The sequence below is a fragment of the Pleurodeles waltl genome, chromosome 1_1, assembly GCF_031143425.1.
Source record: "Pleurodeles waltl isolate 20211129_DDA chromosome 1_1, aPleWal1.hap1.20221129, whole genome shotgun sequence".
In the NCBI taxonomy this organism is placed as follows: domain Eukaryota; kingdom Metazoa; phylum Chordata; class Amphibia; order Caudata; family Salamandridae; genus Pleurodeles; species Pleurodeles waltl.
Window position 1 is genome coordinate 931417438 of NC_090436.1, and position 72089 is coordinate 931489526.

Here is a 72089-nt window from a genome sequence, read left to right on the forward strand (position 1 = left end):
ATTGAGAACTGATGGCTTAAACCCAGATCTGTAATTGGGGGAGAATTTTTGATTTTTTTGTGCATTCCATCCATTATCTGTTGTTTTTGCATTTGTTGCCACAAGTAGGAAGGGTACACCCAGACATGGGACCCATGTTTGCTATGCCAGCAGATTCAAGCTAGTTTGGCTGATGAAGGGTAAATCCCTGAAACTGGTCCCAGAATCCTTGTTTCTGATCCAAGGAGGACCTGGTCTGCCAGTATGGGATGAACTGTTCCCATGGGGGACAGGGGCAAGACTGATTTGTATATTACTGGGTCAAACTGGAATGGCATGACAGGCAAAACAACTGTTGGATTAAACCCAGATCTGTGATCGGGGTGAATGTTTGATTGGTTCTGCATACTGTCCATCGCTGTTGTTTTTACATTCGTCGCCTCAAGTGAGAAGGGTAGGTCCAGAAGTGGCTCCCGTGTTTGTTATGCCACCAGATTCAAGCTTGTCTGGCTGATGAAAGGTGATACCCTGACACCGGTCTCAGGATGTTTGTTTCTGGTCCATGGAGGTCCTGGCCTGGCAGTTTGGGCTGGATTGTTCCCATGGGGAACAGGGTGAAGCCTCATTTGCACATGGCTGAGTCCAAACTGGAATGGCATGGCAGGCAAAAAAACTGATGGTTAAACCCAGATTTGTGATTTGGGGTGAATGTTTGATTTGTTCTGCATTTCGTCCATCATCTGTTCTTTTTGCACTTATTTTTTAAGTTGCTTGGTTCAATCAATCAATCAATCATTGAATTTATAAAGCGTGCTACGTACCCGTGAGGGTTTCAAGGCGCAGGGGGGAGAGCTAGTGTTACTGGTCGAAGAGCCAGGTCTTGAGGAGTCTTCTGAAGGTGAGTAGGTCTTGAGTCTGTCGCAGGTTGGTGGGGAGGGTGTTCCAGGTTTTGGCGGCGAGGTATGAGAAGGATCTGCTGCCGGAGGTCTTTCTTCGGATGCGGGGGACGACGGTGAGGGTGAGGTTAGTGGAGCGGAGCTGATGGGTGGGGGTATAGAAGCTGAGTCTGTTGTTTAGGTAGGCTGGTCCGGTGTCGTGGAGCGCTTTGTGAGCGTGGGTAAGAAGCTTGAAAGTGATCCTTTTGTCCACGGGGAGCCAGTGAAGGTTTCTCAGGTGGTGAGAGATGTGGCTCTGGCGGGCTACGTTGAGGATCAGCCGGGCAGAGGCGTTTTGGATACATTTGAGGCGTAGTAGGTCTTTTGCTGGGATGCCTGTGTAGAGTGCGTTGCCGTAGTCCAGCCTGCTGCTGACGAGGGCCTGTGTCACTGTTCTTCTTGTTTCTGTCGGGATCCACTTGTAGATTCTGCGGAGCATGCAGAGTGTGTTGTAGCAGGAGGAGGAAACTGCGTTGACCTGTTTAGACAAGGTGAGGGAGGAGTCGAGGATGAAGCCCAGGTTGTGAGCGTGGTCGGATGGTGTTGGCGGGGTTCCTAGTGTGGTGGGCCACCAGGAGTCGTCCCAGGCGGAGGGGGTGGGTCCATGTAGATGTTGAACAGCATCGGGCTGAGGGATGAGCCTTGGGGGACGCCGCAGATGATGTCGGTGGCTTCGGAGCGGAAGGGGGGAGAGGGGGACTCTCTGGGTTCTGCCGGAGAGGAATGAGACGATCCAGTCGAGGGCTTTACCTTGAATTCCGGTTTCGTGGAGGTGTGATTTCAGGGTGCGGTGGCAGACTGTGTCGAAGGCGGCACATAGGTCCAGGAGGATGAGGGCTGATGTTTCGCCGTTGTCCATTTGGCATCTGATGTCGTCTGTGGCGGCGAGAAGGGCGGTTTCGGTGCTGTGGTTTCGTCTGAAGCCGGACTGGGAGGGGTCTAGGATGCCGTTGTCTTCAAGGTGGCTGGTTAGTTGTTTGTTGACGATTTGCTGGGAAAGGGAGCAGGGAGATGGGTTGGATGTTCTTGAGGTCATTGGGGACTGCTTTGGGCTTCTTGAGGAGGGCGCGGATTTCGGCGTGTTTCCATTTTTCAGGGAATGTCGCTGTTTCAAAGGAGATGTTGATGACCTTCCGTAGTTGGGGGGCGATGGTGGAGTCGACATTGTTGTATACGTGGTGAGGGCAGGGGTCTGACGGAGATCCTGAGTGGAAGGAGTTCATGATCTTGCGTGTCTCTGTGTCGTTCACGTTGGTCCAAGAGGTCAGATGGTTTGCACAGGTGGAGTGTTCCGGGTGGGGTCTGGTGTGGGAGTGGCATCAAAGCTGTCGTGGATGTTGGTGATCTTCGGGTGGAAGAAGGTGGACAGTGCGTTGCAACGTTCTTGGGATGGAGGGATGTCGTTGATGTTGGCGCTGGGGTTGGAGAGTTCTTTCACGATGCTGAAGAGCTCTTTGCTGTTGTGTGCGTTGTTGTCCAGGCGGTCCTTGAAGTGGGATCGTTTGGCTTGTCTGATGAGTTGGTGGTGCTTGCGGGTGGCGTCCTTGTGGGCTGTGAGGCTGTCAGGTGTGCGTTTGAGGAGCCATTCCTTTTTTAGCTTCTGACAGTTGCGTTTGGAATTTAGGACCTCAGCGGTTTTTCTTCTGGCTTGGTTGTCGGTGGGTTTTTTGAGTGGTGCGAGGGTGTTGGCGCAGCCGTTGATCCACAGGATGAGGTTGTTGGCGGCGGTGTCTGGGTCGGTGGAGTCGGGGGGTGGGTTCTGGGCGAGGGTGTTGGTAAGCTGGACTTCCGTAACTTTGCTCCAGCATCGGCGGGGTGGTTGTTGGGTGAGGTGGTGCTCGGTAGGTTTCTTGTAGGTGAAGTGGATGCAGTGGTGGTCGGTCCAGTGGATTACGGTGGAATGGTTGAAGGTGACGTGGGCGCTTGAGAAGAAGATGGGATCACGCGTGTGGCCGGCGATGTGGGTTGGTGTGTTGACGAGTTGTCTGAGGCCGTGGTTGGTGAGGTTGTCGATCAGGGTAGTGGAGTCGGTGTCGTTGTTGTTCTCCAGGTGGAAATTTAGGTCCCCGAGGAGGATGTAATCCGTTGAGGTGAGTGCGTGGGTGCTGGTGAGGTCAGCGAGGGATTCGCTGAATGGTGCTCGTGGTCCGGGGGGTCTGTAGATGAGCGTTCCTCTGAGAGTGGTGTTGGGGTCGGTGTGGATGCGGAAGTGTAGGTGTTCGGCGGTCTTGAGGGAGTCGTTAGTGTGTGTGACGACCTTGAGGGAGGATTTGTGGGCGATGGTTATGCCTCCTCCGATTCCGTTTTTTGCGGTCCCTACAGATGATCTTTTAGCCGTCCGGGATGGCTATTGCGATGTCGGGCGCTGAGGAGTCGTTCCACCAGGTTTCGGTAAGGAAGGCTACGTCTGGGGCGGTGGAGTCGAGCAGGTCCCAGAGCTCGATGGCATGCTTGCGTGCGGAGCGGGTGTTGAGGAGTATGCAGTGGAGGTGGTTAGTTTTGGTCTTTGTTGGTTTTGTTGTTCTGTCGCAGGTGAATCTGCAGGTGCGGCATGCGAAGGGTCCGTGGGTGTTCCTTGGTGAGGGCTGGGAGCATGCTGTGATGCGGCCAGGGTTGAGGGCGTTGAGTTGGTCGGCCGTGTAGCGGCATCTGGAGGTGCAGGGGGTCTCGCGGACAAGGGGGGTGGCGCTGGGCGCGGTCCAGGCGCGGACGGGCATAAGAGGAGGGGAGGGTGGGTGTGGCAGCTGGGAGGTGGGAGGGCCTGTCCAATGGGAGGGCCGGGGGGAGGGGCCGCAGGGGATGCAGCGGCGGGAAACTGGCTGAAGGAGCGGTGAGAAGGAGCGGGAGGAGGGGGGGAGGGGCCACAGGGGACGCAGCGGCGGGAAACTGGCTGAAGGAGCGGTGAGAAGGAGGGGGGGGCGCAGGGGACGCAGCAGTGGGAAACTGGCCAAAGGAGTGGTGAAAAAAATGGGATGGAGCGCGGAAGACGGAGCGGAAGGCGGAGCGGGGAGCGACCTGCCTGCAAAAGCAGGGTTGGTCGAGGTCATTGATGGTTGATCAATTAGGCCAATCTTGGAGAAGTGCAAAGCATTTGTTGTACTCACAACATCAATCTTTCAACTCACACACTCAAAGGAATAACTTGAGATGAATTTCTAAAAATAATTCAGATTTTTATGTAATTTTTAAGACCAAGAATACAGTTGATTTACTGAGTTCTTCTTTTGCAGGTTGGTCGAGGTCATTGATGGGCACACTGTGCCAGCTGAAGAAGTTCTGGTGGCTCTCGGTTCTGGTGATGAAAGGGCTCTGGAGTTGGTGCAATGCCACTGCATGAGACCACTTGGAAAAGCACTGCACAGGTTAGATTAAAGATAGTTCTTTGGGGTTGCCTTGGAGTGTCGAGGTCTCAAGAGGTCACAAGAGGTGGGAGACTCTTAGGGCACAGGAGGTTTTCTGGTGCAAGGCACAGGGCAGCTGGGTGCAGAGTGAGTTGGTGAGCCAGGAGTTGTGTGTAAGGATGCACTCAGAAGCAGGAGGTAAGTTGGTTCAAGGGTCATTTACAGGACAATGGAGGTACTCTGGTGGTAGGCCTGGGCTGTTCCTCAAGTCCCGTGACTGGGACTTCCACCAGGTCCCTTTCCAGCCATTAGCTGAGCAATACCTAGGGTATTGGCATGGTTTAGCCACTGGAGGGTGCAGTGGGACCTAACTTGCCACACTTGTAGGGATTGTCCTCGCGGTCTTTGGTGTGTTGTTTAATCTAGCTGCACATTCTGGTTCAGGAGTTATTGGCTGGTCAGTGAAGTGACCCTCATTGGCTTGCTGGTTACTTGTTGTTGTAGAATGGCACCTCCACTCTGAAGGAAGTTCTATGGTGAGTTATGAAACCTGGAGGTCCTCTTGGGTCTTTGGAGTTTTTACAGTTGTCTAACAGCTCCTCAGCAGCAATTGTCAGGTCCTGGCCGCAGCATACAGGGTTTGGCACCATTTCTTTGGTGCAGCAGGTCCACAGTTTTCATGCCTTGGATCTTTTCTGTGCTGGCCTTTTTTTGTCCATTGAAGCTGATCTGGGGATGCCCACTAAGTACTCTATTTGGTGGGCGTTTTAGGGGACGCCTGGTAGTGACCAATGGGCCATCTACCTTACAGTGACTACACCCAATAAAGTGACCATTTCCTGTGGGAAGGATCACTTCTCTATCCCTGATTGGCTATTTTCATTCCAAGATGGAGGAAAATTAAATGAAGTGCTACTTCATAGGGGGTTGTGCTTGCCCTTTGAGGTTGTGCATGCCAGGTGGGGCCACTCCTCCTACCTTTTGTGAAGTTTCCCACCTTTGCTCCCGCCAAAAGCAGAGGTTTGTAAAGAGGGTGTCCATCTGTTGCTAGCAACAGGCATGGGGTCGAGTTTCAAAGGCAGTAAGCTCTTTGAAACTCGCCGCACGGGCAGTGCACATTCCTGAGGGAGGGGGTGTTAGCACCTCCACCCAAGAAGGGCATTGTTCTACAAACCGGTGAGACGGATCTCTCCTCCAAGGTTTATAGATTGGGTGTCTTGAGGTAGCAGGCTGGATAGGACTAGTCAGCAACCATGCCAGGGTAGTTAGCTTTTTCAGGGAGCACCTCTAAGGTGACCACTGGGTACATTTAACAATAAATCCAATACTGGTACCAGTTTGGATTTATCATTCTGAGATGTTTGATACCAAACAATCCAGGGTTCAGAGTGGCTATCATATAGGTGGGAAACTCATATTGACCTTTGTCCAGCACATGTATTAAAAAGGCTGCTGTTCACGCACTATGTCTCAGGTTTGGCAAGGACACAGTGGGTGCATATTGCCTATGCAGCTATGCCCTCACATATAATATGATGCGTGCTTCCTGGAAGGCCTGCCAGAGGGGTGTCTTAGCAACAGTTTATGCAGTGTATGGTGGACAGGGCACACAGGCAGTGTGCCATACTGAGTTTTTGTTTTAGGCTTGCACCAAGACACCCAGGCCCTGATTTATACTTTTTGACGCCAACCTGCATTAGAGTAGGTTGGCGCCAAAATGTTTACCACCGGCTAGCACCAGCCGGGTGTCATATTTAAGGAATGACACTAGCCAGCGGTAAGGCAGGATTAGCGTCAAAATAAATTATGCTTACCGGGTGGGGGAGCCGTAGGGGAAACAGGAGGTTGTGCATCAAAGAATGGCGCTAGTCAGGTTAGAGTCACAAAAATGACTCTAACCTGCCTAGCATCATTTTTTGATGCACAACCCCCATGGACATGACTCCGGTCTTAGTAAAGACAGGAGCCATGCCCCCCTGCCTAATGGCCATGCCCCCTGGGCCTGGCCACTGGGCACAGTGCCATGTAGGGGGGCCCAAGTTAGGCCCTACTCAATGGCACTTTTAAAAAAAACTTACCTGGAATGGGTACCCCCATCCATAGGTGTCCTCCAGGTGTGGGTGGGGGTGGGTGGGGTTGTCCTTGGATGAGGGTTAGGGCACCTGTGGGCTGTTTCCATGGACTCTGACTATGGAAAATGGCCCACAGGTCCCTAATGCCTGCCTTGACCCCGGCGTTAAATAATGTCGCTAAACAGACTTAGGTGGTTATTACAACTTTGGAGGAGGTGTTAATCCGTCCCAAAAGTGACAGTAAAGTGACGGATATACCACAAGCCGTATTACGAGTCCATTATATCCTATGGAACTCGTAATACGGCTGGTGGTATATCCGTCACTTTACCGTCACTTTTGGGACGGATTAACACCTCCTCCAAAGTTGTAATAACCCCCTTAATGTCATTATTTAAGGCCCTCCTCCTCCCATGCGTGATTTTTGTGCAGGAGGATAAATAAGGCACAAAGGCCTTAGAGTCATTTTTGCTCGGGAACACCTACCTTGCATCTCATTGATGCAAGGTAGTACTCTGCAGGCAAAAAATGACGTTATCTCCAATATTTGACGCTAGACGGGTCTAGCGTCAAAATATAAATATGGAGGTAAGTTTGGAATGGATTTGTGTAAAAAACAATTGCGCAAATCTGGCGCAAACAAAGTATAAATATGCCCACCCAGTTGTCAATGGCTGCGCTGAGTGCATCTGGATGCATGGCCCTAGAGGGTGGCACAATCAGTGCTGCTGCCCTCCGGGACTTACCCTTAGTACCCCATGACCTGGGTACCTATGTACCTTTTACTTGGGTCTTAAATTGGTGGCTAAAGGTGTATCCAAATGCACCAATGCATCACATCAGTGTTATGGAAAGAGTTCTCGCCCAGGGAATCTCGTTAACAAGTGTCCTGGGCACTACAATTTTTAGTCTACATCATACATCAGACAAAAAGTGTGGGGGCTTTCTCTCACAAATATTGCACACGTTTTGATGGTGATCCTTCCACTTATCTCTAAGAGAAACTCTTATGGTTAAGGTAAGACTCCTAAATGCGGTGTAAAGTTATATAAAACTGCATGATGTGAGAGCATAGTTATAATTTACGATGGAAATTCCCCAGAATAAGTTTTTACAATGTTTTTCAACACCAACTCAGCTTTGCCCAAGGGAATTCATTGAATCTATTATCATTTTTTTCGAGTTCACTTTGAAAGTGCTAAAAGCAATCAGTTCCTTGAACACTCAACTCGATCTCAGACTCAGTTGAAACATTGCTATTGTCAGCTGAATTAGTTTTTCTTCAAAGGGAAAGTAAGTGAAAAATAAAAGGTTGACCTGACATAATTCATTCTAATTTTATGAAGTAAAACATAAAAAGTCAGACTACGGTGATTAAATATAGAGATTTAACCATGTGCCTCAGGAAAAGAAGTAACAAATCGCTATCCAAAAGTCCTACAGAAAATCGCATAAAAACACCTGAAAACATAGTTCAGAAAACGATCACATTAACCTGAACTCTCTTCTAAAATTGAATCAAAACCTTTGGATACTCCTAAAGCACATCTTCCTCATGAATGCAATGGCTGTAGTCAGCAACATTTAATTGACCCAGGAAGTACCGCAGGATGAATGCAAGCTTCTCCAGAAAAGCAATGATGACCATATATGGCCTCACTTGTAGTCAATTTCGGGTGTGCGAAGAGTACATTTGATTCCAACTAGTTCTTAAAGTTTCACACATTTTCAATGTTTCTCAATTATTAAAAAATGGTTACAGATTCCAGAACCCCAGAATATTCTCCTACCCTCCCAGGGATTCTGAAGACCACATCACAACACACTTTATAAATAAATTCCTGCTTCTCTCATTAACGATTCCACATTGCACTTTCGTCCCTGCCATCTAATGGCATCCTCCTTCACCAAGATAAACAAGGACTGTAATGTGCTCATGACATGACTATGAGATATACCTTTTATTAATCATTTGTTAAAACAATGGTAATAAGACATATTCATATACATTGTCATGTTAATCAATATTGAACTGTAAATGCAATTCTAGTTTTACTTCTTTGCTGCCATCTCAGTTTAAAATGCAAAGGCCTTGGTTTTAATTTCAAGGGTAAATTCCGATCCCTGTGCAAATCGAAGCTTGCACAGGGTTCAGGAATATAAAGGGTCACATAATGAACCAGTTTACGTTGCGTTTATACCATGCAAAGTTGTACAGTAAACCTTAAGTGAGACTTATAAAGCCATGCAAGGCCACCATGCGTGGCCCTGAGTGGCTTCATAAATCTTGAGTAATGCCACAGAGTGCAAATCGCAAATCACTGCATTACATTACTCTGTGCCAGGGAGGCATTTCCATGGGTGTTGTGTGAGTATTCCCACAAAACGTCCATTGATTTTGACACATTCCCAGATTTACCAGAAGTGGTAGACCTGGGAATGCTCCAAAAACCTAGCCCCCACCCCAGGTGAGTCATAACAAGCAGAAATATCTTTATTTCTCCACTTTGTTTTCCTCTTTCAAGGTGTGCTTCAGGAGGAAAAAGACTCTCAGAAATGTTTTTATGCAGGAAGGTGCTACTTCATGCACAACATTATCCTGCATGCAACGGAGTCATCCTTGCACCATGGGGCAAGGGTGCCTTCGTTGGCAGCCAAAAGGACTCCAGTGCAGCGGAAGAGGCAGGAATGCAAAGATTCTTTTAAATATTGTGCATTCCTACCTTTTCACTGTCACAATGTAGCACACCAAGGTTACCTGCTGTGCTGTACTGTGTGACTATCCCCATAAATGTCCCCCAATATGTGCAGTAATAACCGCACCTTCCACAACTCTCACGAGGTTAACGTAGCCTGGGCAAAGTTGCTGAAGTGTATCAGGGAAAAATGCAAAGTAAGCGTGAGACAACCCAAAAGCACCAGCTGCGCATATAATTCTTCATTTTAATGAGGGGCACTCGGAATCAGAGTATTTCATGCTAGTAAATACCGCTTCCCATGATAGCAGTATTTCCAGATGTTATAAATACCTCCCCACAGTCAGGCCTGCTTGAGATCAGGGTGAAAACCTACATGATCATGATTTGCATTCTCATCAGCAATTAATATGTGTCCTAACTTGATAACAAGCGATTCATTTTGAAGGTAAAGTTATGCAATGGGCTGGCTGTTGATAGGAAATACCATAGAAGAAACCAGATCACAATAAATCATTGCAAACTTTATGTGCGGAATTGTGTGTATTGCACTGCCAGAGAGCCTTTGATGTATAGTCAAAGCTCACTTGGGATGTCCTACTTATAGCCTTTCAGGAAACACCCTTTCAGCTTGCTCTTAATTATACCTTATGGAATAAATCATATTTCTTCTAAGAAATGCGCTTGGACCTCAATATCATTGACCTAATTCTCTACCTTAAAATCGTGTTCATATATTTGCAAAAGATGCTTTTATTGAGCAAATTGCCATTTTTTTATTGGCTCCAATGGAAAAATAATTCAGAAAAATTGAAAAATGCGGCTAGTTCGAAGTGGCACATAGCGTCCTTCCCACTGTCCGCTAGAAATTATAATATAGAAAACACAGGCACTCACACTTAGATTTACTTTCCAGCGCAAAATAATGTTTTTCACTGGAAAGAAGTTCCAAAGCAATGCCAAGTAACACTTTGCACGACTTTGTGCTACTTTGCTTCACAATGGATTACTATGTGTAGAACATGGGCATTCCCATGCAAACACGCATGTTTTAGCATACATTCCTATCTACTAACATTGGCAGAAAGGTCTCAACAATTTATACTTCCTCGAGGCATGAATAACAATAAAGAAATATTTTCTTTTCTCAACACGTGTATAACTTTGCATTTGTGCTGTTCTGTGCAGGACATATGCAAAGTTATAGAGTGTAAACCTTTGTCAAAGCATAATATGTTGTACTGGAATGCCCCCTCATTGTGAAATAACCTCCTACACCACTTTAAAACCTTCTCCTCTCTTCTTGAATTCCATAAGGAGCTGAGGGCCTGGCTCTTCACTTAAGTGTAGCCTCACACACCTACCAAAGTGCCAGTTTACCCTCACAGATGATAGTGTGCTATAAGATACGCATAGCATAACATAATATGCTTGACATTGCTAGCGCAGGTGTTTTAATAAGAGTTATTAATGAGTGTTTATGTATATTGAATACTGAGTTTATGGAGAAAATGACAACGTAGAAAAATAATGCACGCATTTCAAAATGTGACCTCGAAGAATGCCCACCAGTATTCACGAAATGTACTAATTAATGTTTAATACATATGAAATGTTGAAAAGGTATTAGATTAATGCAGTAATATGTCATATTAAGGTTTATGAAGTATGCTTTAGCTTATGAATTGTAGGCCTTAACTTAGCGAGTGTCTAGGCTTATTTTGCCAGGCCTCATGCAGAAGCTGTATTTCTTAGTGTTTAATAAAAATGCTGACCAAGTGAATTAAACAGTGAAATCTTGATTGTATTGTTAAATGTGCTTAACGGAAGCTTTTTGTGAGAACTGACTGCTAGGAGATGATGTTCTTGCTAATGCAACATTTTATGTGTAATGTGTGTGAGACTGGCTTTCCCAGGACAAGAACAATGAAGATATTGACTAGAGTGGAAGCTGTAACAATATTGTTACCTGTCATGCCGGATGAATAGAGCACGTAAGACAGACCAATCAACTGTATGAGAATGTAGAAATATTATAATTCACAGATTTGATATAGTGTGAACATACGATTAACTGACCAATAGGGAATTAGGGGATAGTTTAGGTGACTTTGATATAACAATGCTGCAGAAGGAAATAGAGTTCAGACACTTGAGGAGAGGGAGAGACTTTACAGATTTTCTGAGAGAGACATTCATTCCGACATTGGGCTCATATTCCCTGACTGAGAGCCTGATGCCTTGCTGATCGACTGATGTCCTGAGGAAAAAGACTGATTCTGCTTTGCTGATCCTTACTGAGGATAGGTATAATGCAATACTGTAAACTGTGATTTCTATGCATCTTTGCTTTTTATGGGTGAGCGCAAAGCACTCCGTCTATTCTGTAATCTCTCTTTGGGCTTCAAACCACGCCCATGTCACGTCACTTACATTGGTTCATGGGCTTGCCTTTTAAAATCCGCTTGCTTTAATTTGTGAAAGGCATGCATATGTCATGCCTTTTCTGGTGTTTATCCCACCTACACAGCACGGTAAACTACTAAAAACTCATGAGGCTCGATGTTTTCAGTCTGGTGTCCGGACTACTTTATCTGTTTATTTTCCATGCAGCTCGATCACGCAGCATTTTACATGGTGCGATCGCGCTGCATTTTTTTTCTTACAACACTAATAGCTCTAACTCGAAATGGGAGACACATTGCATTGAAAATGCTTGTTCTTTCTAGGTATCAACTGCACTATCTTCATCAATGACTTTATCATGGTCATATGTTTTCCAAATTTGTGTTCCTAAATTGTTTTGCATGAAGCCCAACATGCCGATGCTAATCTGATGTTAGTTGATGTTTCTGACTTATGACGAAAAGACTAATGCTTGATGGATTTCTCTGCTTAACTACATGTATTACATGTCATTAACGCAGCTGATTCTGATATTGATTTGTACTGTAACTCTAGAATGTGTTGTAGTTCAAGCCTTGATTAGATTGTGTTTCTTCCGCTGCTTTGGACAACCAGTGTTGTTTTTTAATGTGTTTCATTTGATTTTGAGATTAATCTACATGACCTTAGCATTGGTAATATAGGGAAATAAACATTCCAAACTTTACTAAAAGGTGTGGTTATTCATGACTGAAAGGTCATGGTGCGTGATAATTTCTGTCTCCATTGATTATTGATTTTATTGATTACTAATGGTTGTTGATTATTGTGTATTGATTATTGATGACGTACTGGAACTATGATAAGAACTTCTTAATTGCGTTTCAAAAGGCTCATTGACCGATTTGCGTCCCCTTGTGAGTTTATTTATAAATTTCTGACGCGCTAACAACATCACCCACAAACCTTTCTACTATGCTGCACGGGTGTGTGTATTGGCCCAAGGAAGTCTAAAGAGCACCTGCAAAGAGAAGAGAGAGAGAAAAACTGTGCCATATCTTAGTTGAAATGGCACTGGTTGTTGCTTTTCCATTTATACAATGCAGTGCAGCAACTTTGGTTCCTGTGATACATTGTGTAAATTCTTTGTAAATATGCACCATAGTGTTTGGAGGCACTTTAGAAAACTACCCCCACCTAATACTATAAGTACACATTTAGGAGCAGATTCTCACATTTTTATTGCATGGCGAAGCAGCAACCAGATTTTTTGCACTGTTTTGCACAAGGGAAATAACCATGTCTACAAATATTGGCCTGCTGCCTTCCCCTGCACATGCTCTATTGAAGGTTCCAGTCCTGATGCTTATAGAGGTGGCTGTGCACTATCTAGCATAGAATTTATTCTGTAATAATACCCTTTTAGTGCAAATTGCTTTTCCTAGAGAAATATAGACGGTCCTACAAACTGGATTTGTTCAGTGAATGTCCTCTCACTTGCAATGCAGGTTGTTTTGAGAAATTAAAACATTTATACTTGTTTACGCTTGGTTCAAAGAATTGTTGGTGACACAAAGCCTAGTCTGGCAGACTTAGAAGTTTGGTCTCTGCGTCTAAAACTATAACTGTTTGCAATGTTATGACCCAGTAATGTCCCCTGCACTAGGAAACTTTGGGTCCACTTTTTTGGTATTCACTTTAACAGTCAGGATATATGCTTTGATTTTAAGAACCATCACCATTAAGTTCATAATTTGAAAATGACGAAATTAAAATCAGATGGCCCAATTTACAAAGGTAAGCTTAGACTTTAGGACTAAGTTTACCTTTGTGAATCGAGCCCAGTGTGATTATGGTTCTCAGAAATTTAGAGGTGAAAATCGCATTCAACATTAAATCAAGTAACTTAGGCCCTCATTACAACCCTGGCGGTAAATCCCGCTTTCCGCCGTGCAGAAGACTGTCAACATACAGCTGCTGCTGTGGAATTCCGCCACAGGTATTATGACCCACAGCCCGGAATCCGCCACGATTCGTACACCCACATAAGTCCGCCACACCAAAGGTCAGTGATAAACTGGTGATAACAAAACCGACACCGCCACGCCAACAGGAATACGCCCACAGTATCACGACCCACGAATCAATGCAGCGGTCTTTCAACCGCGGTAATCCATTGGCGGTACACACCGCCGCGCTCAAAATACACACACATTTACAAAACACAACCACACTGGACAAATCGAAATACACACACCTGATACACATACACACACCACACCCACACACCCAATCCAATATAAAACACACACCCACATCACCCACAAACCCTTACTACCAAAATTTTGAAAGCACACCAGAGAGAAACACCACCTAAAACAACACCAGCATCCACAGACACACAACACCATCACTCACACAACATCCATGCAACTCAAACAACACACACCAACACACCCCCTCACACATCACAACAGACACCACCTCACACATCACCAACACTGTAGTGAATCCTAGTTTGTTTTAATGGGATAACAGGAGTTAGATTATCCTCTGGCTTGCAGACTCGTGCCCCTGTCACCTAGTGACTTTTAACCTACTTAACTTGCTCTGTCTTAGCCCACTCAATTATTTAATTCTTCTAAGATGGCTGCCTTGTTTATAGTTAGGCCACTTGTTATGCTTTGCATTATCAGTGTCACCGTGCTAAGGCTTCAAGATCAAGCAACAAAGACAAACAAACAATAGGTGTTCACACTTGGGGATTTTCCCTCTCTATACTTTCGAGGGATTGTTTATATTAATTGCCATCCCAAGCATGTTTGTTATCTATTGTTTGGGAACACACCTACGTCAGGGGTTCTTGTAGATCTGTATGAATACATCGCACTTTAGACAGATAATCAGTGGAATTCCGAACAGAGGGCATCGCCACCATCGCCGATATCGATGCTGCACGTCGTCTTGACGCTGACCCAGTCTTCGTGTCCCTGCGGAGTCTGAGATAGAGACCTCATTCCAAGGTAACGAGGGTTGGGGCATCCTCTCATGGACATGGCATTGGCAGATTAGGTTTAGCAAACCCAGCTCTCCTTTAGGTAGGAGGTTAGGCCTATCACATTAGGGTATCAGGGCATATTACATCTCGTATGTCTTTCTTATGCATTGCAAGATGGTGGGGGTCTTTGTAATAATGACTCTCGTCTTCACAATTCTGTTCCTTGCATTATTCATTATCCTAATCACTGCAGCCCATGCAACTTGTCTCAAATTGCAGTTAAGTTAAATAAAAACTATTGAATTTTTACTGCATCTTTGTCATTACCTGTGTTTGTATGAGATCCGATATATCTGTGAGAAAGGTGTAATCTCCGTTTAACCACAACACTCCCTGAGATTTCTTATTTTCAAGTCCATGCGTAAAGGCTGCCACAAATCACCTTTTACTATTGTGTTTCTGGTGAGGTGCTGCTAGAGGGCCAGTAAGGTTGGGACAACAGTTGCGATTTGTTGTAGGATAGGCATAGCTGTCTACAAACAAAAGTACTGTCATCCTTTAACCAGCAGTCTTGCCCAGAGCAAGAGTCCAAACTACGACAACACCACATCATGGCACCTCAACGACACCCCAGGTTTTCTGAGGAGGAGCTCAGGGTCATGGTGGAGGAAATCATCCGGGTAGAGCCACAGCTATTTGGATCACAGTTGCAGCAGACCTCCATTGCAAAGAAGATGGAGCTATGGCGCAGAATTGTCGACAGGGTCAACGCAGTGGGACAGCATCCAAGAACTAGGGATGACATCAGGAAGAGGTGGAACGACCTACGGGGGAAGGTGCGTTCCGTGGTCTCAAGACACCAGATTGCTGTACAGAGGACTGGCGGTGGACCCCCACCTCCTTCCCCACAACAAACAACATGGGAGGCGCTAGTCTTGGCAATACTGCATCCTGAGGGCCTTGCAGGAGTAGCAGGAGGACTGGACTCTGGTAAGCCAAATCTTTACTACCTTATCACCCCCACCCCACCTGCATGCCATCACATACTCCCATCCTTACCCTCACACCCATCACCCCAACAACCCACAGATACCCCTCTAACACAACCCACACATCCCAAAACCAAGCCCTGCATGTCACACCAATGCATGGACACCCATCACCCAAGCATGTCCACTACAGAGACTCACTCATGCCCCAAAATCACCAATCACACAAGGACCAAGCCAATAATGCAAGCACTGGAGTAGAGGGTCAACCACCCATTGCACACAATGGCACACACAGATACAATAATTATGAATTTACATCCCAACAGGACCTGTACCCAATGTCGCCGGATAGGAGGTGCCAGACATATCCAGTCCCCCCACAGAAGAGGCCCACAGTGATGACAGCAGCTCTGCACAACTTGATCAAGATGGCCAGCCCGGCCCGTCTGGGACCCCTGGACAGTCGGTTCCCCTGACACTGTCACAAGCCAACACAGAGCCTCGCACCTCAGGAAACACCAGCACAGCACCCGCCCAGTGGGCCAGTCCCTCTGTCCCCAGGACACGTCAATCAGCAGTTTGTCCACCACTACAGGGAACCCAGGCAAACCCACCAGCCCAAGAAAATCAGGGACCTGGGGGCACTGGCAGTGAGCACACGGTTCAGGGGACAGAGGCAAAGGATAACAGGGAAACTGGGAGGACTGCTGTGTGACAGGGGGAGGACAGGCCCAGGGAACCCACTCTCCACGAGGCACTCTCCAACATCATGGGAGCTTACCATAATTCCCAAGAGACGATGGCAACGGTACTGGTCAAGTTTCAGGAGACCCAGCGGCTGCAGGAGGAACACTACCTTGGGATCAGGGAGGACTTGAAGTCCATTAACACCACCCTGGTCACCATTGCAGGGGTGCTGGCAGACCTTGTCAACACCAGGAGGGACACAGTGGCACAACAAGGGGCCACTGACACTCGCCTGGATGATAAACAGCCCTCCACTTCCACCGGCGCTAGTGGACAGGAGGTACCGCCATAGAAACAACAGGACACCAGCACCCCACCTCCTGCAGATGGAGAACCACCCCGCAAACGGTCCCTGAGATCCAGGAGCAAGACAGAGAACATTGCCAAGACCCCTGCCAGGAAATTAGACCCCCCTGAATGTCACCCTTCTGTCCCACTATGTCACCCTGTCCATCCTTAAACTGCCATTGCTCCACTTCCTATGCCCCTTTGGACAATGCACCTGTGAAACAAATAGACTGGACTCTGCCATGGACATTCCTCCACCATCACCCCAGGTCATTTTACAACCCCCTCCACTTATTAGCACAGGAATAAACACACTTCAATCACAAAACAATCTGGTGTCAGTCTGTGCTTTCACAAATGTGTAATTGCAATAACTATGGATTATAGCAATGCCAATTTACTTGTTCACATACCAATGTAACACAGTTGTAGGCCAGCAGTAAACATAGCAAATGGCACAAAGTGGGACCCACATCTGTGAAATGGAAAGTCAAAGTGACAAGTCAGGGTCCATACACTAAATGAAAATGACACACTTATGCTAGTTCCAACAATAGAATGAGACGTGGGAAGCAGTGGCATCTATTTACCTGAGTCTCACTGGAAGTATTGCATGATGATGTTCTTTCAATATCCTCTTCTTCTGCCTCCTCTTCTTCACTGTCCACAGGCTCCACAGCTGCCACAAGACCAGCATCTGGCCCATTCTCCTGCAGAAAAGGCACCTGGCGTTGCAAAGCCAGGTTGTGCAGCATACAGCAGGCCACGATTATCTGGCACACCTTCTTCGGTGAGTAGTATAGGGAACCACCTGTCAGATGGAGGCACCGGAATCTGGCATTCAGGAGGCCGAAGGTGCGTTCGATCACCCTCCTAGTTCGCCCATGTGCCTCATTGTAGCGTTCCTCTGCCCTTGTCCTGGGATTCCTCACTATGGTAGGTAGCCATGACAGGTTGGGGTAACCAGAGTCACCTGCAAATGTCGAGGGACAACTGTAAGACACACACTAACCCTTAGGAACAGACCCATACCCAGACTCCTTTGTCAACTGTATTGGGACCTTGGCCTCACCTATTAGCCACACACGGTGCCTCTGGAGTTGCCCCATCACATAAGGGATGCTGCTATTCCTCAAAATGTAAGCGTCATGCACAGAGCCAGGATACTTGGCATTCACATGGGAGATGTACTGGTCTGCCAAACACACCATCTGCACATTCAGAGAATGGTAGCTCTTCTGGTTTCTGTACACCTGTTCACTTCTGCTGAGGGGTACAAATGCCACATGTGTACCATCAATGGCACCAATGATGTTGGGGATATGTCCCAGGGCATAGAAGTCACCTTTCACTGTGGGCAAATCCTCACATGTGTTTCATCAGGGCAGACAACACTCTGGACAACACGTTAGAGAACATTGGTTGGGACATCCCTGATGCCATGGCCACTGTTGTTTGAAAAGAACCACTGGCCAGGAAATGGAGTACAGACAGGACCTGCAATAGAGGGGGGATTCCTGTGGGATGGCGGATAGCTGACATCAGGTCAGGCTCCAACTGGGCACACAGTTCCTGGATTGTTGCACGATCAAGTCTGTATGTGACCTGGATGTGTCTCTCTTCAATTGTCGACAGGTCCACCAGGGGTCTGTACACCAGAGGATGCCGCCATCTCATCACCTGCCACAGCAGACATGACCTATGGAGGAGAACAGCGAGCAGAGAGTAATCCAACATTAAGGTATCACAATGTCTTGTTTTCAGAAACGTTATTAATCCGCAATGTGCCGGTATCTGTCTATATTCCCGGCCTCGATAGGTGTGACTCAGTTAACATCCAACCCATGTGGCCTCCTGAAATGGCGGCTGCCTGACCTGTAAGGTGGAACAAGGGTATATTAGGTAATTGGGCTGGCATTGTACACTGTCGAGGTGGGCGTTCGAAGACCGCAGTGCAATTCTGCATCGGTTAATATGGGCCCTATAGGTGCCAGGAGCCAATGACGATGTACGCCGGCGGTGACGGTACGCAACGCCGCGGACGTGACCGCCATTTTCTGTCTGTTCACTCACTTGATACCTGACCTTCAACAGGAGAGAACCTACACTGCAAGTGAGGCTGTGACCTGTGTCTGGAAGCAACAATGGCTCATGTGTCTGGGGAAAGGGCCCCTGCCTTCACTTTGGAGGAGTTGGAGAAACTAGTGGATGGGGTCCTCCCCCAGTACGTGCAACTGTACGGTCCTCCAGACAAACAGGTGAGTACACTGTGAGCATGCTGCATGGGCAATGCCTGTTTTGAGTGGTGTGGATGGGAGATACATGGGGGGGGAGCTGAGGCCTGCATGTGCGGATGGTGAGTGTAGGTGTGTCAGGGCAAGGGTGGGAACTGGTGGGCAATGAGTATGATGGTCCGGATGGGTAAGTAATTTCCTTTCCCCCGTACCATTCCTCTAGGTCAGCGCCCACCAGGAGAAGGGTATTTGGCGTGCCATCGCCAAGGATGTCCGGACCCTGGGGGTCTACCACAGAGAGAGCACCCACTGCTGTTAAAGATGGGAGGACCTGCGCCGCTGGAGCAAGAAGACGGCGGAGGCCCAGCTGGGGATGGCCTCCAACGTGTGAGCGGTGCCGGTCACACCAGGACCCTCCTGATGTTCCGGATCATGGCAGTGGCCTCTCCGGAGTTGGGTGGGTGCTTGAGGGCATCACAGCAGCCACAAGGGGGTGAGTACACTCTCATTCAGCTGACTCTGCACGCATAACAAGGTGTCTCGTTGGGGATGATGGGCAGTGGGTTCCCCTAGGCCAGGGCGAAGTTGGTAGGCAAGGTCCCTTGTGAGGCAGGCTATGTGGCACCCCAACCCCACCAGTGGTAAGAGCCATCTACACCTAGTCAGGCTCCTGTGACTTCCAGGTGTCCAGCAATCGGTCTTAGGCTTCGTACCCCATGGTCAGCTGAAGTTTCTAGGAACTGTTAGTGCATGGCGTAGTGTCAAGGGCTGCTCCCTGTGTGTTGTGTCCGCCAACGGTAGTGGTGTTGCATGCACTTAACATGTCTTTCTTCTGTCTCCCCCCCCTTTTTGTGGTCTCTCTGTTCTTGTGTGCAATAGCATCATCAGGCGGAGGAGCATTGGCACCGGAGCAGGAGGGAGCTGCAACCCACTTTGCCCTGGAGGGTGAAACAACGCAGTCTGAAGCCACCAGTGGGACGGAGGGCGAGGGGAGCTCCACAGTGGGGACAGGAGCAGACAGCAGTGACAGCGACTCCTCCTCTGATGGGAGCTCCCTTGCAGTGGCGGGCACCTCTCTGCCCACCGCATCAACAGGTACAGCCGCCACCCCCGTACCAGCACCACCCTCCCAGCAGCCCCTCAGCGTGTGTCCCGTGCCCGCTCACCCAGGAGGGTGGGCATCTCCTTCGCCCTAGGCACCTCAGACCCTGCCCCAGTCAGCCCTCCAGTGAGGAGGCTATTGACCTCCTGAGATCCCTCACTGTTGGGCAATCTATCATTGTGAATGCCATCCAGGGTGTTGAGAGGCATTTGCAACAAACAAATGCATACCTGGAGGGCATTCATTCTGGGCAGGCAGCCCAACAGAGAGCATTTCAGGCTCTGGCCTCAGCACTGATGGCAGCCATTGTCCCTGTGTCCGGCCTCCCCCTCCAACTTCCTCCACCCAGACCCAATACCCTGTACCTCAGCCTATCCCAAGCACACCATCAGACCAGCATGCATACTCATCGACACACAAGAGTGGACATGGCAATACCACACATCCCACAGGCACTCACACAAGCACCATCCCCATGCAGACACACCAACATCCACTGCCTCCACTGTGTCCCCCTCCTTCACGTCCTCCTCCTCCCTCCCTGTCTTGTCTCCACTCACACCTGCATGCAATACATCCTCCAACACCTCCACTACCATTCACACATCCCCAGTGTCCTCTCCCAGTGTGTCAGTGAGCCCTCCTCCCAAACTACACAAACGCAGGCACACACCCACCCACCCAACATCCATCCACCTCACAACAGCCTCCGGCCCATGCACCTTCACCCAAATTCAGCAGACGTACACCTCCTACAACCACTACCTCTCCCTCCACTCCCAAACCCCCTCCATCTCCCATCCCAGTGTGTCTAAAAAACTCTTCCTGGCTAACATTGACCTCTTCCTTACACCTCCCCCCAGTCCTTCCCCTAGGGCCAGGCTTTCCTGATCCCAGCCCAGCACCTCAGCCACCAAATCCCCAGCCACAGTGGTGCAGCAACTGCGGGGTCATCGAGTGCGCCACACATCAGGGCTGCCAGTGTGCTACGTAGGTAGGGCAAGGACATTCTGCCACCTGCCAAGGTGAAAAAGGTGCCCACATCCCGGAGGGAGAAGCCGAACGTACCTGCCACCAAGGGCTCAGCAAAAACCAAAGGGGATAATGGCAAGACAACTGCGGCACCATCAAAGCTGGGGAAGGGACAAAAGCTGAAGAGCAGGTCAGGAGAGGGCATGGTGGCACTGACTGAGGGACCAGTGTCACACTTTCTGTCCACGACCACGCCAACCTGTACAGCGGCGAACACCGCTAGCTGCCCCGCCACCACAACCGCCACCTGCACCGCCACCTGCACCGTCCCCGGCATGTCTACAGCCTCAGCGACAGTCCCCAGCCTCCTCCCAGTGAGCAGCCATCCAAGACTGCAGGAAACGTCCTGCTGTGTCCCTCTGCAGGTGCTGACCCATGCACCGACGCCAGCACTGCTGAAAGCACCGCTGCACCAGACACCGCCGCAAGCACCGCCACCGGCCCGCGGTGTCCCCAGACACTGGCACCACCGCTGACATGGCTACCATCCCCAGTGGTCAGTCATCTGAGTCTGGAGGAGAGTTCCTGGACCCTGGGCACTTTCCATGAGGCATTTTTTCCATCACTGTTTACACCTACAGTTGGAAGGCGCAGCCACAGCAGTGTAGGGTATGTCGCTGCCTCCATGGCGTATCATGCTACCTGAACTTCACAAATCTCGTGGCACGCACACCCAGGTGAGGGAATTGTACCAGCCACACTGCACGTGGAGCACTCTGGGCACCAAGCCTTCTCCAGAACCAGTGGAGAGATACATCCACTACCTCAGTCCTTGGCAGGATGAAGCACTCTGGGCACCAGGCCCCCTCCAGAGCCAGTGGAGACTGCTATCCACTTGAGAGACTGTGGCTTTGCACTCCTCAGGATGAAGCAGTGGGCAAACCACCCACTGGAGAGACTTGCGAGACTGTGGATTTGCACTCCCCAGGATAAAGCAGTGGGCAAACCACCCACTGGAGAGACTGTTGCTTTGCACTAAAGCAGTGGGCATGGAGCCCCCTCGTGCAGCAGTGGCGTCGTGCGTTCATCAGGCTGAGGTGCCCCCCCTGCGCCTCCCCCTGAGGTGCCTGTATATTTTCGATCTGATGCCCCAGCAGTGTTCTCTCTGTTTCCAGTCCGGTATCATGTGTGGGCCTCGCCCATGCATTTTGGGCCCAGTGGTCCACGGACAATGATTGGAACACCATCCGGACTTGTGTAGTTGGTGAACATATTTGTATATACTGCATTTTGACTTTTGACTAATGGATTTTTCATGGTTACAATGATTACAATCATTTCCTTTTGTCCTTGCGTTCTTCCAGGGGGTGGGCGCGGTGTATATGTAATGTTGCTGCATGTATTTGTGTGTATGTTGTTGTGTGTGAGGGTGAGGGTGGGGGTGTTGCGTGTTGCATGTGTGTGTCACTCTCTTTCCTCCCCCCTCGCCTGTGTTGCAGGTGCAGTACTCACCTTGGTCGCCACTGCCGCCATTCGTACTCCTGGTAGAAGAGGAGGTAAACCAACATGGGCAGTACGTGTAGTTCAGGCTCCATGGCGTCCTGGTTCCTCGTTGGGTGTCGAGAGGTGAGTGTTTTCCCTTATGTGTACTGTTTCCGCCGTGCTTTGGATAGCGTTGGTTCCAGCCCGGAAAAGGTGGCGGATAGGCCTCTTGTAATAGGGTGGGTGATACTTTGTCTCCTGCCTGTCTGTTGGCGGTGACTGCCGCACTGTTTGTTTCTACTGCGGTCGGAGTGTTAAAGTGGCTGTCCATGTTGCCGGTTTCCGCCATGGTCGTAATCCCATTTCTTTTTCCGCCGGCCTGATTGCGGTATTACCGCCGCTTTAACACCGACCACCAGGGTTGTAATGAGGGCCTTAATCTTTTTCAAACACTCAACATCTGTCAAAATGCCAGTTTTGTTAGAAATACAATAGACAAACTGTTTAAAAGCAGTTCGCCTTGCACAAGTGCTATGCTAAATAAAGACTTGCTCTCGTGATGTATACTAAGGAAAGTCATTCTAACTGAACATCCCCCTACCATCCTCAAGCAACAACTTCCACAATGCTATGCTTTATTTAAGTGAAACTACAAAAGCAGTACAGACCCTGATTGTAGACTTTCTTCCAAGGCAGATGGACCTGGACATCAATTTCCCCAATGACCCACAATCAGTGATGAGGAGGAGCTAATAGCTGGATCCCTAACAACATGAACGCACAGCACCCCATAGAATTGGTCAGCTAGGCTAGTTAAGGAGCGCTCCTCTCTTCGGCCTTTCTCTCCCATCAATGTATGAGTGTTCAAGAATATGCTTCCCTCATATTCTATTTGGTAAAAGGTGTACCTGTCTCTCGGCTACTAGTTAGTAGGTCACCACATGTGTGTGCTTTCTGTATAATTTTAGAATTCCCATTTTGGATTTACTTGAAAACAACACTCCATGAAGAAGAAATTGCTTTATTCTTAATTCTCGGACATCCGATATTTGTTTTACAGATACATATCTTCATGGTATAGAGTTTCTGAGATCAATCTTTCAAAATGGTTCCCAAGGCATGTTGAGCACTGATGTTCCTCCTCAGGAGGTGTAGTTTCATAACATTTGTTTTAGAAAGGGTTCCAAATAGGATATATTTAAAAAGAATACTGCACATAAGGAAACAAAAAGATACAGCAACGAAAACCAATCCATGGCCACATGTCTGGCACATGCTGCTAATAACTCTTAATTTCCCTAGCAGTGTTCATAGTCAGAAGTTGTCGCGTGGGCTCTCATTATCTTAAATGAGACTACTGGATTTCTAGGCAGCAGGATCGATAACGGTGTGGGGGACTGAGTCTGACCCACGTGTAAGGAACTCTGTCACCCTAAATCTGTTTTTTTCTCTGGCTAACTTGCAGTGCCTCATTTCTCCCACGGGGAAGAAATGATTGGGCAGCCGAGCGCATGACATCTTTGGACCTTCTCAGGGAAGTCGTGGTCACTCAGATCCAAACCAACTCTCTCATTTACAATATAATCTCATATACAAATGACAAAGACAGTATAAGTTTTATATAATGTTTTAATAAAACTACTGTATTTTAGATAATAAGGTGTGAGCTGCAATAACCAGAACAATACAACACTGTAGGATTGAAATAGTCACCAGCAGAGTAAAACATAAGAACAAAGCTATCATAGTGCCTAGCAGTTCCTACTCTCCCTCTGCTTGTTCTATTTAGAGCAAAGCATGTTAAGCTTCTAGCTTGCCTTTCCGAATCACTGGGAAGACATCAGCCCTCATACCTGAGCAAAGGCCTGTGATCTGGTTCAGCATCTGCAACGAGGCAGTCAGCATCTAGTTGTGGTTCCCTGGTCGGAATCTCCCTCTTGCGTGTATTGGGACAAGGAAGTGATTTTATAACTAACATGTCATTGTGATCACAAAATGTCCCTACGCAGGAATGCCAAATCTAAACTCCTACCACGTCTATCGGCAATGTACCAGACTGTATCCTTGACTGAAGCACAGAGTGAATATGTTATGGAGAACTCCAGTGCTGAAGTAGGCAAATCAGTGTGATATGAATAAAAAACAACACCGTAGAACTGGCTATTTGAAAAATAACAGTACAAAGCCTAATAAAAAGCATTTAGAGCAAAGTGCACAGAGGCTCTAAGCTGTCAGCAAATGAATAAAATACATTCAGGGCAAAGTGCACAAAGGCCTAAAGCCTGAAGCTAATGCGCAAATGATACGTAAAACTAACCACACTACACCCTCCCCTTGTCGGTAGCAAGTGGTTCCCATAATATAAAAGTATGCCCCAAATATAAACAAGATAAAAAAGTATATATTTCGACAAGGTCAGAAGACAACAAAGTCATAAATTTAGGAAACATGTGACGATAAAGCCAAATTCAATATAGTGTCAATTTTGCAGGAGAGAGAAAACAATCCAATTGTCAGACACAAGCAATAGAACGTAGGAGCTCCTCCACTTCGATATATGTTAATATCGGAAGATCCATGCCACAAAGTACCATGGAGCAGGTGTGTTCCGAAGCCCCAAAACCATTCAGGGCGGCACCCCGTGCAGGGCCTAGGAAAGAGACAACACCATCTTCCTCCAGGAAGGGAATCTCATAAACCGCCTCACGAAGCAAACGCAACCGTAGTGCACAAGTCTGGGAATGAGCCCTAATCGGGAACATCAACAGATCAGGATCGACCACTGGAGGGCGCTGCAGTGAGAGACAGAAAGCCAGTGCATGTTCAAACGAGCACCAAAGGCACCGAAACACGGGTTGCACACAATCCAAAACCGGTCTGAATGACAGAGACCAGTCACACTCCAAATTGCCCAGGAGTGTAGCTCCAAAATGCTGCATCATGCGTTCACGACACAGCTGCGCTGACGGGAGCAGCAACATAGGATCTCATCGTGGCGGGACAGCCATTGCGAAAAAATAGCAACAATAGCAAGACTCCAGCCAACAAAGCCAAAGTAATCAGGAAACCCCCAAAAATGCTTCTGAAAATAGAGTGTATAGCCGAAGGTATCAAACCGAATATGGAAGAGAAGGTGTGAGCAAAACCAACACCAACGGCTTTGAAAAAATGAGCAATACCAGTAGTGCTGGATGCATTAAATATACGTCCCACAAGTTCACCGAAGTGACTTGGAAAGTTAGTATTCAAAAGGGACTGTATCTCCGCCGATGACCTTGCCACCTGAAGTGCGTAGGTCTTGCTAGCAGATGTAAGGGCTACATGCTTTTGAAACAATAACGCTTTTAGCCGACTCAACTTGTCGAAATTAACCTTGGAAGTAGCAATATGAGGCCAGATGTCCGCTACCTCCCTAATTTGAGTGGCTGGAAATAATACATTCCCGCAGCACTTAACGGCCTTGTTGACAACGACAACGTAAACTATTCCGGCAAGCATGCCACAGCAGCGTTCGCTGTTAAGAACAATGTAACTGCCGTTAGAAAGCACCTGGAAAGTGTTTTTAATAACCGGGACTGGAACTCCCTTCAGATAACAAGCTAAGTTAGCAATCGAAGCGTTACACGCTCCGTGCAAGGACAGCTGTTTACAAACCATGGAATGGCTGACAGAAGTTTCGCATTCGCTACCGCTAAGAAAAACCTCCCTCAAACCATTAACACATCTGTATTGAAAGGGAAGCTCCCACACCTCGTGTATGTAACTGTCTCCCAATAGTTCATATCTACCCACCGGAATGTGCTTCAAACAAGAAGTAAATTGTAGAGTGGAGATAGACAAATTAATAACCCCATGAATCAACCACTCAGCCGACGGAATCTCAGCCACCATGAAAGGCAGTTTCTCCAATTTCTCAATATTCAACATAACATATGTCGCTTCCTTTTTAGCTATCAGCTGTTGTTGATGAGTCAAATTAAAGGAGACAAAGATCTCTCTGGCACGAATGTGCTGCCATGGAACCCGACCTGCCTTCAAGGTCTGAAGACCTACCCAGCTGCATGATGGACCGCGTCTGACTCTGCCCATGATATAAAGAAGACATGTCCGATTTAATAATGTCAATAGCAGAGGAAACAATGCTGTCAATCGTGTAAACACGGTCAGAAAGGGTATGCATGCCATTATCAACAACAGACAAAGTCTGCAGTAGATTTTCCTGATCAATCTGCCTCAACCGGGCTGCAGACTCCTGTTGTGAAAGCTTCCAAATCTCATTATAAACTTCGTACAAAAATCTTTTCTTCCGTGGTACCTTGGGACCTGACAAAAAATCTTGTAAATCAGTATCATTAGACAGTAACGTGAGATGTGACTTAACTGCATCCAGCGTGGATGACTTCAACCATTGCTGACAAAGCTTACCTACGCTGTATGTAGTTATAATATCAGCATGTTCTGGCGAAATGTAACGAGGGTCTGCCCTACTAGTCCTGAACCCTCCTGAAGAGGTGACAAAACGTTGATGACACTTATTAGTGTCTACAGGCCATAATAACCACCCGCCCGGATGTAACGATGAAGTGTTAAGCGTACCATTCTGGACCCAATGTGTACATTCACTAAAAGTAGCATTCACATAGTGCTGCCAGTTGTTTAATTTGGAAGGGACAGGTATACTAGGCAAATTCAACTCTCTAATTGTCGCCAAGCCCAAACAGCTAGTCTGTTGTACTGTGTCATCGAGAAAAATCATCTGCACAGGGATAATACATGCTCTAAATAATGTATCCCTGCCTTGCATCTGCCAATTTTTCATACCCCAAACACTTTTCAAGTCAACAGTCTTAAACCAGTATTCATACCCCTCGACCGAAAGTTTAGATACAAACAAATTTGAATACAGTAATTTAGTATCGGTCAATAACATTTGCTTATTAGAATACGGTGCAACTTTAAAATAGTAAGACTTAGCATTTCGCTGATCATGCCCAGAAAAATATGCAAATTTATCATAATACGTTTTCGAACTCCCTTGTGGAGGAGTCGAGCAATGTTCCCATTGCACATAATTAAATATGGACTTAGGCCTACTAGCTTTATGAATAAAGTGGTGTCCATAATAGTTGTAGCAAAACATGTCACCATGATTATCTCTAAATTGGTAAGCATCTTCATCGTCATAGACAGTATAATATTGCAAATCTGTTAGCATAGAATCTACCGTCTTCACATCCCAATCATCAGAAACAATGCCTGGTATAACAATATCATTCATGGATAACTTGAGGACATACGGTATTTGAATCAATTCAGTGGGACCATATATATCAAACATTACTTTATCCCACACAATCCCATCCGGAATCGGTATTGCAGAAATGTTTACATTGGACAAATCTCTTCGAACCATATGAGACGAAAAATGTGGTTTTAACACAGTCTCCACGTGCTCAATGTCAGATCGATCAGGAAGAAAATGACCATGTATTACTAGAAAAAAAGTAACCACAAATCCCAGCCATAAAAAAAGAGTCATTACAGCCAAAAAAAGCCACAAATAGTTCCAAGGAAAAACAAAATATGTGCGTTTAAGCCAACCCTGCAGCTTACGTGGACCTCGGACAGAAGACATAGAGGACGAGGAGCTGGACTCTGCATCATCAGCGTCGTTGAAGCAGCCAGAGGCAGTTCTTGCAAAAGGTGCAATTGTGAACAAAGAAGCAGTTGGAGGCTCTCGCCTAGGCACGCTATAAACCACATGTTCAGAAACATCAGTAGAACGTACAGCAACTTGATCAAAAGATTCCATATTAATCGTCGTCTGTGGAACAATCGCAAGATCATCATCCACCCTCCCCAAGCTCGGAGAGGAAAAAGCGTTGGTGTAAATCACCTGCAGCGGGACTTCTTCCCCAGTAGTGAGAGGGATTCCGGAACTACTGGGTGACCCTCTTGGTCTGCTGTGCAGAATCGGCCACATGTTGTAACTTGACATTATCAATGGAAACAAAGCGATTTCCTTTGGCCCCTTGCAGCGGCGGTAAAATCACAGTTCTCGTGCCGCTTACCCCTAACACCGGGACAGTTGCTCGATAAGAAGGACCAAATTCTTTCTTTACTGCGACCTTTTCACGCACTAGATCCCCAATCCTGGGTATCCAACCAGTAGGTGTTACTGGCTCATCCTTAATTCCTGAGGAGGCAGCACTTGCAGAAGAGTTATCTTCACGGAATTGTTGTAAATCCTGTAAAACAGTGACACGATCATTTATGTCAAAGGGCGTATCTGCCGCCTCCACACCAGGACCATCTAGATCAGGAACATACATTAGTGTTCCAAACAGGCACTCATATGAAGTACGACCCCCCCAGGGACCTTCTAGGCAAGTTATTAAGTGCTCTCTGTACTCCATACAGGTGGGCTAGCCAACCACGACCCGTACCTATAACTCTGGCCGTTAAGGATTGCTTTAAATCACGATTTAAACGCTCCACAACAGAATTTCCCTCGGGATGAAATGGAGACGAGAATTGGAGTTGGACCCCCAACGAAGCCATGGTGTCCCTGAATGCCTTAGAGGCAAAGGCAGGGCCCTGGTCCGAATGAAAAGCTGCAACTGCAAATGTATCGTCAAAGATGCGCAAATCTTTAATAACAGTTCGAGCGTCAGCCGAGCGTTGTGACCATACCCACACAAATCTGGAGCACGAATCTACAGCAACCAATATATATTTGTATGCACTATCCGGTGTCAGCGGACCACAATGATCCAAGTACACACACTGTAAAGGTTTATTTGAAATCAGAAGGGGCGTCTGCTGCGGGCGTCTAGCCGACGAAGCTTTAACCTGTTGACAAACGTCACAACAAAGGACATATTGCTTTGTCTCTTTATAGAGACCAGGCCACCAGTAACGAGCCTGTAAAAGCAAAATCGTGGCAGCCACACCAGCATGTGCAGACGCCACCCCCTCATGTGCTTCCAAAATTAATCGAGGTCTCTCAATTCTATTGGGTAGTTCACGTACACCAATGCCTGGAATATTAACAACAGCATTCAGCGCACTGCTCAAGCAGTAAGTATATTTAGAAGGAAATCCTTTAGGAAATGGCGCGCCATCAGCCGTAGCTTTTATGGCAGCCGAAATCTCTGTGTCTGGTTTGGAACTCGAACGAGTCACTGCGGCCACAGTGGCTACAGCCACTGCCGACTTTGCGGCTTCATCAGCCAAAGTATTCCCAGCAACATGTATTCCAACGCGCTGGTGTCCAAGTATATGCACAACATGGACCTTAGGAAGCGTTTCTTTCAGATCCGCAACCTTACCCCACAACAATTTATGTTTAATGGTGTTGCCTTTAGAATCTCTGAACCCATTCAACTTCCAATAGTGCAGATATTCATTGAAAGACTGAACACAGTAGTAGGAGTCACAGACCAGCAAGGTCAAAATCGCCGGATCCGGGTGTTCCAACGCTAACAATAGAGCTTTGAGCTCAGCCAGCTGTGCCGTGCAATCTCCCAAGGTTTTAGTATAAGTATGTCGGGGGCAGAACACTTCCCCCTCCATAGTGCCGCTCACCACCGCACATGCAGCAGAATACTGTTGTTTAGTCCCAACCGCTGGCTGTGCAGAGCCATCGGTATACATGACCACCTGATACTGGTCAATAGGCAACGTACCAGCAGGAACTGGGTACTCCATTTCATATTGAAGACATTCTTGAGTCCGCAGTTTAGGGTCAAATATGTAATCTACATCAGTGGCTGTCAAAGACGTAGCCCATTGTATCCATCGCGGGTGTATAGCTTTCGAATTTGGAACACTCGCCTTTGTAACTGCCTCTAAGGCCGGAATCGGGGAAACAACAATGATGCATTGGCCCTGGGCAAGCGGTCTTTCTTTAATCACAGCCATCTGTACTGCAGAGAGTATTTTCTCAGTCTGTGCAAATCGTTGTTCTGCAGCAGAATACAAGTGGAACTTGTATGCTATCGGGACTGACTCAACAGCCCCAGGTATCACCCTGATGACTAAATGTGTCTTATTGTCCCGTGTGTGTAAGTGTTTAACTGCTAAGAGATCAGTCTGTAACTCTCGTAGTATGTGTGTATGCTCAATCGTCCAAAATCTACTCGAAAAATTTGGGCGAATCAATTCGTATAAGGGTTTTATACGCGTAGCATAATCAGGAATGTAAGTTCTGCCAAAATTCAGAAACCCCAACAATGACTGGAGCTTCCCAACCGTATTAGAAGGCTGCAATAAAGCACATTTTTCCCAAAAATGTGGCGCAAAGCTCTTGCCCCTACTCGACAGCTCATATCCCAGGAAAATGACGCTGAGGAAGGCAATCTTTGATTTCTTAAAAGTAAACTTATAGCCAATATCAGCAAACCCCACAACAATGCGCGATACACGCCTCAGATGTTACAGAATCTCATTGTCTGTCAGATATATGTCATCAACATATGATAACGCTTCAGGGTCCAACTCGTGCAGCATTTCAGTCACACGAGCCGAAAACAGTCCTGGGCTATTCTTATACCCCTGAGGCAAACGACCAAATATTTTCTGAGAGCCAAACGCACTGAAACTGGTATAGTCCCGACTTTCGGGCGCTATATTTTGGCAAAAAAATCCATTCGAGATATCTAACGTTGTTTTGTATTTTTTACGCACTATATTATTCATAAGCGCTGCGCTATGTGAATTCTGTATTGCATATGTGCGTGTATGACTATTCAAATGTCTGTAATCCACCACTATCCTATATGAATGGTCCGGTTTAGCAACCGGAAATAAGGGATTATTCATCGGCGACACACAGGGCTCAATTACACCCTGGTACTTCAATTGTGTAAGAATTTTTCTAACCGATGCCCTTGCCTCAAATTTGATAGGATACTGCGGCTGTGGCTGACGTTTGCCCTTTATTGGAATTACATGATAAGGTGAGTGTCTATCCCTCCCCACGTTATTTCTATATAGGGCGGGAGCCTGTGCTAGAGCCCATGTTTTACTATAGGACTCCGCTAGTTCTCTCGGAACAAGTGGTGAGAAGGAATGTATAATAACCTCCTCCCCAACCGGACAGTCGCGAAAAAAGTCAGGTGGCCAATCCTGTTCGGCCAGCAGAACATCATATGATTTTACCACATGGTCCCAAAAGATGGCGTGGACAATGCGGTCAATGTCCCCTTCTATTCGTAGAGTCACTTGATAAACCCTATCAGGAACAGAGACTTGCATATCCGCCGTTTCGACTTGTATGAAGTCATCAGTTGCTTTCACCTCCAGATGCTCTAGAAGACTCCGGTGAACTATTGTGACCTCTGCTGCGCTGTCTAACAGTGCTAACGCCCATGTCTTGTTCGTCAAGAGAACTCTCTTCTTGAGCGGCATGTCTAACTGAGACTGCTGCCACTTTCTTCTTTTTAAATTGCTGTTTTTGTTGCAGCTGTTTCTCTTCTTGTTTAATAGAAACCTCCGTTGAGCGTTGTGAATCCTGTCTCGGTTTCACGTACTCCGTCCTCTGCTCTGACCGCCCACCTCTCTCACTTCTCTTCTCTGAGGAGTCCTGAAAGGAACGAGATTGGCGTGTATCAGTATACTGATATCTATCAGGCGTCTTCAAATTATCCCTATTCCTGAGATTATACCTATTCTGTGGGTTCTCCGGCTGTGGAGACTGTCCCCCATCTTTCTTAGGTGTTCGCTGTTTCTTTTCCCAGCGCTTTTTAGTACCCTGCTACTGTTTAGCATTATCTTTATTATTTTTACCCTGTAATTGTTTTTTTTTTGGTCTAGCCCCTAGGCTATCGCGACCAATACTGGAATATGTTTCTGCTATTATTCTCGGAAGTTCCTGCTCCTGATTAATCTGCAGAACGTCCCGAAGATGCATTCGCACTGCTAGTGCTACAGCCTCTCCCTTGAGATTACTCAAAATAATAGAAGAAACCGCGGCAAAATTGCCCATCAACTGCATGCCCAAATCTAAGGCAGGGGCAGCCCCATATTCATCTTGAATTTGTTTAAGCACTTCCGGTAAATTTGCTAATGTCGGTGTACCGTGTGCCGTAGTGTAGAGCGCGGCAAACACCGTGCCCCAGGTATTACAAAGGTCCACCGGAGGAACCATCCCATACGGCAAACACATCGTCAATATTCTATGTTTATCCTGAGGTCCTGTATGGGGAAATACTGCTTCCAGGGTATTAATTTTTTGCGCCAGCCAAAATGGAGTCTCCTCACGTTTAGCCGGTACCTTACCCATAACTGAGTGTACAGTGGCCGGATTGATACCCGGAACCACTGCTTGTGGGTGAGCCGGAACAGCACGCGCTGCATTAGTATTTAATGCTTGCATTACAAACTGAACCAGTCTTCTGTATGTAGTCACTAAGTCTATATATAAACAACGCACGTCAGCCACTGCCAAATTTGCAACCGCAGGATATGGTGTGTAAGTAGCCAATAAAGGCCAGGTCGGACCATCATTAATCAGTGGACCGAACCTCACTTGTGCTACTGTGTGTGGGAGGGCGCCATCAAGCCAATTATGGAGTTCTTGATAAGATAAAGGTATCTCTAAGTATGCGTAAGCCCTGTACTGTCCAGGGACATTCGCAACAGGGTATTCGTGAAAAGTATTTGTACCACCATCAACTGCCGGAAATACGACCCAAGAATAAAAAAGTTCTGTTCTATAGGCTGCATGGGCGTCCACCACAAAAGTGACCGGACCCCCCTGGACTGTCAGTCCATGTGCTATCAGATGTCCTGTGAGCGGGTGTCGCATATTAAGCGCTACTTGCACCACTACCTCATTCGCCATCTAGAGAAAAACAGCACCTGGGTAGAGAAGGCACACCAATAATGGGTTTTTTTCCTTTCAAAGTTCAAGCTTGAACAACCAACCACTAAGTAATAGGATGTACCTATTCTGTGGTGGCGGAAACCCTCAGCCCCACGGACGTCTCCGCTTACGGAACCAAGGAGTCAAAATATATATGAGACCGAGAGAGTCAGTCGGACCTAAATATCAGAGCCAGACCAATCTTTGGCGGCGCCATGTCGCGTGGGCTCTCATTATCCTAAATGAGACTACTGGATTTCTAGGCAGCAGGATCGATAATGGTGTGGGGGACTGAGTCTGACCCACGTGTAAGGAACTCTGTCACCCTAAATCCGGTTTTTGCTCCGGATAACTAGCAGTGCCTCTTTTCTCCCACGGGGAAGAAATTATTGGGCAGCCGAGCGCATGACATCTTTGGAACTTCTCAGGGAAGTCGTGGTCACTCAGATCCAAACCAACTCTCTCATTTACAATATGATCTCATATACAAATGACAAAGACAGTATAAGTTTTATATAATGTTTTAATGAAACAACTGTATTTTAGATAATAAGGTGTGAGCCGCAATAACCAGAACAATACAACACAGTAGGATTGAAATAGTCACCAGCAGAGTAAAACATAAGAACAAAGCTATCATAGTGCCTAGCAGTTCCTACACTCCCTCTGCTTGTTCTATTTAGAGCACAGCATGTTAAGCTTCTAGCTTGCCTTTCCGAATCACTGGGAAGACATCAGCCCTCATACCTGAGCAAAGGCCTGTGATCTGGTTCAGCATCTGCAACGAGGCAGTCAGCGTCTAGTTGTGGTTCCCTGGTCGGAATCTCCCTCTTGCGTGTATTGGGACAAGGAAGTGATTTTATAACTAACATGTCATCGTGATCACAAAATGTCCCGACGCAGGAATGCCAAATCTAAACTCCTACCACGTCTATCGGCAATGTACCAGACTGTATCCTTGACTGAAGCATAGAGTGAATATGTTATGGAGAACTCCAGTGCTGAAGTAGGCAAAACAGTGTGATATGAATAAAAAACAACACCGTAGAACTGGCTATTTGAAAAATAACAGTATGAAGCCTAATAAAAAGCATTTAGAGCAAAGTGCACAGAGGCTCTAAGCTGTCAGCAAATGAATAAAATACATTCAGGGCAAAGTGCACAAAGTCCTAAAGCCTGAAGCTAATACGCAAATGATACGTAAAACTAACCACACTACAAAGTAAACAGCAGAAGAAGCCGGAAAGTAGTTCACAATCAGTTTTAAGAGAGAATGGAAGCAAAACATCAAAGATGTGATAAAAAGCTAATGATGAGGTGTAAAATACAACTGAACGAAGGTGGCTCTTTTGAGACTTTTTGTTAGTAAAACATTGATGTACTTAAAGGATGGAGGCAAGTGTCCGGTGTACTTTTACTAAAGTTCGTGAGCCATGCAACTGAATTTGATCCATCATTGCATGCTGCGTCAGGACCCGGAGGTTCTCGTTGTTTTCATTGGTATTGCTTTTATTTTAACAAGACAGGGAGTGACATCACATAGGGCAATTCCAATTACTATTGAATGGTGAACACTTGATTGCTACGGTTGCTGGGATGTTGGATGCAATTCGGAGTTTCTAAATCCAGACCTTCTTGTCTGAATTTTACTGTTCAGTTTAATTTGATAGTGACGACGCTGTGTGCCATGTTGGAGAAAGTATGTATACAATTAACAGAATAAAGTAGGACAAAATCAGTGCTGCATATGTCGAGACAAGTTAATCTTGTTCAAAAGTGCGATCATTGTAACCTGTCTGTATAATGTTTGTAAGGATTGTTAAGAATCCGACATTTAGCAGTAAAATGGCTCTTTGTGGCATGGTCGCGGCAAGAATCCCATTTTCTGCCGACTATACAGTGGGTGTCATAGAAAATGGGCCACAGGATACCATTTGTTACATAGTGTGTTTGTTATAAATCAAGTATGTTTAAAATAGAATATCTCCAAAGGAAAAAAGCATATCAATGTCCCTTCTGGGTCCCCAACAACTGATTAAATCAAGGAGAACAATGACTCAGCTGAATCATCACCACACATGTTGGGACTAGCAAATAGATATTTACAGAGGGCAGTTCAGTTCTCATTTATCATTAAGATCATTAGGCTGCATGATATTCAGACGTTTTATCCAAATGATTGCCCTGTTTGTGGGAAATGTTTACTTAGAAAGTACACAGTATATTTAACATATAAGGGCATAACCTTTACTAGTTGTTGCATGAAGGTGTCTATGTATTTGCCCAGGGCTCATGCAGCAAAGTGACAGCTGATGCTATTGGTCTCATTAGTAAATAAAACAATATCTTATACTCTTTGGGTGATAGATAAATATAGGGAACATTAGGTGATCTGTTTCAATGCCATTTTGGGCATTCTCTGTGATCCTTTGCATTTCCAGGCCCTTCTCAAGAATTTTATATAAAATGTGTTGGAATTCTCAGGTCAAATAGGAATGTAACTTGATAAATGTGGTTTGATCATACAGATGTTCTTGTAATTTATGTTGATATCATGTCCATGAGAACAATGGTCCATCCTTTATCTGCTACACATTTGTATAATTTAGAATCAAAAACAAATTATTAAGAACCAGTTTTTCTCAAGGTCACAGGCATGCAGTGCTTTTAGGGAATTGGAGACCATGTTTCGGTGTGTGTATATATACAAGGGATGACAGAGTAGGGGGTATAAATATGCAGAAGATTGGATTCTCCCGCTTGCCCATTGTGAATGGCTGAATGGCAATGTAGCGAGTAACTGATAACTCATCCCGCTTTGGGATGTAATTTTATTAACCACGCTGATTATTAGCTGATGATTTCACTAATCCACAAACAATATGTGAGTCAATCACGATAGTGAGCTCTTCGGCACTGTGGATTCAAGCCATGAGTGATATTTGTAAGAATTGAGCAAATGGTTTGGAGGTCCTGTGATAAATTCCTGGTTTACATCTACATTCTAAATTAAGGTGGTCTGGTATTCTGAGGTCTACATCCTGAAGAAGTCCCAGGATTGAAATGTCACTAAACACTCCCTTCTGGTTGACTTGTACAATTAACACAAATGGATTGTGTACTGGTTCACACTATCCAGATATTGACTGTTTCAAACAATGGATCCAAATATTGGCACCTCGTCTGCACTATGATCATTCATTTCACACTTTGTTGCATAGGAATTAATTTATTTTCGATGGAAACAATATTTGTCCAGTGATTCTTTTTGTAATTAATTTTGATTTACTTTAACTCAGATATTAATTAGATTTTGGATTCATCTAAAGTAAAGAGGGGGTTCCCACTTTTGAAAAAGTCCCAATGGACAATTGTGCTAATATGTGCTTACTCTGGTTTACGTGGGCGTACGTGGTTGTCCTTGTTATATATGCACCATATTATCTTCTCATCTTTTTAAAACACGAAGAGGAACTTTCGAGGGTCTATTTTTCGGTGTTCGACATCATACTTCACAGTTTTCATTTTTCTTGTTTTGAGACAGATCCGTGGGGCCCAGATCTCATCTCTCACCCTTTAATTTTCAACAGTGGATATAATAGAACTCTCCGGATATTCAAGCTCTGGGCAGAGAGACAAACTGTGAAAGAAAGAAATCAAACAGGGATGTCAGAAAGGAGAGAGGCTAGTGCGTAATTTGAGCTGGTATTTACATGTGGGACCCACTGCCACACATTTATGAGGACCAGAACCTATTTTTAATCATCAGGTTTTGATCAATAAAGAGAAAGGCAAAAAATATGGGAAAGGAGGAGAAAGAAAAAGGCAGAAAGACAATGATAAAGGAATAAAGCATGGACGAAAAAGAAAGCTACACAAGTGAGATCAAGTGGCAGAGAGTGTAGAGTTAAGGAAGAGGCAAGAAGTGAGATCAAGACTATAAAGCCGTGGTATTCGACAAACCCAGAATTGGACAGCATCGCCAGCGGGCTTCTGAGCAAAATGTGGTGACATTTTCATGTTAGAAATTAGCCACCCGACGATGGTACAGGATGTAAATGGGATAACCTTGCATGCTGTAGGCCACAGGCTATTTCAACTTTCGAGCTTTGCATTGGCCTGAACCCTCAAACATCCTATTATAAGCCCCGAACAATTATCACAGTCAGTATGCTGTAAAGCTTTCAATTAAATGTCACATATGAGTGCCTCGCTCTTGCATTTTCCTGTTCTGTTAAAGTCAGGCCCAGATACTGTATGTTTTAGTTTAATGCCCAGTGTAATTAGCTTCTGTTAAAGTATTGAGTTTGCATTACAGAAGATACATGTTAAAGTATTGGCATTTTAATGCTCCTCTTATTAAGACTGACATTTTATAGACGAAATGATACTGCACACTAGACAACCTTTCAGTGGATTGCGTATGGAAATTGCTTTCCAGTATAGCAGCGCGCGAGGACAGCTTACTCAGGAATTGAAGAGCTTGAAAGCTTGAACTTTTGAAGTTCAAGAATAAGATTCCAGGTCAAAATGCTTATAAGTGGATTAAATAAACAAGAACTTAAGTTAATATAAAAGTCTCTTCAAATCCTATCGTTCCGTCTTAACAGAAAATCTATCACATTGAACTTCATATATGCATATTCTGCTGGTCTCACTTTATGACATCTTGATCTTCTTTAAGGCCTGGACCACAGGTCAATTGGTAATATTGATGTATTACTATTGTAGAGTCAAAGAGAACACACTGTAATCAAATAGACATTTTAATGGAAGCAGAATGTGTTTAATAATCTGGGCCCTATTACACGTTTTGTACTGGGGGACAGAGCACACCTGGGTTTACTTTTTACTCCCATCGGTAATTTGATGTTACAAAAGGAGGTGCAGCTGCTCGTGCAGCTATTTCTTTTATATAATCACGATCAGGAAAAATGTGTCCTGTGTTATCCTTATGAGGCCTTCCCCCTTTTGCATTTGAACATGTCCCCTTGGATGTAATTTAAGGGCCTCAAGATGTCGTAGCTTTAACCCCTCAAGTGTGCCTTGCGACCTCAGGAACTATGTGTTAGACTCCTGGCCTCGCAGCAAAATGAATACAAATAACTTCACATGGGCTGCTTGCCCTTATGGGCATCAGAGTTCCACCCACTTTTTTGCCTATCTTTTATTACATTAATAGTGAAGAATAGTCTGTTGTTCATTATTAATGAATTAAAATGTGGAGCATCAGGAATTCAAATGGGACTGTCGCTGGCAGCAGAGGTAAGTCAAAAAAATGTATTGAAGGTATGTTGTGTGTATGATTGCAGGGGAAAGTGTGTTTGCGTGTGTTGATCTGTATGTGTGAGCTTGTGCATGTGTGGGAGAGCAAAAATCTGCGACAGGTTGTGAGCGAGAATAGGGGAGACTCAGCATGAGTGAGTAAGTGTGAGTGTGTAAGAATTAATAAGTGAAAGTAACAGTGACTGTGAGTGAAAGTGAATGAGTGAGAATTAATGAGTAAGAATGATTGCAAGGGAGAGTTTGAGCACGAGTGAGAATGAGTGGTGGTAAGTTAGTGTAACAGTGACTGAGAACAAGTGAGTCAGAGTGAGAAAGTGAATGAGAATGAGCTTGAGTAAGAGTGAGTGCGAATGAGTACATCAGTAAGAAACCATGGCCCAAATGTATACTTTTTGATGCAAAACTGCGCAAATGCAGTTTTGTGTCAAAAAGTATAGCGCCGGCTTGAGTCATTCCAGAGCGCCAGCCAGGCACCAAATTTATGGAATCCCCGAAGCCGGCGCTAAAGGAGGGCTAGCATCTGGGAAAATTACATTAGCTGGGTGGGGGTGGCGGCACTGGGGAAGGGGATTTTGCCTCAAAAATGACGCTAGGCTGGTTAGGGGGAAAAAAATGATGTTAATCAGCCTAGCGTCATTTCCTGATGCAAAACAATCCATACCACATGACTCCTGTCTTATAAAAGAGAGGAGTCATGCCCACCACCCCAATGGCCACCACAGGGGATATGGGTCCATTGGGCATGCCATTGCACCCAGTGCCATGTAGGGCGGTCCATTTCAGGGCCCCCAATGGCACTTTTAAAAATATATAATTAATACTTACTTCTATTTAACCTACTTAACATCCTCCCATGCTAACATAATACACGGGTGGAAGGAGAGGCTAAATAATGCTGAAAAGCTTGCTTTGCACAATTATTTTATGCCTGGATCAGACCAGGCATTAGGGGACCCGTTGACCCTTTTCCATCATTAAGAACCATGGAATGGGTCCACAGGTGCCCTCCCCAAGCCCCAGAAACACCACGACCCACACCAGAGGGACACCAGAGGACGGAGGACCCCATCCCAGGTAAGTAGGGTAAGTATTGGCAAGCATTTTTAAACTTTTTTGTAAGTGCCATCAGGGGCTCTAACTTGGGGCCCCCTGCATGGCACAGTCTGCAATGGCCACGCCCAGGGGACACTTCTCCCCTGTGCTGTGTGCTGGCCATTGGAGGGGTGGGTATGACTCCTGTCTTTCTTAAGACAGGAGTCATGTTTTTTGTGGTTGTGCACCAGGAAATGACACTAATCTTGTTAGAGGCATTTATTTTGCCTCTAACCAGACTAGCATCATTTTTTGACACACAACCCCCTCTTCCCTACAGCCACCCCCACCAGGCTAGCATCTATTTCGAAGATGCTAGCCTAAGTTTAGCGCTGGCTTGCGCCATTCCTTTAATATGGTGCCCGGCTGGCCCTGTGGAATGGTGCAAGCCGACCCTATACTTTTTGCTGCAAACTGTGTTTGCGCATTTTTTCCAGCAAAAAATATAAATCAGGCCCTTAGTTCGACAAGATGGGAGGTCTTGAACTCACCATTTCTAGTGCGGCATAGTTTCCTCGTACGTGCAGATGGTGATTAATCGCAGAGGCTCTCACGCTATAGGATTCCACTGTTGGTTGCAGCATAGCATGAGGTCAGCACATGCCACAGTGTGTGCATGAGCCTAAACATCCTTCGGATCAGTAGTGTGTCGATATGGCATTCTGACTGCATGCTGACTGACCAGATTAGTAAAGAGATAGATTGGCTGCCGAGATCTCGCAAGATCACGGCAGCCATATTGAATTGGGCATTTTTGCATTATTTACAATGGGAAATTATATTCCTAACTGAATAATACAGTTTGAGCCAACAGTGAATAATGATCATCGATCTGAGGTGAAAGAATAGTTATACAAAGCTGTAGTGCCTTACAGTATTTTAATAGAAAAGGATTGCTTAATTTAATTATTAGGGGTAGTAAAAGTAATTAGTAGAGCATTATTTTAAAGCTGTGAGAGTAGGATATTAGGATTATTGTTAGTTGTAATTATAGAAGCAGAGCAAGGGTGTAGTTCTGAAATCTCAGGGGCTAAGGTGAATGAGGAAATTATCAAGAACCTCATTCAACAAGAAATTACAGCACAAGTAAAGGAATCATTAGATTTTAGTCTTAAAGAAAAAAGAGGAAAGAGATGCAGTCTTATGAAGAGTATTTTTTCTTTGTCAGAGGTGCAAGAATATGAGAAAGAAAGGTGGTGAAAGACTGAGGAAAACAAAGCACTTGGAAAAGAGTAAAATAAATAAAAAACAGAGGAATGATTTAAAACCCATAAAAAAGAAAGGTGTCTGTCATGGCATGCAGAGGGAAAGTGTTCTTAGTGACACAAAAAAAAGATGAATTAAATGATTTGGAAAAATGTCATTGTCTTATTTAAACAATGATTTGAATAAATATGTCTTTGACATAACTCAAGATGATGATTTTGACATGGAATATGAGAAAATTGAGTATTCATCTTCAAAAGAAGTTTTAAGGAATCCGCTAGGATAGAGATGTTTTCTCCTTTTAATATTAGAAATCTTCATAGTAGTGATTGGTGGCCTATAGAACATGTTGGAAAGTTTATTAAAACATGGTTAAAGAAGCCCTTGGAAAACAGTGTGGGAAGGACATTGGAGGCGGAATGTTCAAGGCGTGTTATTGATGATAAAGTGTGTGTAACACCTAAGTTAGATCTTGAAATAATCAGTTTATTCAGGATGGGTAGAGATCCACAAAAAGGGCTGGAACGTTCTCTAAAATAATGCCAGTGAGAGAGCGTAGATTTATATAACCTATATTAGAGTAGAATATCTATATTAATATGTGATGATACTGCATAGAAAACTGTAATAATAGCAAAACTTGCTTAAACACGCATTTGATTTGTGACTACGGTAAATGGCCACCAATGTATACGCAAACTAATAATAATGAATGAAATGTTTATGTTAGATTCAATTAAGCTTATATTAACGTTCTTATTAATGAAACCATATTGTAATTCTTCATAGGCCTTAAGTTAGAGTAAGCGGCAGTTTAGCTGCTCAGCTCTCATATTAAATGCATATTTTTTCCTGTTTTCCAGTGTGCTGACTCGCAAAGGGCCATGACCCTGCAAATGTTCTTTTTCTTCCAACTTGGAAGATGCATGTATCTTTGTAATTCCGTTCCCATCCGCATACTTGCCGCCTTAGTTTAAGTTTGCATACAAAATTGAAACAAGTGTAGATTAACGTTATGTACAAGGTCATTTGGACTGGTGAACGACGAAAACTGCTGACCAAAGAACGTGCCAAGAGATGCCAAAAGATGGAGTAACCCCGGACGTGCCACCTCCGGAGACGTCAATTGTGAAGACCAATTAAAAAGTCATGAATAATCGTGGGGTGACAATTGGGATTACCTAATGTTTAATTTGATAGGTTAAAGATAGTGGGGTATAGTAAATGACCAATAACATTTTGGGGGACTGAACTATGAAAAAGGGATAAAAACCCATGTCACAGAAGAATCGAGAGAATTAGGTAGGGAATGCTATTGATTTTATCCAGAAACTCTGTCACTCTGTTCGGTGACTTGAGAATTATTAAAACCATCCTCATCCAGAGACTGCCCATTTTTACACTTCTCCTCCTTATGAGGGAAGTGTCCCCTATGCCTTTAGTTGAGCCCTGTTTGATGGTGTTTGACTGATGTCCTGAAGACGAAGACTGATCCTGGGGGCTGACCTAATCTTTGGAGGGTAATTATGACAATGCAAATTGTAATTTGTCTGTTTCCTTTTCCATTCTAGGTACCAATTGCTCATTTTGTTAGAGACCATAGTTAGATGTTTTCCAAATTGGTGTTCTAAATTGTTTTGCATGAAGCCCAACATGCTGATGCAAATCTGTGGTTAGGACAGGAGTTCACTTAAACTGACGCAAATAGACCAATGACTGACATTATGCTATGCTGATTTGATACGTATATGACATTTTGCTGTATTCTGATATATGTTTACGCCGTGTTATGTTCTAATGTTTGTGATTCTCGCACTAATGAAATCTTATCACAATTGCCATATCGTGACTTTGCTATTATGCTTCTTGGTATTGAGATTGACTCTTTTGCTCATAGATTGTAATCAATAGGGAATAAAATACATAAAATTCTAATAAGGTGTGGTTATTCATGGCTGAAAGGTCATGGTTGCGTCGCTAAATTTTGAATAATGACTTTGACCAAAGTGAAATGTATTGTGGTGATAAATATTAATGACATCATTGACATATTGATTGACATATTGATCAGCTGTCTCGTCCTATGGTGTCTCTCAACTGGGTCAAAAGATTCATTGGCCTTAAACGAGTCCTAATGTGTAATAAATTAACATAAAAGGACGCGTTACCAGTTCTGGTAGCAGAGCGACGGTTTGGCCCTTTGGGGCCCTAGGACGGAAAATCATTGTTTAAGTTGTTTTTCTGTGATAATGCAAATCGGAGATATGATGGGTTTCTAAGTTCACTATGACTTTCCCGGGATCTCGGAGCCTGCCTAAGTGAGATGGGAATGTTCTCGGCGTCATAATGTGTGTTGTAGGGTTTTTGCGCTTGCTCAGCTTATGCCTTTTGCAGGTGAGTGTGGAATTTGTGCATATCTAGGCCAGGTAAATGTTGTTTTAGTAGGAGTAGGTGTACTCCGCAGTATGAGAGTAGGGAAGTCGGCGTACTTCACATGAGTGTGGCGCTTAATGCTCAAAATTATCCACGTGGTTGGTTGTTTTATGTACGGACCCGTCGTGGTCTAAGACTCCGGAGTATATTGACAAGTGTAGTAGACACTTGGGTTTATGTTGTAATCTGTGCGGTTTAATAGCTCAATCAGGCGTGGTTGACAAATCGAGTTTGAGTCTAAATGTATGTGTGAAACCTTCGATGGAGATTTGGCAAGTTCTAAAGTGCACTAGAGCAAACCATTGACAAGTCGAGAGTAGAATTTGCGGTTCGAATTCTGCTTCCGTATGCGGGGACTGAGAAAGAGAGAGTAGCGGCCGAGGCTTCAAGTGAAATCTCTGTAAAGTTCTGAAGCGAATGTGTTACTCTTCCTGTAGTAAACCGGCAGATTTGTGTTGTTGTTAAAGGTGCTCGCAGTAATTTTGCATTAGTTTGTGTGAATCCAGTGAGGGGCGGACGAGCCGCAAGACTTTGTCAGCTGCAGTGTGTGAGTGTGACGTCAGTAGTGCCGCGCTGAGATAGGTCAGTTGTCGAGAGGGGTCGCGCACAGATTGGCTGCTGTCCGTGAGAGGCAATAGGTTGAGAAAGGTGGTTGAAGAGTGTCCTGGGAACTAAGTCACTTTCTGATTAAATACAAATAAAGAAAAATCGTAAAATGAATTTTGTCAAAGCATTTAAGAGCGCTCTGAAAGGAGATGCATATATTGTAGCAACTGATGGGGAGCCTACACCACCCGAGGGTACTCCAGCTTACCTAGTTATGGAAGAAAAGGGTGTCACGCCTTGTTTAAGGATGAAACAGTGGCGCAAATTAACAGAAAAAGAGGGATGTCTAGCGTTCCCAGAACATGGGACATTCAATCCTAAGGTACTAAAGAACTTAAGGTGGATGTTAAGTACACAAAAACCACCTCCGAGGCCAGCTCAATATGAGGCTTTAGCGATTTGGGATTTGATGGCTCTTAAACATAGACAAGAAAGGTTTCAGAGAAGATTGAAAAGGGCAGAAAAATCCTATGCAGAAGCTAGGTGGGATAACGAGAATAAAATGTGGAGACGAGGGATCGTTGACGGATTAAAATTGTTTCCCGCCATAACTCAAGGAGAAGGGTCACAGGGAAAGAAAGCCTCCTGTAAAACAGATAATGATTCAAACAAATCTAAAGAGAATAAGAGACCTTGGGAAGAGGAAGATGTTCAGATGATGAGGAATTCATGGACCAATTATTACATGATCGCCCGCCACCTTATGCGGTGAGCGACAATGTTCCAAGCGCTAGCATGGGTCCTGGGAACCAGACACAGGAGAAGGGAGTTGCTGATACGTTACAGACTAGTGATACGACTTCGATACGGAATGGTGTCAGTGTACCCACTGCACCAGACATGCAGATACAGTTGCAACCTCCACCGCAGATACAGAGAATCTACCCAGACGTTCCAGTACTTGAGACTTCTACAAATGTGATAGTGCCGCCAGACCCGATATATACGAAATCAAAGTTAGTGCAAATTGAGTCAACTCCGAAATTGCTGTCCCAACCGCAACCACAACTCATACCAGGGTGTAACCCAGTGGCTGGTCCTCCATTAGTGCCTGTCCCGGGTACTTTGGAACAGACCTATGGAGTTACTGCTCCACGGAGTTTGGGCCCGCGTCAGACACCTGCTGCCATATCATTGCCAATTACTGTCGGTCCACCAGTGCCATTGTATGCTCAAGGCAAAACAGACGTATGTGATCAGGGAGTAATGACCCATGATGTGATAAGAGGAGGGTCTATAGGAACGTCCCAGATTATGGCCCCGGGAGAACAAGCAGTTGAAAAGCCAAGGTCTTTAATAGACCTTAGTCCAGTGGGAGCACCCATAGAAGCAATGCGTCAGGCAGGGCTAGGGGTTTTAACTCCGCAGACGATGAGTACGAATGCTTCACAGTCACCAATGATACATGCAGGGAACATTTTGCTGCAAGGTTTTACAGTACAACAGCTAAACGAGTGGCTGGAAAAAACCTATGCTTCACAAAAGACTACAGTGACTACTATAGAACCGGAAAAGACAGGGCAAGATGACTACCTGAATTTTGTGAGACTGGGAGTGGAAGCTGCTGAATTTTTGGAAGGTACGATGGGAATAAACAGATTGGAGTCATACACGGAAGCAGAATTGAGATACCTGTGCCCCAAAATTACTAAAGAAGTGGGCAAGGTGCACCAGAAATTAGCGAACCTGGCAGATAAATACGATATTGATATTGAAAACACTAAACATTTGAAAAGAAGCTACAGATTAGACTTTGATTCAAAAGATTTTGAGCATATGAGGTCTGCGGGAATGAAGGCACATTTAAAAGAGTTGTTGCAAAGTGCGCAAATCTGGGGTGCACTGGAAAAATGGGAAGGCAGATGGGCAAAGAAAAGGGATAAGGAAAAAGGTGACAGTCCAGGGTCAAATCAAGCCAAAGCCTCACCCGATGTGGAATCAGTAAAAATACTACCTATGAGAGAAACAGGTGGTGGTGTCTTAGTTCATGTACCATGGTCCAGGGGAGACATCCTATCTTTTACTAATGATTATCCCAGATTGAGGGAGAAACTGATCGAGTGGTACCAACAGACAGACAGGTTTGTGAAACTTGCAAAGTGTCTATGGGAAGACTTGAATACCTTGTTTGAGATCATTGTTCCGCCTGACTTATGGCTCGAGTGCAAAAGAGGGGTAGATTGGCCAACGAAGGAGCCGGCAAGGGATAAAGTGACCGGGGCACCCTCTAAAGAGGTGATGAAGTACTATCATAAGGTGATTGAGTTTTTGAAACAAAAGGTGTCGCCGAAGGTGACTGATTTGCAGAAGATTGACCGGACCTCACAAGAGGTTAATGAATCAATACATGCTTATTATGAGAGATTGTTAAAGGCATTCAAACACTACAGTGGTACTGAGACTATCGAGCCGAAGGACATGAACCATCTTGTGTTCAGATTCGTTGAAGGGCTGAGACCAGAGGTTAGCCAGATGATTAAGAATCATTTGATTTGTTGGCAAGCGAAGCCGATTGATGAGGTGTTGCAGTATGCGAAATACTGCAGTGACGAGACTGAGTTGAAGCAGAAAAAGCTGAAAGAGAAAGTGATGGTGATGCAGATAAGGGCTGCACAGGCAGGAATACAGGGAAATGGAGTTCAACAGATGATACAGCAGCAACCGCAAATGAATGGTGTGTTTCGGACACAGCCGAGAGGTCGAGGCCGAGGGTTTGTGAATCGCGGTCCAGATTTGAACACTGTTGTGGTTCAAAATGACATTCAAGGGGCGAAAAAGATGTCACCATGTCACGCATGAGGGGGCGTGGGGCACTGGAAACGGGAGTGTCCGAATGTGGTACAGGATGCTGTTGTTCAGCAAAGCACTAATGTCGGTACATTACAAAATGTGAGAGGTCCAAAACTGAGACATCAAAACCCGAATTTTCAAAATAACCTGGTACAGATGCAAGGGGTACAGCCCATGCAGCAGATGCAAATGCCGCGTTTTCAGCCAGCACAAATGCAACCAGTACAACAGCAGGTTCCCATGGTACCTAGACAGCAAATGCAATCACCAATGGCTCCGATGGGACAGCAACAGGTGATGCTTCCTCAACAGGTCATAGGTCAGGTAATGAGTCAAAATAATCCAGTACAACATTTCCCATTGCGAGGTGAAAATGGCATGAATGAAGAGTGGTCAGATGATAGCTCAGATAGCGAAGAGTGCAGGCTTGCAGCATCTTTAGAGGTGGATCAGAGGAGTCCCTATGTGGAAGGAAAGGTGATGGGCTACAAAGTCTCATTCCTGGTAGATACCGGAGCTACTCGCTCTACAGTCAGAAGTGCAGAGGTTCCAAAATTACCACTTTCAGGACGTACCATAAGGGTAGTCGGAGTAGCAAACCAATATCTGACAAACCCGATTACAGATCCAGTACAGGTTGAGATCGGCAACTTCCAGTGGCTACATAGGTTTGTAGTCTGCGATTCAAGTCCAGTATACCTACTGGGAAGGGACTTACTGTGTAAGACAAAATGTTCGATTACTTGTTCCAACGATGGAATCGAAGTATAGACAAATAGTGATGATGAGGGAGATGAAAGTCAGTTTTCAGAGGGGGAAACAGGGACAACTAATGAGGATTATCCTTTAATCACCCTGTTCCCAATGCTTACCATGATTGATCTACCTGTCGAATTACAGGGAACGGTAACAGAGAAAGTGTGGGACCTGACAGGAAAGGAAGTGGGACTAATAAAAGGCGTGGGACCAGTTAAAGTACAGGTAAAGCCAAATGCAGTTTTCCCCAGGTGCCTCAATATCATATGGCACAAGATGTTCTCATTGAAGTCTCACAAATAATCGCAGATTTTTTGAGACAGGGAGTCCTGAAATAAGTTTTGAGAAGTCCGTGCAATTCACCAATAATGGGTCTGAAAAAGCCTTGTGGGAAAGTCCGAATTGTGCAGGATTTGAGAAAAATAAATGAGATTGTGGTCAAATGTTGCTCTATAGTGCCCAATCCAGCAGTAATCATGTTTCAGGTTCCATGTGATGCTGAGTGGTTCACCGTTATAGACCTGTCACAAGCTTTCTTTTCGGTACCTCTTCATGAGGACAGACAATTTTTATTCAGTTTCAAATTCCTGGATAAGGAGTACGGTTGGTGTAGAATTCCTCAAGGGTTTTCTGAATCATCGTCCATCTTTAACCAGATATTGAAAAAGGACTTAGAATCCTTAGTGCTGCCTTTCAACTCGACTCTAGTGCAGTACATTGATGACTTGCCGATCGCATCCAAAACAAGGGACAACTGTAAATACGATACCTTTGCCTTACTGAATCATTTGGGAGAAAACGGACACAAGGTGTCACCCAAGAAGCTGCAATACTGTCAGAAAGAGGTGAAATACCTAGGGCATCTGATTGAAAGAGGGTCCCGAAGAATATCAAAGGAAAGAATAACAGCCATTTTGCAAATGAACCCCCAACGACAAAAAGGGACGTCAGAATGTTCCTTGGGATGGTGGGCTACTGTCGCCAGTGGATACCCAAATTTTCGATTATCTCAAAACCTTTGATAAAACTGAAAGGCAAGGAGATCAAGGATGAGCCGTATACCATAGCTTTGTCCAAAGAAGAGCTTGAGTCAGTTATGGAATTGAGAGAGTGCATGTGCAGGGCATCAGCGTTAGGTATGCCTGATTATACGAAGCCTTTTCTACTGTTTTGTCATGAACGTGATGCTTGTTCTTTGTCTGTCTTGACACAGGTCCATGGAGGTGCAAATCGCCCTGTAGCATATTTTTCAGCTACCTTGGACCCCGTCGCAGCAGTCTTACCGGGTTGTTTGCGTGCAGTTGCAGCAGTTGGTCAGAGCCTTACGCAGTGCGAAGGCATAGTCATGGGACATCCCCTAACAGTAATGGTTCCGCATTCAGTTTAAATTTTGTTGACTCGAACCAAAACTCAGCACATGACAAATGCTCGACTTACTAAGTATGAGACAATCATACTGGGGTCACTGAATGTTTCCCTCAAACGATGTACTGTATTGAACCCGGCAACTTTACTTCCTGTTGAAAACACTGAAATTAACAATGAGGAAGAATTCGAACATGACTGTCTTGAGGTAACAGAATTATGTACCAAACCACAACCAGATATTCAGGACACACAGGTAAAAGAAAATGATTGTATCATGTTTGTCGATGGGTCCTGTTTAAGAGATTCTGTTGGAACACTGAGAGCTGGTTATGCTGTATGTACCATAACTGGTATTATTGAAGCTTCCTGGCTCGAGAGAGTGTTCTCTGCACAAGTGGCAGAATTAATTGCCCTTACTAAAGCATGCCACGCAGCTGTGAATTTGAAAGTCACTATCTATACTGACAGCAGATATGGATTTGGAATTGTACATGATTTTGGCCAACTATGGTCACAGAGAGGTTTCATGACCTCTTCTGGTTCTCCCGTGAAAAATGGTGAACAAATAAAGGATTTGTTACATGCGATTCAGTTACCTCTTGAAATTGCCGTGGTGAAATGCAATGCTCATGTTAAGTCACAAGACTTTGTGTCCATGGGAAACGGTTATGCAGATCAAGTCGCAAGGTTTTGTGCATTGAACTGTATATCGTTCAAGGAGCAGTGGGAGTTGTTACCCCAAACTGAAAATGACACATGTTTGAACCTTGCATTAAGGGTGGTTGACACTCTAGATGAGTTAAAAACATTACAAAGTCGTGCAAGCAAGGAGGAAAAACGTTCCTGGCAGAGAATGCAATGTGTACAGAGGGCTGATGATTTGTGGGTCTCAGAGGAAGGGAAATTAGTCTTACCAAACAGCCTTCTATCTCAGTTTGCCAGGCTATATCATGAACAGGCTCACCTTGGGAGAGATGCAATGATCAGGTCATTTAAAATTGACCGGTTCAACCCAAAATTCAGACATGCTGCCGAAGTTATCTGTCACAGGTGCATCATCTGCCAACAGATGAATGCTGGAAAAGGGACTGTGGTAACTCTGAGCCACATTGGGAGAGCTGGTGGTCCGTTCAGCAAAATGCAAATGGACTTCATTGAAATGCCTGTTTGTGGAGGATTGAAGTACGTGTTGGTGATTGTGTGTGTTTTCAGTAACTGGATTGAAGCCTACCCCACACGTAGAAATGACAGTCTCACAGTTGCAAAGCTGCTACTTCGGGAACTAACACCAAGGTTCGGGTTTCCGGTCTCTATAGAGTCAGATAGGGACAGACATTTCGACAATGAGGTGATTAAACTCTTGTGTGCCGCACTAGACATCGAACAAAAGCTGCACTGTAGCCATCGCCCTGAAGCATCAGGACTAGTAGAGCAAATGAATGGTACTCTGAAATCGAGAATGGCAAAAATGTGCGCAGCTACCAATATGAAAGGGCCAGATGCGTTGCCCTTAGTGCTGATGTCGATGAGAAACACCCCTGACAAGAAAACAGGACGGTCCCCCCATGAGATCCTCATGGGTAGAGCTATGAGGTTGCCTGCAGTACCTGCAAATGCTCTAGTGAATATCACAGATGATATGGTGTTGGACTACTGCAAAGGCATGGCTGATGTGATTCGCTCTTTCTCACACCAGGTAGAAGCTAACACATTTCCACCAATTGGAGATCCAGGCCACACCCTACAAGCCGGTGACTGGGTGGTTGTCAAGAAGCATGTGAGAAAATTGTGTTTGGAGCTGCCCTGGAAGGGGCCATATCAAGTAATCTTGACAACTACCACTGCTGTGAAGTGTGCAGGCGTTCCAAATTGGATACATGCCAGTCACACAAAGAAGGTAACGTGCCCAACTGACGAGGAACTTGAAGTTTCCGGCACAACAGTTCCAGAAAGAGAAGTCTCAGGGCCAGAAAACAGTCAAGGAGGAACTGAGACTGCAGGAGAGCCCACTGAGAACAGCCTCGACCCCCAAACAGATTCCTAGCATTCTGTTTTGATCGAGAAGTACCAGGCCAATACTACGGTACCTGAACTGATTCAAAGGAAAACTTGGTTAAAAATCGAAATCAAAACTGAGAGAAGAGACTTATAGATTACCGAATGTGACATTAAAACCGGATTTGACTTGAAAAACCTGATTACGATAAGTTGCTAACCTGATTTGACAAAAAGGATCCTGGTGCGAGTGAAAACGCTGTAAATACACGCAGAGAGCAAGAAAAAAAAAAAGAGTTCTGAGTCATCCTCTAGTTGATTGTTATTCTGCTATCTGATTCTATACAGACATGGCTTATAATAGAGGTAGTAACAAGGGTAGTAAGGTGTGTGGTTGGTTAAGCCTTATAATAGGTATTGTGTGTGCAATAATAATTGTAGGAGTGATTGTTGGAATGCCGTGGTTGGAGAAAGACTATTAACGCTACTGAAAAACCTGAAACTACAACCCTAACATCGTGGGAAAGATTTGAGCAAGATGTAAGACACTTGCATGAGGGAACTAATTCAAAAGGGGAACTTTCTACTAATGTCTTCTATCGCTTGCTAAATGAGTATGTGGAGACCATGGATGCGAAAGACTGTTATGTGTGCACTAAGATTCCTTCATCTGTGCAAGAAGGGGTCACCTATCATAGCCTTCCCTTAACATATGGGATTAGTTGTAGCTTGCTACTAACCAGATTCTATAATCAAGAGCATGTGCAGTAATTTTTTTCAAATCTGGATGTTGTGTTTTCTTTTGTGCCTGTGATTGAATTCTTGAATAAGCTAGCTAAGGAACATGATATAAAAATAGTTAGAGGGTTCTTTGAGCCGACACTTACATTTGGAACTGCTTATGCACATCGCAATAATCTAACTTGCTTACTATCACCTGTAGAATAAAGTTTTTTAGATCACACTGATGATAGACGCAAAGCTTAGAAAAAGGGCTAGAGAAACGCACGTATGCAAATGATTACGCTTACACCGCAATCAAAACACAAGGCAAATTAGCTATAGATGCATTACATGTAGGCAGGCTTTGTATATATAGGCCAAAATCTGAGCAGGACAATTTGTTTGTGGGAACGAGTGAATGTAGACATGTGTTTTTGTTTCAGAGTAAGTGGACCTTTATGCTGAATGGACAAGATCCAGCGATCCCTGGGATCTATTACATCTGTGGACCTAATGCTTATTACCGTCTCCCTAGGGGATGATATGGGACATGTTATTTGGGGATAGTTTTCCCAAAGATTTACCAAATTGATGACTTAAAACAAATACCTAAAACGTCTGAATTACAACATGCTAGACAAAAACGAGAATCAGTGGGGGCTGTCATTGGTGATATATTTGGAGCTATAATCCCTTCAGAAGGGGTTATTTTGAATTCTATGAAGATTCAGAAGTTGTCTACTATTGTGGATAACATGCTGACAGATTTTACAGGGGCAATACTCCTGATGGATACTGAACTTGCTGCAGAAAGAGCTATGACTCTTCAAAATCGGCTTGCTTCGGACATTCTTTTAGCAAAGAGTGGAGGGGTCTGCAAGATGCTCAACGAGCGCCATTGTTGCTCGTTCATTCCGGACAATAGTAAAAAGAATAGAGGTATGCTTACTAACCTAACTAGAGATAGTGCAGATTTGAAGGATTTGAAGGAACCCGGAGTTTGGGAGAAATTTGGAAAGGGCATTGCCAGAGTAGGGAGCTGGTTTACCAACATTTGGAATGTGGTACTTGCTAAAATACTAGTGGGTCTACTAATTGTTCTGGCCTGTCTATTAGGATTATTGGGGGCATGCAAAATTAATGATAAAATTAAAAGAAATGGGACTAAAAGAACCAGAAGAAATGAAGAAAGTGAAAGAGAGAAAATGTTCAATGAAATCTGGGAAAGCTCACACAAGGGACAAGATGTTGAAATGCGCATTATGCGCAAAGTGAAAAATTAAAGTGAGGGGTCAGGAGAGAAGTTTTGTGTGATGACGAGCGTCATCAGAGGAGGGACTGAGAGAGCGTAGATTTATATAACCTATATTAGAGTAGAATATCTATATTAATGTGTGATGATACTGCATAGAAAACTGTAATAATAGCAAAACTTGCTTAAACACGCATTTGATTTGTGACTACGGTAAATGGCCACCAATGTATACGCAAACTAATAATAATGAATGAAATGTTTATGTTAGATTCAATGAAGCTTATATTAATGTTCGTATTAATGAAACCATATTGTAATTCTTCATAGGCCTTAAGTTAGCGTAAGCGGCAGTTGAGCTTCTTAGCTCTCATATTAAATGCATATTTTTTCCTGTTTTCCGGTGTGCTGACTCGCAAAGGGCCATGACCCAGCAAATGTTCTTTTTCTTCCAACTTGGAAGATGCATGTATCTTTGTAATTCCGTTCCCATCCGCATACTTGCCGCCTTAGTTTAGGTTTGTATACAAAATTGAAACAAGTGTAGATTAACGTTATGTACAAGGTCATTTAGACCGGTGAACGACGAAAACTGCTGACCAAAGAATGTGCCAAGAGATGCCAAAAGATGAAGTAACCCCGGACGTGCCACCTCCGGAGACGTCAATTGTGAAGACCAATCAAAAAGTCATGAATAATCGTGGGGTGACAATTGGGATTACCTAATTCTTAATTTGATAGGTTAAAGATAGTGGGGTATAGTAAATGACCAATAAAATTTTGGGGGACTGAACTTTTTTTATTTAATTGAATTCATTCGGTCTAGAAATCTGGACCATTTAGAGTAACAAAGGTAACAATCATACATGATAAATAATATATGTTAAAAAACGTAATAACAATATAAAAACCAATATAATCAGAACAACATAACAATAAAATCGACAGGACTAAGCTTTTGATCATAGATAAAAATACAATAAATAGGACATGGATAAAAATGGTAAGAAGAAACAAGATAAAAGCTAGGATATAAAACTTTTGTCTAACATACGAATGTGTGCAGCTATTTTCCCTTAAGACCTGGCCCTCGTCAATCCAAGAAACAAATATAGTTCCCATTTAGATATAAGATACTTTGTCAAGAAGCCTATCAGATTTCAACTATAAAAATGGCTCTATGAGCTTATACAATCTCTATTGTTCATATGGAGGGCAGCAAGTTCCTACTGAAAATTCCTACTGGTACTACATAGAAAATAACAGTTGAGACTCTTTCTGTGGACTAATGTCAGGATGGCTCAAATGCCCTTTGATACGGTAAACCTACGACGGATGTACCAGGCCTCCGATAGATATTTGGTAACTGTAATAGCTACCATGGAGGATGAATCATATGTACAGATTCTGGTGGCGTTTGCTCTATCCTGCAATGACATGTTTTTGCAGAGGGGAATGATCCACCTCTCTCTGGGACTCTTATACAAAGGGCAGAAGAATAGTATATGCTCTGTTGTTTCTTTACAGTATTGGCAACAGATGCATCTGTCATTTGAAACAATGTTAGATGGCCAGTGAGCCGTAAAACCATTAATAGGCAATGTACCATATCTTAGCTGGAGATATAGAGCACGGGCATACGGAGGCATGGGAAGGTTCATGAAATTCTCAGCCCAGGGCTCGTGCTTGAGTTGGAGAAATACCATTGTTAGCCTGCCCGCCCCCTTTTGGTGCAAGGAGTCTTCATTAACTTTCTCCCAATATCTTCTTACGACACGTTTCCTTGCATTATCGGGGATTTGATCCGGATATTTCCAGTAGTGGGGAAGACCTAATTTATCCCAGGCAGATTTCATCTCCTTCAGCCATGGAATTTTCTCCAGTACCTGGGGGGCGGCTATGAGCTCTCTTATAGCCAGCCTATATGGTTCGAGTTCAACAGATTTCCATAAACGAATCCAATAGGAGAGAGGTCTTAGGGCCGCTGTGGTTTTAATACTATTTAAACCTAGGTCGAGCCTTAAAGGGGTCATTGGTGTGCCCATACCTAACCGGGACACCTGTCTGAGGAAATAATTTTCCTTGGTTTGCAGAATGTCCAGGTTTTTGTGGGACCCCCAAAGTTCCGCTCCATATAGAGCCGCCGCTCTGATTTGAACATTGTAAATCTCCGCAAGTATGTTCAAGGGGGGGCTCGGAGCCTTTCTAGATCTACGGACAAGGGCCCCGCCTCTTTGGCTTATGATAAGAGCCCCTTTGTCAATGGCTGCCTTCCATTTCCCTGTGGTCGATAGTCTGAAACCCAAATAGTCGAACTCTTCTACTTTCTCCAACAGAATCGAGTTCATTTCTATACTGACGCGCAATCGTTTCTTGGAAGTACTATATATCATAAGTTTTGTTTTCTTGATGTTTACGTCCAGACCATAATCACTACAATAAATACAGAATTGATTGATCAAGTTTTGGATTCCCATTGGCGATTTTGATAGCAAAAGTGTGTCATCTGCATATAGCAGACACAGGATTTTTTTCCCAACCAGTTTAGGTGAGTCATTTATACAATTCTCTAAGTAGTGAATGCAATTATTGATATAGAGCAGAAAAAGAGTGGGTGCCAGGACACATCCCTGTCTAACTCCTTTTTTAATAGCTACGGGGTCAGTCAGCTCACCCCCCTGGCCACATCTAATTTGAGCGAAAGTATTTTCATGCAGTTGAGCAATGAGTTTCAGGAGACCAGATGGCACTCCCATATTTGATAATGTTGACCACAGCAAGTTCCTGGGGATCAGATCAAATGCGGCTCTGAGGTCTATAAAGGCCACATAGAGATTACCCTTCCCCAGGTCAACATTCTTCCATTTTATTGACATAAATATTAGGGTTGGTCAACTGTACTCACTGCAGGTCTGAATCCCGCTTGTAGGTCAGAGAGAGCTTCAGACTCCATAATCCATTCCTCAAGATGGAACAGAAGATGTTTAGCATAGATTTTTTGGGAGTTATCAAGGAGACTAATCGGACGATAATTGGCAGGGGTATTTGGGTTTCCTTTTTTAAAAATGGGTACTATTTCAGCCCCTTTCCAAGTAGGTGGAGCAGGGGCCCCCACTGCAATTGCATTGCAGATAAGGTTAAGATATGGTGCCCATATGTCGGGTCTTGATTTGTATAGATCGCCTGGAATCTTATCTGAGCCAGGTGCCTTTCCCCATTTCAATGAATCAATTGCTGCTCTTGTTTCGGTTAGAGAGAATATAATCGGGGTGGTTTCTTGGTTTATTGGGGCATCAGGGGCCCACAGAGAAGCTTCAGATGGCCCTTCGTATAATTGCCCAAAGTGCTGTACCCATGATGCTGAGAGAATTGAGGAGCCAGGTGCGGCAGGGGAATCACTACAGTCATCAGCTATTAGTTTCCAAAACCTAGATGTATTGTTGGATTTAGCAGACTCCAGAATGGTAACCCATCTGGCCTCTTCCCATCTTCTGCGTGCCTTGGAACATTCCTTCTTGTAAACTTTCCTGGCTGTTCTTAACAGCTCAGCATGGCCTTCTTTTATTGCTTCCAGGAGAGATAGTTGTGCTTCTCTGCAAGAATTGTCGAACCAGGGAGCGCAGTGCTTTTTATTTGGATTATTGAGAATCTTTTTTGTAAAAAGATGCTTTAAAGATTGGAACAAATCAGTGTGGGCTGCTAAGAGTCTGTCACCCTCCCCGTTCTCATTAAACCAAATCATACACTCCATTTGGTTGGCAAGCAGGTTGTAAATAGATGCCTTGTGCTTAGGGGAAGAAATAACAGATTCCCATTTTAGGTTGCGTCTGTTATTTGTTAGGGCCAGCTGGGAGGCATGGGTCTTAGAGTAGGGCACTTTAAACGTAGGAAAAAGACCTCTGGTCGATAAAATCAACAGGTCATGATCGCTCTCAATCTGCTCTTGGACCCTCATATCGAACATGTGGCTCCACAGTCGGATGTCAAGAAATATATAATCAATACGACTACTGTGCCCTCCGCGCCTAAAGGTAGCTTGTAAATTTGCATCTGAGCGCGAGCGACCGTTGCAGGCTCGGAGGCCATGGGCTAGTGTGATATCAGCCAGTAAGCGCGCAGATTTGTTCAGTCTAGGTCTTTTGTTGGAGACTAGCTGAGGGATGCCCCAATGGGCGTCCTCTTCTTTACATATTCCTTGAACTAGAGGATTGGGTTCGAAAGTGACATTAAAATCCCTTCCAATCAAGACAAAAAAGGAGGGATTGTTTTTAAGAAAACTGTCCAAAATGGACAGGACATTGGACTCAGGGTGGGAGCTCACATTCCTGTTATAGATATTAATTAAAAGTAAAGGTCTCTCTTCAGAAATCGTTATTAATAGGACTTGCAAATCAGGGCAACCCATATCTATTTCTTTTAACTGGCACCTAAGAGAAATATTTATCCACACAAGCAGCCCTCCCGATGGTCTCCCAGAAGATGACTTGCGTGCTGGAACCCAATAGCTTTTAAAGCCTGGTCTATATTTGGGTTCTAATGTCCACGTTTCTTGGAAGAGGCAGATCAGGTGATTATCAATAAAGTTGCCCCATCCTGGGCTTTGTAATTTGCTTTCCAACCCTGCTATATTCCAGCTGAGTACCTTATCGAGATCCTCTGTTTTTGTGGACCCTACTTTATTCTGGGGATATTTCCTACAGGGGGGAACTGCTAGGAACCATGCTATTTCCCTCAGGTATATTAGGACCAGTAGCTTTCTCACTCTGTGCCTTATAAACCTCGCTGGATGTGACCCCAGCTATATTTAAGTTTGGTGAATTGGCTATGCGGGTGGACCCCAGGATGTAAGGAACAATTGACAGGTTCGGAATACATTCCTCGCTTGCTTGGCACATGGTGCTTGTGGGTAATCCCTGATTAACAAAATCTGCCAAGGTCAAAGGGACAACAGGGTTAGAGATGCTGAGGACAGTAGGGTGAGTGTCCTCAGCTTCACAATTACTCGGAGCCACTTCCGAAAGGTCATCTCCTAGTCAGTCTGTCTCAGAAAGAGATGACGAAGGGCATCTAGGGCCGAGTGCAGGGATAGACTGTGTGTGGATAACCGGGGGAGCCCCGTGTAACAGTGGCGATTGTCTACTCCAAGATGGCATGGAAGGTGGATAAAACACTTGTAGCCTGCAAAGTGAAGCTTGACTAATTATAGGATAGGGTCTATTAGTGTTTGAAAAAAGCCGTTGGACAAGGTCAGGAGAGTTAAAGTTGATAACAATGCAGTCCCCTGAACCGATCTTCACTAGGGAACCCACCCACCCTACCCTTCTCACCATCAGTATTGAGGGTGTCATGGGAAAAGCAAACCCTGCATTCGCGTGCAACCAATGGATGACCTTGTTTTCTGGTTCTCCCGTGAAAAATGGTGAACAAATAAAGGATTTGTTACATGCGATTCAGTTACCTCTTGAAATTGCCGTGGTGAAATGCAACGCTCATGTTAAGTCACAAGACTTTGTGTCCATGGGAAACGGTTATGCAGATCAAGTCGCAAGGTTTTGTGCATTGAACTGTATATCGTTCAAGGAGCAGTGGGAGTTGTTACCCCAAACTGAAAATGACACGTGTTTGAACCTTGCATTAAGGGTGGTTGACACTCTAGATGAGTTAAAAACATTACAAAGTCGTGCAAGCAAGGTGGAAAAACGTTCCTGGCAGAGAATGCAATGTGTACAGAGGGCTGATGATTTGTGGGTCTCAGAGGAAGGGAAATTAGTCTTACCAAACAGCCTTCTATCTCAGTTTGCCAGGCTATATCATGGACAGGCTCACCTTGGGAGAGATGCAATGATCAGGTCATTTAAAATTGACCGATTCAACCCAAAATTCAGACATGCTGCCGAAGTTATCTGTCACAGGTGCATCATCTGCCAACAGATGAATGCTGGAAAAGGGACTGTGGTAACTCTGAGCCACATTGGGAGAGCTGGTGGTCCGTTCAGCAAAATGCAAATGGACTTCATTGAAATGCCTGTTTGTGGAGGATTGAAGTACGTGTTGGTGATTGTGTGTGTTTTCAGTAACTGGATTGAAGCCTACCCCAGACGTAGAAATGACAGTCTCACAGTTGCAAAGCTGCTACTTCAGGAACTAATACCAAGGTTCGGGTTTCCGGTCTCTATAGAGTCAGATAGGGACAGACATTTCGACAATGAGGTGATTAAACTCTTGTGTGCCGCACTAGACATCGAACAAAAGCTGCATTGTAGCCACCGCCCTGAAGCATCAGGACTAGTAGAGCAAATGAATGGTACTCTGAAATCGAGAATGGCAAAAATGTGCGCAGCTACCAATATGAAATGGCCAGAATCGTTGCCCTTAGTGCTGATGTCGATGAGAAACACCCCTGACAAGAAAACAGGCCTGTCCCCCCATGAGATCCTCATGGGTAGAGCTATGAGGTTGCCTGCAGTACCTGCAAATGCTCTAGTGAATATCACAGATGATATGGTGTTGGACTACTGCAAAGGCATGGCTGATGTGATTCGCTCTTTCTCACACCAGGTAGAAGCTAACACATTTCCACCGATTGGAGATCCAGGCCACACCCTACAAGCCGGTGACTGGGTGGTTGTCAAGAAGCACGTGATAAAATCGTGTTTGGAGCCGCCCTGGAAGGGGCCATATCAAGTAATCTTGACAACTACCACTGCTGTGAAGTGTGCAGGCGTTCCAAATTGGATACATGCCAGTCACACAAAGAAGGTAACGTGCCCAACTGACGAGGAACGTGAAGTTTCTGGCACAACAGTTCCAGAAAGAGAAGTCTCAGGGCCAGAAAACAGTCAAGGAGGAACTGAGACTGCAGGAGAGCCCACTGAGAACAGCCTCGCCCCTCAAACAGTGAATGAGTTCGAGAGAGGTGACAGAGTGCCTTTCTCAGTAGAGGCAGCAGGAGAACTAGGTCAAGGAGAGGTTCTCCCAGAAGTAGACAGATACGGGTTAGAACGTGAACCCGGTACAGATCCAGAAGAAGAAGAAGAAGAGGGAGAAATAATAGAAAGAGATCAGAGTGTGCCAGCATCCCCTGAGTCAGCAGCAGGTCCATCAAGTGAAAACACCATATCACAACAGGAGGGTGCTGTCCAGCGTCCTGAAAAAGCACAACGGAAAAAGACGCATAAAGGTGATAACTGGCCAGAGAAACCACTCTTAAGGATAAGAAAAATACCAAATGAAACAATAACAGAGGAAACTGATACATCTCGAGTGGAAGATCTAAGTGAAGGAGAACAGCAAGGTGAACGAAGGTTGAAAAGGAAAAGAATTGCAAACAGAAGATATACAGGTCCTGAGTGGGCGTATGCTACAACATCTGAATGGCAACAAGAATTCCTAGCATTCTGTTTTGATCGAGAAGTACCAGGCCAATACTACGGTACCTGAACTGATTCAAAGGAAAACTTGGTTAAAAATCGAAATCAAAACTGAGAGAAGAGAAGTGACATTAAAACCGGATTTGACTTGAAAAACCTGATTACGATAAGTTGCTAACCTGATTTGACAAAAGGGATCCTGGTGCGAGTGAAAACGCTGTAAATACACGCAGAGAGGAAGAAAAAAAAAGTTCTGAGTCATCCTCTAGTTGATTGTTATTCTGCTATCTGATTCTATACAGACATGGCTTATAATAGAGGTAGTAACAAGGGTAGTAAGGTGTGTGGTTGGTTAAGCCTTATAATAGGTATTGTGTGTGCAATAATAATTGTAGGAGTGATTAATGGAATGCCGTGGTTGGAGAAAGACTATTAACGCTACTTAAAAACCTGAAACTACAACCCTAACATCGTGGGAAAGATTTGAGCAAGATGTAAGACACTTGCATGAGGGAACTAATTCAAAAGGGGAACTTTCTACTAATGTCTTCTATCGCTTGCTAAATGAGTATGTGGAGACCATGGATGCGAAAGACTGTTATGTGTGCACTAAGATTCCTTCATCTGTGCAAGAAGGGGTCACCTATCATAGCCTTCCCTTAACATATGGGATTAGTTGTAGCTTGCTACTAACCAGATTCTATAATCAAGAGCATGTGCAGTAATTTTTTTCAAATCTGGATGTTGTGTTTTCTTTCGTGCCTGTGATTGAATTCTTGAATAAGCTAGCTAAGGAACATGATATAAAAATAGTTAGAGGGTTCTTTGAGCCGACACTTACATTTGGAACTGCTTATGCACATCGCAATAATCTAACTTGCTTACTATCACCTGTAGAATAAACCTTTTTAGATCACACTGATGATAGACGCAAAGCTTAGAGAAAGGGCTAGAGAAACGCACGTATGCAAATGATTACGCTTACACCGCAATCAAAACACAAGGCAAATTAGCTATAGATGCATTACATGTAGGCAGGCTTTGTATATATAGGCCAAAATCTGAGCAGGACAATTTGTTTGTGGGAACGAGTGAATGTAGACATGTGTTTTTGTTTCAGAGTAAGTGGACCTTTATGCTGAATGGACAAGATCCAGCGATTCCTGGGATCTATTACATCTGTGGACCTAATGCTTATTACCGTCTCCCTAGGGGATGATATGGGACATGTTATTTGGGGATAGTTTTCCCAAAGATTTACCAAATTGATGACTTAAAACAAAACCTAAAACGTCTGAATTACAACATGCTAGACAAAAGCGAGAATCAGTGGGGGCTGTCATTGGTGATATATTTGGAGCTATAATCCCTTCAGAAGGGGTTATTTTGAATTCTATGAAGATTCAGAAGTTGTCTACTATTGTGGATAACATGCTGACAGATTTTACAGGGGCAATACTCCTGATGGATACTGAACTTGCTGCAGAAAGAGCTATGACTCTTCAAAATCGGCTTGCTTCGGACATTCTTTTAGCAAAGAGTGGAGGGGTCTGCAAGATGCTCAACGAGCGCCATTGTTGCTCGTTCATTCCGGACAATAGTAAAAAGAATAGAGGTATGCTTACTAACCTAACTAGAGATAGTGCAGATTTGAAGGATTTGAAGGAACCCGGAGTTTGGGAGAAATTTGGAAAGGGCATTGCCAGAGTAGGGAGCTGGTTTACCAACATTTGGAATGTGGTACTTGCTAAAATACTAGTGGGTCTACTAATTGTTCTGGCCTGTCTATTAGGATTATTGGGGGCATGCAAAATTAATGATAAAATTAAAAGAAATTGGACTAAAAGAACCAGAAGAAATGAAGAAAGTGAAAGAGAGAAAATGTTCAATGAAATCTGGGAAAGCTCACACAAGGGACAAGATGTTGAAATGCGCATTATGCGCAAAGTGAAAAATTAAAGTGAGGGGTCAGGAGAGAAGTTTTGTGTGATGACGAGCGTCATCAGAGGAGGGACTGAGAGAGCGTAGATTTATATAACCTATATTAGAGTAGAATATCTATATTAATGTGTGATGATACTGCATAGAAAACTGTAATAATAGCAAAACTTGCTTAAACACGCATTTGATTTGTGACTACGGTAAATGGCCACCAATGTATACGCAAACTAATAATAATGAATGAAATGTTTATGTTAGATTCAATGAAGCTTATATTAATGTTCGTATTAATGAAACCATATTGTAATTCTTCATAGGCCTTAAGTTAGCGTAAGCGGCAGTTTAGCTGCTCAGCTCTCATATTAAATGCATATTTTTTCCTGTTTTCCAGTGTGCTGACTCGCAAAGGGCCATGACCCAGCAAATGTTATTTTTCTTCCAACTTGGAAGATGCATGTATCTTTGTAATTCCGTTCCCATCCGCATACTTGCCGCCTTAGTTTAGGTTTGTATACAAAATTGAAACAAGTGTAGATTAACGTTATGTACAAGGTCATTTAGACCGGTGAACGACGAAAACTGCTGACCAAAGAATGTGCCAAGAGATGCCAAAAGATGAAGTAACCCCGGAAGTGCCACCTCCGGAGACGTCAATTGTGAAGACCAATCAAAAAGTCATGAATAATCGTGGGGTGACAATTGGGATTACCTAATTCTTAATTTGATAGGTTAAAGATAGTGGGGTATAGTAAATGACCAATAAAATTTTGGGGTACTGAACTATTTTTATTTATTTGAATTCATTCGGTCTAGAAATCTGGACCATTTAGAGTAACAAAGGTAACAATCATACATGATAAATAATATATGTTAAAAACTTAATAACAATATAAAAACCAATATAATCAGAACAATATAACAATAAAATCGACAGGACTAAGCTTTTGATCATAGATAAAAATACAATAAATAGGACATGGATAAAAATGGTAAGAAGAAACAAGATAAAAGCTAGGATATAAAACTTTTGTCTAACATACCAATGTGTGCAGCTATTTTCCCATAAGACCTGGCCCTCGTCAATCCAAGAAACAAATATAGTTCCCATTTAGATATAAGATACTTTGTCAAGAAGCCTATCAGATTTCAACCATAAAAATGGCTCTATGAGCTTATACAATCTATTGTTCATATGGAGGGCAGCAAGTTCCTACTGAAAATTCCTACTGGTACTACATAGAAAATAACAGTTGAGACTCTTTCTGTGGACTAATGTCAGGATGGCTCAAATGCCCTTTGATACGGTAAACCTACGACGGATGTACCAGGCCTCCGATAGATATTTGGTAACTGTAATAGCTACCACGGAGGATGAATCATATGTACAGATTCTGGTGGCGTTTGCTCTATCCTGCAATGACATGTTTTTGCAGAGGGGAATGATCCACCTCTCTCTGGGACTCTTATACAAAGGGCAGAAGAATAGTATATGCTCTGTTGTTTCTTTACAGTATTGGCAAGAGATGCATCTGTCATTTGAAACGATGTTAGATGGCCAGTGAGCCGTAAAACCATTAATAGGCAATGTACCATATCTTAGCTGGAGATATAGAGCACGGGCATACGGAGGCATGGGAAGGTTCAAGAAATTCTCAGCCCAGGGCTCGTGCTTGAGTTGGAAAAATACCATTGTTAGCCTGCCCGCCCCATTTTGGTGCAAGGAGTCTTCATTAACTTTTTCCCAATATCTTCTTACGACAAGTTTCCTTGCATTATCGGGGATTTGATCCGGATATTTCCAGTAGTGGGGAAGACCTAATTTATCCCAGGCAGATTTCATCTCCTTCAGCCATGGAATTTTCTTCAGTGCCTGGGGGGCGGCTATGAGCTCTCTTATAGCCAGCCTATATGGTTCGAGTTCAACAGATTTCCATAAACGAATCCAATAGGAGAGAGGTCTTAGGGCCGCTGTGGTTTTAATACTATTTAAACCTAGGTCGAGCCTTAAAGGGGTCATTGGTGTGCCCATACCTACCCGGGACACCTGTCTGAGGAAATAATTTTCCTTGGTTTGCAGAATGTCCAGGTTTTTGTGGGACCCCCAAAGTTCCGCTCCATATAGAGCCGCCGCTCTGATTTGAACATTGTAAATCTCCGCAAGTATGTTCAAGGGGGGGCTCGGAGCCTTTCTAGATCTACGGGCAAGGGCCCCGCCTCTTTGGCTTATGATAAGAGCCCCTTTGTCAATGGCTGCCTTCCATTTCCCTGTGGTCGATAGTCTGAAACCCAAATAGTCGAACTCTTCTACTTTCTCCAACGGAATTGAGTTCATTTCTATACTGACGCCCGATCGTTTCTTGGAAGTACTATATATCATAAGTTTTGTTTTCTTGATGTTTACGTCCAGACCATGATAACTACAATAAATACAGAATTGATTGATCAAGTTTTGGATTCCCATTGGCGATTTTGATATCAAAATTGTGTCATCTGCATATAGCAGACACAGGATTTTTTTCCCAACCAGTTTAGGTGAGTCATTTATACAATTCTCTAAGTAGTGAATGCAATTATTGATATAGAGCAGAAAAAGAGTGGGTGCCAGGACACATCCCTGTCTAACTCCTTTTTTAATTTAATAGCTACGGGGTCAGTCAGCTCACCCCCCTGGCCACATCTAATTTGAGCGAAAGTATTTTCATGCAGTTGAGCAATGAGTTTCAGGAGACTAGATGGCACTCCCATATTTGATAATGTTGACCACTGCAAGTTCCTGGGGATCAGATCAAATGTGGCTCTGAGGTCTATAAAGGCCACATAGAGATTACCCCTCCCCAGGTCAACATTCTTCTTTTTATTGACATAAATCTTAGGGCTTGGTCAATTGTACTCACTGCAGGTCTGAATCCCGCTTGTAGGTCAGAGAGAGCTTCAGACTCCATAATCCATTCCTCAAGATGGAACAGAAGATGTTTAGCATAGATTTTTTGGGAGTTATCAAGGAGACTAATCGGACGATAATTGGCAGGGGTATTTGGGTTTCTTTTTTTTAAAATGGGTACTATTTCAGCCCCTTTCCAAGTAGGTGGAACGGGGGCCCCCGCTGCAATTGCATTGCAGATAAGGTTAAAATATGGTGCCCATACAGTATGTCGGGTCTTGATTTGTATAGATCGCCTGGAATCTTATCTGGGCCAGGTGCCTTTCCCCATTTCAATGAATCAATTGCTGCTCTTGTTTCGGTTAGAGAGAATATAATCGGGGTGGTTTCTTGGTTTATTGGGGCATCAGGGGCCCACAGAGAAGCTTCAGATGGCCCTTCGTATAATTGCCCAAAGTGCTCTACCCATGATGCTGAGAGAATTGAGGAGCCATGTGCGGCAGGGGAATCACTACAGTCATCAGCTATTAGTTTCCAAAACCTAGATGTATTGTTGGATTTAGCAGACTCCAGAATGGTAACCCATCTGGCCTCTTCCCAGCTTCTGCGTGCCTTGGAACATTCCTTCTTGTAAACCTTCCTGGCTGTTCTTAACAGCTCAGCATGGCCTTCTTTTATTGCTTCCAGGAGAGATAGTTGTGCTTCTCTGCAAGAATTGTCGAACCAGGGAGCGCAGTGCTTTTTATTTGGATTATTGAGAATCTTTTTTGTAAAAAGATGCTTTAAAGATTGGAACAAATCAGTGTGCGCTGCTAAGAGTCTGTCACCCTCCCCGTTCTCATTAAACCAAATCATACACTCCATTTGGTTGGCAAGCAGGTTGTAAATAGATGCCTTGTGCTTAGGGGAAGAAATAACAGATTCCCATTTTAGGTTGCGTCTGTTATTTGTTAGGGCCAGCTGGGAGGCATGGGTCTTAGAGTAGGGCACTTTAAACGTAGGAAAAAGACCTCTGGTCGATAAAATCAACGGGTCATGATCGCTCTCAATCTGGTCTTGGACCCTCATATCGAACATGTGGCTCCACAGTCGGATGTCAAGAAATATATAATCAATACGACTACTGTGCCCTCCGTGCCTAAAGGTAGCTTGTAAATTTGCATCTGAGCGCGAGCGACCGTTGCAGGCTCGGAGGCCATGGGCTAGTGTGATATCAGCCAGTAAGCGCGCAGATTTGTTCAGTCTAGGTCTTTTGTTGGAGACTAGCTGAGGGATGCCCCAATGGGCGTCCTCTTCTTTACATATTCCTTGAACTAGAGGATTGGGTTCGAAAGTGATATTAAAATCCCCTCCAATCAAGACAAAAAAGGAGGGATTGTTTTTAAGAAAACTGTCCAAAATGGACAGGACATCGGAATCAGGGTGGGAGCTCACATTCCTGTTATAGATATTAATTAAAAGTAAAGGTCTCTCTTCAGAAATCGTTATTAATAGGACTTGCAAATCAGGGCAACCCATATCTATTTCTTCTAACTTGCACCTAAGAGAAATATTTATCCACACAAGCAGCCCTCCCGATGGTCTCCCAGAAGATGACTTGCGTGCTGGAACCCAATAGCTTTTAAAGCCTGGTCTATATTTGGGTTCTAATGCCCACGTTTCTTGGAAGAGGCAGATCAGGTGATTATCAATAAAGTTGCCCCATCCTGGGCTTTGTAATTTGCTTTCCAACCCTGCTATATTCCAGCTGAGTACCTTATCGAGATCCTCTGTTTTTGTGGACCCTACTTTATTCTGGGGATATTTCCTACAGGGGGGGAACTGCTAGGAACCATGCTATTTCCCTCAGGTATATTAGGACCAGTAGCTTTCTCACTCTGTGCCTTATAAACCTCGCTGGATGTGACCCCAGGTATATTTAAGTTTGGTGAATTGGCTATGCGGGTGGACCCCAGGATGTAAGGAACAATTGACAGGTTCGGAATACATTCCTCGCTTGCTTGGCACATGGTGCTTGTGGGTAATCCCTGATTAACAAAATCTGCCAAGGTCAAAGGGACAACAGGGTTAGAGATGCTGAGGACAGTAGGGTGAGTGTCCTCAGCTTCACAATTACTCGGAGCCACTTCCGAAAGGTCATCTCCTAGTCAGTCTGTCTCAGAAAGAGATGACGAAGGGCATCTAGGGCCGAGTGTAGGGATAGACTGTGTGTGGATAACCGGGGGAGCCCCGTGTAACAGTGGCGATTGTCTACTCCAAGATGGCATGGAAGGTGGATAAAACACTTGTAGCCTGCAAAGTGAAGCTTGACTAATTATAGGATAGGGTCTATTAGCGTTTAAAAAAAGCCGTTGGACAAGGTCAGGAGAGTTAAAGTTGATAACAATGCAGTCCCCTGAACCGATCTTCGCTAGGGAACCCACCCACCCTACCCTTCTCACCATCAGTATTGAGGGTGTCATTGGAAAAGCAAACCCCGCATTCGCGTGCAACCAATGGATGACCTTGTTTTTAAGTTCGGTGAAAGATTCGGTGGAATGAGGTTTGAGTTCAGGTACATTCAATATAATGAGAACATAAGGGCTTGATTCTGGTGGTAAATGGAGCACTTTTGGATCTAGCAGACCCCTGATCTTGTCCCTCTTCTGGTGTTCTGATTGCGGGTGCTCCCAAGTGGGGTTACCATTTCCCGGATTAGTTACTGGGTTATTCCATGGGGCGGTTCCTTTTGAAAGGGTTACTGGGACCATATGGGGCTTATTCATTAAGATACTAGGTGTTTTGACTGAACTATGAAAAAGGGATAAAAACCCATGTCACAGAAGAATCGAGAGAATTAGGTAGGGAATGCTATTGATTTTATCCAGAAACTCTGTCACTCTGTTCGGTGACTTGAGAATTATTAAAACCATCCTCATCCATAGACTGCCCATTTTTACCCTTCTCCACCTTATGAGGGAAGTGTCCCCTATGCCTTTAGTTGAGCCCTGTTTGATGGTGTTTGACTGATGTCCTGAAGACGAAGACTGATCCTGACCTAATCTTTGGAGGGTAATTATGACAATGCAAATTGTAATTTGTCTGTTTGCTTTTCCTTTCTAGGTACCAACTGCTCATTTTGTTAGAGACCATAGTTAGATGTTTTCCAAATTGGTGTTCTAAATTGTTTTGCATGAAGCCCAACATGCTGATGCTAATCTGTGGTTAGGACAGGAGTTCACTTAAACTGACGCAAATAGACCAATGACTGACATTATGCTATGCTGATTTGATACGTATATGACATTTTGCTGTATTCTGATATATGTTTACGCCGTGTTATGTTCTAATGTTTGTGATTCTCGTGCTAATGAAATCTTATCACAATTGCCATATCGTGACTTTGCTATTATGCTTCTTGGTATTGAGATTGACTTTTTTGCTCGTAGATTGTAATCAATAGGGAATAAAATACATAAAATTCTTATAAGGTGTGGTTATTCATGGCTGAAAGGTCATGGTTGCGTCGCTAAATTTTGATTAATGACTTTGACCAAAGTGAAATGTATTGTGGTGATAAATATTAATGACATCATTGACATATTGATTGACATATTGATCAGCTGTCTCGTCCTACGGTGTCTCTCAACTGGGTCAAAAGATTCATTGGCCTAAAACGAGTCCTAATGTGTAATAAATTAACATAAAAGGACGCGTTACCACCAGGATAAAACTTTGGACATTTTAGGTCCATTAGCTAGAATTTTTGGCATGGCAGAAGAGGTGCATATCAACGAAACTGAGGTAGATTTGGAACTATTACAAAGATGGTGCAATAGCAATAATCCTATTCGGCAATGCAAATGCCAGAATAATGACTCACAGAAGGAAGGCTGTTCTAATGAAAAAAAGTCCTAAGCTGAATGAAATGGCAGACAGAGAACCTAGTGAAGATACCAAAGATTTATTGTTCTGTGAAGGTTTAGTAAAAAGTTTTGGGAGATATGTGTCACCCTTCATGGCATTAGAAAAGGCTCAAGTAAATAAGAGGAAGGTCTACAGTAGAGTTGTTTTGGAAGGGCCAGTAGAGGGGGAATTTCACTAGCCAGGAAATGCAAAATTCCCAATATAACAGTCAGCACAGGATTCTATCCAAGTACAGGCATAGTTGGTTGCCATGGATGAGCAAGAGGTTTGAGACGAGGTCAGAATTACCAGTCAAACCGAGGTGAGTACGGGACATTAGTTGGTTCTTTGCAAGAAAGGGTTGGAGGACTCATTTTTGTGAATGAGTCGAAAATGATAACAAGAGGTTCTTGGGTCGTAAAAGCAGTTCAAGGTTTCAAAATAGAATTTGTGGATCAACCATGGCAGGAGAGAGGACAAAGATAGATAATTATGACATAAGAGCTAGTAGATGTAGAAATAGGGACTGTGTTGCAGAACAGTGCAATAAAACAAGTAAAAGATATGAAGGTTTCATAGGTACTCTATTTTTCGTATAAAAAATTAAAAAAAGGACAAAGGATAGTGACCAATTGTAAAGCTGAGGGAGTTGAACAAGTATTTGACATGCAAACATTTCAAAATAGAAGGAATTCATTATTTGAGAGATGTGTGATTGAAGGATGATTGACTAGTGTAGTTGGATTTGAAGGATGCTTACTTCACCATTACAATTGGGATGAATAGTCAGAGGCTTCTGCAGTTCTGGAAGAGGAAAAGGTTATATCAGCTCCTCTTTCTTCCTCTTGGATTGTCGTTGGCCCCATGGTGCTTCATGAAGGTAATGAGAATAGTGATGGCCTACTTGAGGGAAAGAGGAGTAAGGTTAATAGTATATGTAGACAAAAATGTTATTATGTCTCAAGACAAAAGAAAAGTTGAAAAAAGAGTTGAATATGGTGAAAGAGTTATTGGAAAGGCTGGGTTTCATTATAACTTCAGAGAAGTCAAATTTTGTTTGGGCTCAGAGTATGGTATTCTTAGGATTTGAAGCAGACACTGTGAACGTTATGCTTCAACCTCCAGAGAGGAAATAAAAATGATTCAGAAGGAAATATTGCATGAGTTGAAAATGGATGTGTTTTCTTTGAGACACTTAATATGGATGATAGGTTTGTTGTCTTCATCTCCTCAGGTGAGTTTTGCTAGAACCTTAACATTACTGTGCATTACAGAGAATAAAAAGAAAGGAATTCAGGAAAGGTTTTTGGTATGGAGACAGAGGGGGTTATTCTAACTTTGGAGGAGGTGTTAATCCGTCCCAAAAGTGACGGAAAAGTGACGGATTTACCACCAGCCGTATTACGAGTCCATTATATCCTATGGAACTCGTAATACGGCTGGTGGTATATCCGTCACTTTACCGTCACTTTTGGGACGGATTAACACTCCTCCAAAGTTAGAATAACCCCCAGAGTGTCTTTGAATCAAGAGGCATGAGAGGAGTTGAATTGGTGGTTGCAAAGCAAAGATGCATGGAATGGTGGGGTGATTTTTGGTTGTACACATGTCAGTTTGAAAAGCTGGGGAGCATGTTTAGGAGAGAGGCAGACAAGGGGACTGCGGTCAGGAGAGGAAAAGGAAACATATATAAACTATTTAGAACTGACAACAAGTTTGTATGCATTGAGGAGATTCAGAGAGATTCTGAAAGGGCAAACAGTGTTGATGAAAATGGACAATGTTTACACTTTATTGTACATCAGTCGTTTGGGGGGAGCAGGTCCTTATTATTTCTGCATGGGTCAAATTGTGGTAATTGCAGAGTATTTATCATGTCAAATGATACTGGATTGGAATTTGAGGAAATACAGGATCTCAGTGACTGGAGGCTGAATCCTTGGTATTTCAGAAAGATAACAATATTTGGGGTCAGCAGGCAGTGAATCTTTTTGAAAGCAGACTAACCTATTAATTAGGGAGCTACTTCCGTTGGATTCCAGGTCGAGGAGCTTTCCAAGTAGAGTAGATGCTTTTCAGCAGAAATGAAAGGGAGTGAGAGTTTATGTTATCCCGCCTTTTGCAATGATACAGAGAGTTCTGCTGAAAGTAAGGTTGTAGAGGTGTCAAATTGTATTGGCGATGCCATTTTGGGTGTCACAAGTGTGGTTTCTATCAGCAATGGAATTGGCATGTGAGATTTTTTTCTTGATTCCGGCAGAGGAAGGCTTACTAGAGAATTGCGTAGGAGAGGAACATCCATCAGTTCTTGACAGGGTATTGAACCTCCTTGTTTCGAAGGTATCAGGAGATCTGAGTGTTTCTATGGACTTTCAGACAGGGCTGTTGAATTACTTGAATAGTCTGGGGCACCTGGAACATGAAGAAGGTATGAGGGAGTTTTAAGAATATGTTTTAGTTGGTGCATGAAGTGGCCTATGGATCACGTGGAGGCACCTATAGTGGATGTGTTGAATTTCTTAGTTGAACAGTTTGAGAAAGGTCTGAGGTACAGGACTTTGAGCTGTTATATATCTGCTACTTAAGCAGATCATGTTCATGTCAATTGAAGAATAATGGGGAGAAATACTATAGTATGTAGAGTTTTGAAAAGCATGAAGTTGTGGAATGTGTAATCAATCTTAGCATTGTTTCAGCGCTGGCCCGGGAGTAGGTTTCTGAATTTTAAAAGACTTTAGGTTAAGATGGCTTCTTTACTTTGTTGGATATCCTGCAGAAGGGTTTCTGATGTGAAGGCTTTAGAGGTAAGTAATAAAAATAATGAGTCAGATGGAATATATTTTGAAATCTGGAAAAGAACAAACACTATGTCTGATTCTATTCTTTACCCACAACTTGAAGAATGTAAAGAATGTGTGTAATTGAATGCTTGAATGAATCCAAAAACAGAATGATGTGATATAGGAAAGATAGAGAGAATCAATTGATGATCTTTTATGCAAAACCATATGGAGCTGTGAGTAATGCTACTTTAATAAGATGGATTAAATGGGCTATAGAACAAGCAGGTGTTGATGTTCAACAATTTAAACCACACTCTGTAAGAGGTGAGATAGCTAGAAAAGCCTTTTTTTTGGTGGTACATTGGAGGAAGTTCTGAAAGCTGCTGCCTAGTCAAACACAAGTACATTTGCAAAACATTACTTTAGACCAGTAAGGCACATGGCAAATGCGCTGTTGAAGTGCTTTCAACATGCATAATGGTAGCCTCCGTCTTGTAATAAAATTGTGATTCTCCAAGTGTAATGAACAGGGAATCTAGATTTCATTAAAGTTAATATTATCCCAACCTCAGCTTCCTTTGTTTAAAAAAAATAATATATATATATATATAAATATATATTCAAATATATAA